The sequence below is a fragment of the Muscardinus avellanarius genome (assembly GCF_963383645.1).
Source record: "Muscardinus avellanarius genome assembly, chromosome: 20".
NCBI lineage: Eukaryota > Metazoa > Chordata > Mammalia > Rodentia > Gliridae > Muscardinus > Muscardinus avellanarius.
Window position 1 is genome coordinate 33,762,073 of NC_137806.1, and position 60,948 is coordinate 33,823,020.

General features: G+C 49.3%; 2 protein-coding genes across 2 annotated transcripts; one reads left to right on the forward strand and one right to left on the reverse strand.

Moving 5' to 3' along the window:
- Positions 1-11,485: 11,485 nt before the first annotated feature.
- On the forward strand, positions 11,486-56,463 carry TARBP1 (tRNA guanosine 2 -O-methyltransferase TARBP1; the record flags this gene model as incomplete). Its single annotated transcript, XM_080717235.1, has 30 exons — positions 11,486-12,317; positions 16,800-16,897; positions 18,423-18,492; positions 21,531-21,679; positions 22,575-22,627; positions 25,022-25,119; positions 27,540-27,675; positions 29,013-29,109; positions 30,170-30,259; positions 32,031-32,169; positions 34,825-34,921; positions 36,321-36,493; positions 36,896-36,993; positions 37,538-37,699; positions 39,109-39,299; positions 40,003-40,264; positions 40,391-40,579; positions 42,018-42,208; positions 42,609-42,680; positions 44,583-44,703; positions 45,015-45,125; positions 47,729-47,878; positions 48,237-48,323; positions 48,838-49,034; positions 50,616-50,697; positions 53,302-53,473; positions 54,517-54,708; positions 54,874-54,998; positions 55,807-55,943; positions 56,223-56,463. The coding sequence occupies 30 exons, from the start codon at positions 11,486-11,488 to the stop codon at positions 56,461-56,463; spliced, it is 4,812 nt and encodes a 1,603-aa protein (XP_080573361.1).
- A 1,487-nt stretch (positions 56,464-57,950) lies between these two features.
- COA6 (cytochrome c oxidase assembly factor 6) lies at positions 57,951-60,425 on the reverse strand (the record flags this gene model as incomplete). The annotated part of the gene is made up of 2 exons (XM_080716891.1): positions 57,951-58,203; positions 60,282-60,425. The coding sequence occupies 2 exons, from the start codon at positions 60,423-60,425 to the stop codon at positions 58,108-58,110; spliced, it is 240 nt and encodes a 79-aa protein (XP_080573017.1). The 3' UTR covers positions 57,951-58,107.
- Positions 60,426-60,948: the final 523 nt, after the last annotated feature.

Below are 60,948 nucleotides of genomic sequence, written 5' to 3' on the forward strand. Positions count from 1 at the left end.
CGCGAGGGCTCGGACCCTCCTGGAAGCAGGCAGACCCCTCTGCACCAACCTTCATATGAGGCTGGGACACGAGCAAGCAGCTAGCTCCGAGCAGTCCGCTGCCACGCCCCGCATCCCTCATGACCCCCGCGCACAGGAGGCTGCCCTCAGCTCCAGGGACAGGTGTGCGCTCTCCTCCAGCTGTCCTCCAACTCCGACACCGCCCACAGCCCCGTCTACGGGGTCTTTACGTCCTCAGCACATCCACTCCATGTTTGTTCGCATCAGTGTATCCGAAACAAGTTCCACGGAGACAGGAGGATCGCAGGTTTGAGGCCAGCCTCAAGCAACTTAGCAAGACCCTGTTTCAAAATAAAAAATAATAATAATAAAATAAAATTGTGCTGGGGGTGTAGCTTAGAAGTAGAATGCTCCTGGGTTCCATCCTCTGTACCAACAAACAAAAACAAAAGTAACAAAAAAGCAAAGCAAAACAACCATGCGAGTTTCAGGCATCCCGTTTTATTCATCAGAATTGCATCTTCAATGAAAACCCTTAAATTTGACTTATCTTCAATAAAAAACCGTTGAATCTGATCGGATTGCAGAACACCTCGAGAGCTGTGGACACGGGGAGAGCCCAGTGAACACCTAGGAAGGAACGGGGTTTGCTCTGCTCCCAAACTTGCTCAGCTTTGACCGCTACCTCACCTCCCCCTCGAGGCGCAGCTGATGAAACAGACCTTGCATCTGACGAAACAACGTCAGGGAAAACCTGGTCTCTTTTACTTATTTATTCATTTATTTTTGGTGGTACTGGGGGTGGAACCCAGAGGCCTTCTACCTCTGGGCTATACTCCCAGACCTATTTTCTATTTTATTTGGAAACAGGGTCTCACTAAGTTGCTGAGAGCCTCACTAAGTAGCTGAGGCTGGCTTCGAACCCGTGCGATCCTCCTGTCTCAGCCTCCCAAGCGCGGGGATTACAAGCGTGGCCACCACGCCCGGCAACAAACAGCAGTTTCGATGGCGGAAGTTCATTGTCTTATGGCCTTGGAGGCTGCAAGGGAGATCCAGGTTGTTGGCAGAGATGGCACCCCGGGGGTCCCGTTCCTGGGCTCTGCTCCTGGGCTCTGAGATGGCCGCCTGCTGCCTGGGCTTCAACTGCTTCCCCCTGTGTCTGCCCTGTCCTAATGGGTTTCATTTTACCTTAATTCTATGGGTGTGCACACGCATGCTGGGGATTGAACCCAGGGCCATTGTACCTCTGGCCTGCACCCCAAGCCCTATTTTATTTTTTATTTTTGAGACAGTTTCACTGAGTTGTGGAAGGCCTAACTAAATTGTAGAAGCTGACTTAGAACCTGTGATTCTCCTATCTCAGCCTCCCAAGTGCTGAGATTACGTGTGTATGCCACCACACCCAGCTTTGTTTGTTTGTTTGTTTGTGGTACTGGAGATTGAACCCACAGGTGTTCTGTGTCTGAGTTACACCCCCAGCCCCTTTCTTTTTCTTTCTTTCTTTTTTTTTTTTTTTTTGGTGGTACTGGGGGTGGAACCCAGGAGCTTTCTACCTCTGGGCTATACTCCCAGACCCGTTTTATATTTTATTTGGAAACAGGGTCTCAGTAAGTTGCTGAGAGCCTCACTAAGTAGCTGAGGCTGGCTTCGAACCTGCGTGATCCTCCTGTCTCAGCCTCCCAAGCACAGGATTACAAGTGTGCACCACCACACCCGGCCCTTTATTTTTCATTTTGAAATAAGTTCTCGCTGTGTTGCTGACAACCTTGCTAAATTACAGTGGCTGGCCTCAAACCTGTGGTCCTCTTGGCTCAGCCTCCCAAGTGCTGGCTCACGGGTGTGCGCACCACGCCCGGCTAGCCAGCTTGCTCACTCTTTTTTGATGTCCTCATAGAGAAAGTCTCTCCTCTGGATTCTGATTTGAACTGATTAAAATATTCTATACTTCTTTTTCTTTTTTGCAGAATTTGGGGGTTAAAGTCCGGGGCATTCTACCTCCAAGCTATACCCCCAGCCCTATTTTTTAGTCTCTATTTCAAAGCGGTGTCTCACTAAGTTGCAGAGGGCCTCACTAAATAGCTGAGGCTGTCCTCCAACCACGATCCTCCTGACTCAGCCTCCCAAGAACAGGGATTACAAGCGTGCACCACCGCTTTCTTACACTTCTTTCTTAATAACAAATACTCACTATATAGTCACAAAAGGGTCATAATTTTGACCAGTTTGGGAAATTATCCTTCAGCATATCAGTGTTAGCTTTCTTGAGTGCGATGAAGAACACTGTTCTGGCTCTTAGGAAACACGTCCAGAAACACTTGGTGAAGGAGGCCCACAACTTACTTCCCAATGCTTCTGCGTATGTGGATAGAGATGAGCGTGTGCACGTCCTCGCCTGTGCAGAGCAGAGGAGGAAGAGGGCGCAGACAGGAAAATCTGAAGAGCTAGCGTCTCCAGCAAAGGCCATAGGCGTTCTCGAGTGCGGAGCTATTCACCAGCTTTCCTGTGGGTTTAACAACATAAGAAACGTGTTATGTCCTGAGCTAAGCGAGCGGCTGCTTCTGTCTTGTACTTCTGAGTATTTCTGAAATTGGTATTTCAGGGAGTAGCCAGTTTCAGACATTTGTCAGCCGCCTGACTTTTTCACAATGGGTACCACAGATGAAAGCAAATAACATGGATGTCTCTATCGAGTGGCTCCATTTCTCCTGGGGTTTTATGCTTTTTGAACCCAGCACGGTGGGCTTGCTAGCAAGCGCTCTACCACACAGCTACCTCCCCAGGCCCTTCTTTAAGTTCTTAATGGTCCCAGTGAACAGATGGTAAGGTAGTTTCTTTTTACCTTGATTTAATCTCAAAGAATGCTCTTTAAAGAAGTAAATCTTAAACCAGGCATTCCCATAATCCCAGTACTTGGGAGGCTGAGACAGGAGGATCGCAGATTCGAGGACAGCTTCAGAACGTCGTGAGACTCTCATCAACCTAGTAACACTACTCCTGGGTTCAGTCCTAAGGGGAAGGAGGGAGGAAGAGAGAGAGAGAGAGAAAAAAAAAAAAGAAAGAAGGAGGAGGAGCTAATCTTGAGCTCAGCATGGTGGTGCAAGCCTGTAATCTGAGGATTTGGGAGGCTGAGACAAGGATGGAGGGTTTGAAGCCAGCCTCAGGAACTTAGTGAGATCCTGTTTCCAAATAAAAAATAAATAAAACTGGGTTGTAGCTACGTGCATGCTTATAATCCCAGTATTTGGGAGGCTGAGACAGGAGGATGGTAGGTTCAAGGACAGCCTCAGCAAGTAGTGAGACTCATCAACCTAGCAAGACCATGTTTCAAAATAAAAATAAAATAGGACTAGGGGTGTAGCTTGGAGGTAGAATGCCTCTGGGTTCAATCCCAACAAAAAAAAAAAAAAAAAAAAAGAAAGAAAGAGAGAGAGGGAAAGAAAGAAAAGAAGAAAGGAGAAAGAAAAGAAAAGATTCAGAGCTTTTTAGCATAGTTTGAGGCATGATACCGTAGTAATAATGAGTTGGAAAAAAAGTGAGCTAAATTCTCCAACACCGTGTCATTTAGCATAAAGGTTTAGGATTGAAATTTTCTGCCCGAGGGAAGTAGAAATGATGAGTTTTTTACAGAACACTGCCTGTTTCTAAGTCTAAAAGACACACTAAAAATAGCCGAAGGGGCAGGGCCGCCCCAGGCATCTCTGGTTGCCCAGGGGAGTCTCCCGGAGGAGGATCTGCCGTTCAAAGTCCTGCAGCAAAGGGCTGGGGAGCCGCGTGCGCAGCGCCGTTCTTTGGTGTCGGGGTAGCCGGGCTGGCAGGGCAGGTGCTCCTGAAGGCAGGCCCCCGGCAGGGCTGAGTGAGCTTGGAGACCGGGACATCCCCAGATCCGGCAAACAGCAGCAAACAGGCTCGGCGCCACCAGCACCAGCTCTAGAGGAAATGGCCTCTTCTCTGCTCCCGCGGATACCACCTGCCACTGAAGACCGATTTCTTTCTTCCAGGGCTATGGCCTCAGCCTCCTATCTACACCCCAACAATGCACCCTCCACTGGGCCCCAGTGTCATTTTCCATAGCCTAATTCGGCTCAGCCTGGCTGCCTGGCTGCCTGCCTTCCTCCCTTCCTTGTTGAACTAGAAATTGAACCCAGGGGCTTTTCTACCGCCAAGCTGCAGCCCTAAGACCTTTTTCTTTTCTCTTTTCTTTTCTTTCTCTCTCTCTCTTTCTTTCTTTCTTTATTTTTTGTGGTACTGGGGGTGGAACCCAGGGGCTTTCTACCTCCGGTCTATACTTCCAGACCTATTTTTATACTTTATTTGGAAACAGGGTCTCACTAAGTTGCTGAGAGCCTCACTCAGTAGCTGAGGCTGGCTTCGAACCTGTGTGAGCCTCCTGTCTCAGCCTCCCAAGTGCTGGGATTACAAGCGTGTGCCACCACGCCCGACTCCTTTTTTAATTCTTGACTTCAAAACAGGGTCTTCCTAAGTGGCAGAGGGCCTTCCTACGTTGCTGAGGCTGGCCAAGAACCTGCACCCTTCCTGTCTCAATCTCCCAAGTACTGGGATTGCAGGCCTATGACAACATGCTGGGCATAATTTTATTTGATGATGATAATGATGATGATTTTGGTGGTACTGGGGGTGGAACCCAGAGGCTTTCTACCTCCGGGCTATACTCCCAGACCTATTTTCTATTTTATTTGGAAACCGGGTCTCACTAAGTTGCTGAGAGCCTCACTCAGTAGCTGAGGCTGGCTTTGAACCTGTGCGAGCCTCCTGTCTCCGCCTCCCAAGTGCGGGGATTACAAGCGTGCACCATCACATCCGGCAGGGCTTAATTTTTAACAGTACAATTTTAACATAATTTTTAACAATAACTGACCTAATCATGGTGTCGTATGCTTGGTGTGGCTCCCCAGGGCTCCCCAGCTGCCAGCTGCCTGCAGTGTTCAGCAGCCCCACCTGTGGGCCGATTTCCATGCTGAGAGGCCGGCATTACCAGCTCTTCCTGCAGGCTTGAGCTAGGAATCACGAGGCGAAGGAGGAGGAGGCGCAGTGTTCTGAGCGTTAGCGGTTCTCCAGAGCCAGCAGCTTCGGGCAGCTCTTGGGAACTCTTTGGCACTCTGCAGCCAGCTGCCTCGGTTGTAGGAGCTCCATGGTGTAGCCAGCTCATCCTGCTCTACCCTACACTGGAACTACAAATGCAGTCACCCCAAAGAGGCTCCGCCATCCGGGGAAGCAGCAAAGGGGGGACGACCAGGCTGTTTCTACAGGTGAGAAGGTTGGTGCATGAGCGAGCTTGTAATCCCAGTACTTGGGAGGCTGAGACGAGGGATTGCAGGTTTGAAGCCAGCCTCAGCTACTTACTGAGGCCCTCTGTAACTTACTGAGACCCTGTTTCCAAATAAAATATAGAAATAAGTCTGAGGGTGTGTCCCAGAGGTAGAAGGCCCCTGGGTTTCATCCCCAGTACTATAATATAATAATAATAATAATAATAATAATAATAATAACAACAACAAAAATAATATGATGATGATGGTGAGAAGAGAAGGAGGAGGAGGAGGAGGAGGAGGAGGAGGAGGAGGAGGAGGAGGAGGAGAAGAAGTTCGGCCGGGGTATAGCTAGGACATAGGATGATGCCCTTGGATCCAAATTCCAGTACCACTATAAGAATAAATAGTAAGCCGGGCATGGTGGCGCACCCTTGTAATCCCAGCATTCTGGAGGCTGAAGCAGGAGGATCGCAGTTCGCGGACAGCCTCAGCTACTTAGTGAGACCCTCCACAACTCAGTGAGACCCTGTTTCAAAATAAAGAATAAAAAATACGGCTGGGGTGTAGCTCAGAGGTAGAATGCCCCTGGGTTCCATCCACAGAACCGCAAAAAAAAAAAAAAAAAAAAAATAGTAAAATAAGAAATTAAAAAGGGCTGTTGGGGAGCTCAGGGCCCTTCTCTTCTGGCCCAAGCCCTCCCTTCGTTGGTCCTGTGGCTCCCTAAGGGGCTTGTGCGTCTCTGCCTCTTCCAGAGAGCAAGGCTGTCCCTAGCCGGGGCACGAGAGCATCCAGCCCTGTAGGAAGAGCAAGGATGGCTGGTCTTCCCCCTTCCTTCCCAATCGACTGTTTACTGTGAGAGGGGTGCATGCGTTGGGCCAGCGCTTCTCCACACACTAGCGGAGCTTTTAATAAATCCAGAGGCTTGTGCCGCCCGTCGCGAGCCTGGTGAGAGTGGGAGGGGAAGGGGCTCAGACAGCTCAGGATGCCCAGGGAGGCTGCTTCTCCTAGCTGGGCACCACTGGCTAGGCAGCAAAAGTGGGGTCCTTATTCGCTCGGAAGGCACGAAAGAGCATTTGAATCCATCAGCCACGCGTGGCCGTCCTTACGGGACTTTACCCAGCATCTACTCGCTGGAGGGCAGAGAGGGAACGGGAGAACCGGGGCTGAGGATCGAGCTGTGGCTCTTCTTTTGCAGAGGACCAGGCGGGAAGAGCAGGGCTGGGCCACAGCGAGTGTGAGCTTCACCGCAGGAACGAGGGGTCCTGATGAGGCCCCTGGCTTTGGCAAGAGTGAGATCTTCAAAACTAACTGAGCCTGCCAGGCGTGGTGGTGCACACTTGTAATCCCCGTGCTTGGGAGGCAGAGACAGGAGGAGCAGGCAGGTTCGAAGCCAGCCGTGCTGGCTTAAGAGACCCTGTTTCCAAAAATAAAATAGGTCTGGGAGTGTAGCCCGGAAGTAGAAGGGCTTCCAGGAACCCCAGTGCCACCAAAAAACAAAACAAACAAACAAACAAAAATCTAACTAAGCCCATAAAACCACATGAGGTGCCACTGGCTGAGAATTCTGCAGCTGGTAGAAAACGTGGCTGCAAGACCCAGAAGTGTGCACAAACAGGGGCTTATTTTCCTCTTGCAGCAGCCAAGTCCAGAGCTAGGAATCTGCAGCCTGGGTGCCGCTCCAGGGCACTTGGTCCTTCCTGCACTTTCCTCCCTGCCCCTTTTGGGCGGTGTTTCTCAGCATACGTGTGTTCTCTTGTGGGTTTCACGGGCTGCTGCAGGACAAGGGAAGGAGCCGAGGAGGGCAGTGGGAGTCCCTCCTTTTTTCAGAAAACAAATGCTTCTCAGACAAGTCCCTCGCAGCCCTCTGCTCATCTCGTATTGCTCTGGAGGCGCACAGGCTGCACCTCGGTGTGTCAGGACAGACGTGCGGACGTGTTGTGTGAGCCCGAGCCACTGCCCGGGTTATCATAGCCCCATTCTGAGCTAAGTCACGGTTTGTCAGCCGGGGAGAAGGGAGGATGGTTGTTGGGCAGTTACTAATGGTATCTGCACAGATCTGTACTATCCCCTTCTACCCTGTGCATAATGAGCAGGGCTTTAAGTTTTCTAGATGTCGCCCTTAAAATAAACTCATTAGCAAAAATTGAAGCAGTTTTCTCCACGGAGGTTCTCTGAGGAGACTTCAGGAGACAAAAGGTTCAGCCTCTCAGGCAGCCTCCCCTCCTGCCGGCAGCGTGCTGTGCCATCTTCTTATTTCTCTCAGTGCCTGGTTTTCACTTTGCACCCTGAGTGATAAGTTGAAGGGATGGAAACAGCTGGCCAGAGCGCCATCTTCTGTCCAGAGAAGTTTCGGCTTCCGAAAGGATCGTCATCCTTCTGTTGGTGGTTATACAAGGGCCCCATGCCTTCTGGAACAGAAATGCCAACAGGATGTGTGCACTTAAGAAGAAACCTTCTAGCCGGGTGGCTCACACTTGTAACCTCAGCATTCGGGAGGCTGAGGCAGGAGGATCTTGGTTCAGAACAGCCTCAGCTTCTTAGCGAGACTCTTTGCAACTCAGTGAGACCCTATTTTAAAATAAAGAATAAAAATAGGGCTGGGGGTGTAGCCTGGAGGCAGAATGCCCCTGGGTTCCATCTCCAGTACTGGGAAAAAAAAAAAAAAAAAGAAAAGAAAGAAAAAGAAAGAGAAACCTTCTCCGCACTGAGCCCTCTGCACCTTCCGAGTCTCTCAGCCATCAGGCTTTAGCCCCGCAGCACCGGAATCCTGGGGCCCTGGGCCGCTGCTTCCTGGTGACCTTATAAAGACTGCGTTCAGCAGGGTGATGTGGTGCACACCGGTACTCCCTGTACTGGGAGGCTGAGGCAGGTGGATCACAGGTTTGAGGCCAGCCTCAGCAACTTAGCAAGACTCTGTTTCAAAACAAACAAACATGAAATAAAATAAAAAGGGCTCGGAGTGTAAAATACCCCTGGCTTTAATTCCCTGTCTGTCTGTCTCTTTCACACACACACACACACACACACACACACACACACACACACACTTTGACAGCTGCAAGCACCATTCTAGCACCGCTTACCTGGACCATCTCCTAACTTACACTTTCTCTTACCCCTGTGTGTGTATGAGGGGTGTTTAGGATGCAAAATAAATTAAAGCACAATCCCGATTCCTAAGGAGCTCATAAACGTTTGGAAAGCCTTACACCTTCGTGTCTGATAATTCGCCGAGTGCCAACTCTGCTGGGCTGCGGGGAACGGAGATCCTCTGGGTAGCCACTTGGACAGGACGCTCTTCCTCACTTTAGGTCGTTGACTTCTGGCAAAGTTTGGATCTCAGCGTGTCATCCACGGGCCTCGCAGTGGGGCCCACCCTCCGAGCGAGCCCCACACACTCAGTCTTAAGCCCCCAGAACATGCTGTGTATCCATTCTTTACAAGAGCCTTTCCGTTTTCTGGTTTAATTTTAGAATGGTCAACCTGGCAGCAACATGGAGTATGGATTTGAGTCAGGTAGGAGGTTACTGCTGTTAACTTAGTAAGAAGCGATGACGGCATAAAATGAAGGGATTAGTGAGGGGCAGAGGGAGAAGGTGCTAAGAGGAAGACCTAGAAAGGCGCACAAGATAGATGTCAGGAGTGACCGTACCTGGGAATCCAGGAAGAGAGCGGGAGCCCATTGGTTTGTTCATTTTATCTTTGTGATGCTGGGGATGAACCCGGGGCATTCTGCCTCTGAGCCACACCCCAGCCATATATATATTTGAAAGAGAAAAAATATATTTTCAGATATATATTTGAAAGAGGGCCTTCCTAAGTTGGAGAGGCCCTTACTGAGTTGTCGAGGCTGCCTTCGAATCTGCGTCTCTCCTGTCTCAGCCTCTCAAGTACTGAGATTACAGGCGTGCACCACCATGCCCGGCAGCTCCAGGTTTTGACTCCAAAAGAAGTGCATTGGTGGGAGGTAATGAAGATGGGAAAGAATGGGGGGTCAGGGCAACCAGATTAGGTTGGTGAGAAGGAGGATGCCCAGAATGAGTCAGATGGAGGCTCCTGGCAGGCGGTTGTGCAGATAGGCTTGGAGCTATCCCCTGGTGTGGTCTCTCAGGAGAATGACCTGGGCTGAACATGTCAGGTTTTTTTTCATTGTTTGCATGTAGACAGTCAAATCTGTAGTTTGTTTGTTTGTTTGTGTTTTGGTGGTACTGAGGATTGAACTCAGGCATACTAGCTCCAAGCTACACCTCCAGCCCAATTTTTTGAAATTATTTTTTCTTTTGAAACAGGATCTAAGTTGCAGAGGGCCTCATGAGGATGCCGAGGCTGGCTGCAAACCTGCAATCCTCCTGTCTCAGCCTCCCAAGTGGCGGATGTGGGAAGCACTTCGGCAGAGAGGAGAATGCAGACGTGGACAAAGAGAGTTCTGTGCGTCTGGACCACAGAGCCGAGCTGGGGAATCAGGTCGTGAGGCTGGCTGGCTTTACCAAACTCTTATATGCCCTCCACGCCACGCGTGGGGCTTCCTTCTTTGGGCAGCAGTGAGGTAAGGCCAACAAGATTAGGTTGGTGAGAAGGAGGATGTGTACGTTAAGAATGAGGATGTGGTCTCTCAGGAGAAAGACATGGGCTGAACATGGCAATTTTTTTTCATTGCTTGCATGTAAATGGTAGACAGTCAAATCTACATTACGTCAGCATATGTTTATTTTTGAAGGTATAATTTTAAAAGTTCAGGTAAAATTTATAGGAATGAGGTGTATAGATTTCAAAGGTTCAAGGAGTTTCGGCAAATGTGAAACTGGAAAACCAATTTTATGATCGATATCAAATATTTCCATTACCCCAGAAGTTTCCCTCCAGCCTGGTTCTAATAAACCTCCCATCCCTGGAGCAAATCCTCCCTCCTTCCACTCGTACTCACCTTGGGCCCCTGGCCTATTTTTAGCCATTCTCGGAAGTGTGAAGAGGTGTCGACTTTGGGCTTAATGTGGATTCCTCTGATGACGACTGTGCAGGTGTTTATCATCTGTGTATCTTCATCTGTCCAGCGTGTGCTCAAAACGTTGGCCTGTCTATGTCTGATATATGAATAGGCTGAGGGAGGTGACACTTATTGGCATATGGTATGCTGAAGGCAACTGGTATCTCCTAACATTCTAAGTGGGCTTAAGACTGAGGCATTCATTGCATCCTGTCAAGGAGAAGTGACTGAAATATGGAAATAGTTTTGCATACTACTGAGATCTTACCTGATCCACTGTTTATCACGTGTTGAGCTCCGTCAAGGTGAGAGCTTCCGCCATTAGCAAAGGCGCCAGTCTTTATGCTTAGGGAAAACCCAAAACCCATGTCACTAACTGAACTTTGAGACTGAGGTTTTCGGTTTCCATGACCGAATAGAAGGATGCTGTCTTTTGGAGATCCTTGTTCACTCGCTTTCCCTTCCTTTCTTTGAATCCAAGGACGTTCTACCTCTGAGCTCCGTCTCCAACTTCCTTGTCTTAAATTTTGTTTTTGTTTCTTTTGAAACAGGGTCTGGCTCTGTTGCCGAAGCTGTCCTCAAATCTATGATCCTCCTGTCTCCCAAACATTATTGCTAATGTAGATACCCAGAATGCACGGTGTTAAATGACTCTGAGGGTGATACCCAAAACTTGTTTGGAAATAACCTTCTAAGCCGGGCGCGGTGGGCACGCTGGTCACCCCAGCATTCGGGAGGCTGAGACTGAAGGATCGCGCTGCGTGGCCAGCCTCAGCTACTGAGTGAGGCCCTCCGCAACTCAGTGAGGCCGTTCCAAAATAAAGACTAAAAAAACAAGTATGGGGTGTAGCTCGGAGGTAGAATGTCCCTGGGTTTCATCCCCAGTACCGCAAAAAAAAAAAAAAAAAAAAAAAAAAAAGAAGCTACCGGTGACCGCGAAGCGCACCTTCAAAGTGACCCGGGTCGAGGGGTCCACCTGATGACTCAGGGCCCTGGGCTGGCCAGTATCCGGTCATTACAGTAACGTTCCCGAAGGTTCCTTCAGACCCGACCAGAGTTAAGGGTCAGGGCGGCTCCAGTGCAGAGGCCTCCTGCTCGCGCTCAGCAGGCTGCACCAGGCCAGGAAGGAACCCTACACCACCAGCGCCCCGGGCGCCGCGGCCGCGCACGCCGGCGCGGGCACGCGCACGCCCTCTTTCCCTCCGCCTCGCGGAGCCGGCGGCGCGCGGCGATGGAGGGGGTGCTGGCGGAGGCGCTGCTGGCGCAGGCCCGGGACCCCAGGGCGCTGCTGGCGGCGCTGAGCGGCGGGGAGGCGTCGGCGGAGCGCGTGGAGGCGCTGCGCGTCGTGCTGCAGCGGCTGGAGCCGGCGGGCGCGGGCGCGGGCGCGCTCCCCGCGGCGGCGCGCGAGCTGGCGGCCGGCTACCTGCTGCCGCTGCTGCGCGACCCCGGCCCCGGGCCCCCGGCGCGGCGCGGGCGCGTGCTGCGGGCGGCGGGCGCGGCGCTGCGCTCGTGCGCGCGGCTGGCGGGCGCGCGCGCGCTGGCCGAGGACGCGCTGCGCGAGCTGGCGGCGGGCGGAGGCGCGCGCGCGGGCCTGCAGGCGCTGGCGGCCGTGGCGCCCTGCCTGCGGCCGCGCGAGGACGCCGCGCTGCTGGAGCGCGTGGCGCGGGCCGCCGTGGCGCGGGCGCGGGCCGCCGGGCGCCCCGGGGACGGGGACGACGCCGAGGCCGAGGCCGCGCGCCGGCTGCTGCCCGCGCTGGCCCGGGGCGGCGGGGCGGCGCTGGGGGCCGTGTGGGACGCGCTGGCCGAGCCCGCGGAGCCGGGCCGCCTGGGGCCCGAGCTGCAGCTGCTGAGCGCGCTGGCCGAGCAGCTGCTGCCCGCGCCCGCGCCGGAGGCCGGCCCCGACGCCCGGCGCAGCGCGCGCTTCTGGGAGGCCGTGCAGGCCGGCCTCGGCCACGCCCCCGACGCGCTGGCGCGCAAGCGCGCGCGCTACCTGCTGCGGAGGGCCCTGGAGGTGTCCGCCCAGCCGGGGGGCGACTGCAGCTGCGACCCCCGCCAGGAAACCGGTACTTGGCTCCGCCCCAGCCCCACCCCCTAGCACCCTCAGGGAGCTGCTCGGGTCTTCCCCAAGCCCCATAGAGTGTGGCGTTTGCAGATGGCAGCCCATCCCCATAGAGTGTGGGCATTCAGGTGGCAGCCTCATCCCCATAGAGAGTGGCCATTGCAGATGGCAGCCCATCCCCATAGAGTGCGGCCATTGCAGATGGCAGCCCATCCCCATAGAGTGTGGGCATTCAGGTGGCAGCCTCATCCCCATAGAGAGTGGCCATTGCAGATGGCAGCCCATCCCCATAGAGAGTGGCCATTGCAGATGGCAGCCCATCCCCATAGAGTGTGGGCATTCAGGTGGCAGCCTCATCCCCATAGAGAGTGGCCATTGCAGATGGCAGCTCATCCCCATAGAGTGTGGCCTTTGCAGATGGCAGCCCATCCCCATAGAGTGCGGCCATTGCAGATGGCAGCCCATCCCCATAGAGTGTGGCTATTTAGATGGCAGCCCCATCCCCATAGAGTGTGGCCATTGCAGATGGCAGCTCTATCCCCATAGAGAGTGGCCATTGCAGATGGCAGCCCATCCCCATAGAGTGTGGCCATTGCAGATGGCAGCTCCATCCCCATAGAGAGTGGCCATTGCAGATGGCAGCCCATCCCCATAGAGTGCAGCCATTGCAGATGGCAGCCCATCCCCATAGAGTGTGGCTATTTAGATGGCAGCCCCATCCCCATAGAGTGTGGCCATTGCAGATGGCAGCTCCATCCCCATAGAGAGTGGCCATTGCAGATGGCAGCCCATCCCCATAGAGTGCGGCCATTGCAGATGGCAGCCCCATCCACATAGAGTGTGGCCATTGCAGATGGCAGCTCCATCCCCATAGAGAGTGGCCATTGCAGATGGCAGCCCATCCCCATAGTGTGTGGCTATTCAGATGGCAGCCCATCCCCATAGAGTGTGGCCATTGCAGATGGCAGCCTCATCCCCATAGAGTGTGGCCATTGCAGATGGCAGCCCCATCCCCATAGAGTGTGGCCATTGCAGATGGCAGCCTCATCCCCATAGAGTGTGGCCATTACAGATGGCAGCTCCATCCCATAGAGTGTGGCCATTGCAGATGGCAGCCTCATCCCCATAGAGTTTCGTCATTGCAGATGGCAGCCCATCCCCATAGAGTGTGGCCATTGCAGATGGCAGCTCTATCCCCATAGTGTGTGGTGTTTGCAGATGGCAGCCCATCCCCATAGAGTGTGGCCATTGCAGATGGCAGCTCCATCCCCATAGAGTTAGGTCATTGCATATGGCAGCCCCATCCCCATAGACTGAGGCTTTTGCAGATGGCAGCCCAATCCCCATAGAGTATGGGCATTCAGGTGGCAGCCCAACCCATAGAGTGTGGCCATTGCAGATGGCAGCCCCATCCCCATAGACTGTGGCATTTGCAGATGGCAGCCCCATCCCCATAGAGTGTGGCCATACAGATGGCAGCCCCATCCCCATAGACTGTGGCGTTTGCAGATGGCAGCCCCATCCCCATAGAGTGTGGCATTTGCAGTACGCAGCCTCATCCCCATAGAGTGTGGCCATTACAGATGGCAGCTCCATCCCCATAGAGTGGCCATTGCAGATGGCAGCCCCATCCCCATAGAGTGGCCATTGCAGATGGCAGCCCCATCCCCATAGAGTGTGGCCATTGCAGATGGCAGCTCCATCCCCATAGAGTGTGGCGTTTGCAGATGGCAGCTCCATCCCCATAGAGTGCGGCTATTGCGGTTGGCAGCCTCATCCCCATAGAGTTTCGTCATTGCAGATGGCAGCCCCATCCCCATAGAGTGTGGCTATTCAGATGGCAGCCCCATCCCCATAGAGAGTGGCCATTGCAGATGGCAGCCCCATCCTCATAGAGTTTGGCCATTGCAGATGGCAGCCCCATCCCCATAGAGTGTGGCGTTTGCAGATGGCAGCCTCATCCCCATAGAGTGTGGCCATTGCAGATGGCAGCCCATCCCCATAGACTGTGGCGTTTGCAGGTGGCAGCCCAATCCCCATACAGTGTGGCCATTGCAGATGGCAGCCCCGTCCCCATAGATTATGGCCATTGCAGATGTTAGCCCCATCCCCATAGAGTGGGCCATTTAAGATGGCAGCCCCTTCCCCATAGACTGTGGCCATTGCAGATGGCAGCCCCCTCCACATAGACTGTGGCTATTGCAGATGGCAGCCTCATCCCCATAGAGTTAGGTCATTGCATATGGCAGCCCCATCCCCATAGACTGAGGCGTTTGCAGATGGCAGCCCCATCCCCATAGAGTGTGGGCATTCTAATGGCAGCCCAACCCATAGAGTGTGGCTATTGCAGATGGCAGCCCCATCCCCTAGAGTGTGGCTATTCAGATGGCAGCACAATCCCCATAGAGTGTGGCCATTGCAGATGGCAGCCCCATCACCATAGAGTTTGATCATTGCAGATGGCAGCCCATCCCCATAGAGTGGCATTTGCAGATGGCAGCCCCATCCCCATAGAGTGTGGCATTTGCAGATGGCAGCCCCATCCCCAAGAGTGTGGCTATTACAGATGGCAGCCCATCCCCATAGAGGGGCATTTGCAGATGGCAGCCCCATCCCCATAGAGTGTGGCATTTGCAGATGGCAGCCCCATCCCTATACAGTGTGGCCATTGCAGATGGCAGCCCCATCCCCATAGAGTGTGGCTATTCAGATGGCAGCCCCATCCCCATAGATTGCGGCCATTGCAGATGGCAGCCCCTTCCCCATAGAGTGTAGCTATTACAGATGGCAGCCCATCCCCATAGAGTGTGGCTATTGCAGATGGCAGCCCCATTCCTATAGAGTGTGGCGTTTGCAGATGGCAGCCCCATCCCCATAGAGTGCGGCCATTGCAGATGGCAGCCCATCCCCATAGAGTGTGGCGTTTGCAGATGGCAGCCCCATCCCCATAGAGTGCGGCCATTGCAGATGCAGCCCCTTCCCCATAGAGTGTGGCCATTGCAGATGGCAGCCCCATCCCCATAGAGTGGTGTTTGTAGATGGCAGCCCCATCCCCATACAGTGTGGCCATTGCAGATGCAGCCTCTTCCCCATAGAGTGTGGCCATTGCAGATGGCAGCCCTAGGGCCTGGCAGCCTTAGGACCGTCCACTCCACGGTGTTGTGCCGAGTGATACTGGTCATTGCGGCCTGGAGCGGTGGGTCCCAGAGTGCGGTGGGATTTCCTGCTCCCCTGGCATCGTTTAGGAAGGCGGCCGAAGCTGTGCAGGACCTCGCTGAGCCAGGCACCCTGTGTGGTGTTAGGCCTAATAGGAAGGGTCGATATCCACCAAATGGGAAGTCAGACGATGCCCCTGTAACAGGAGAAAACCGAGGCGTGGCAGGCAGGACGCAGCACCTCCTCGGGAGTTCTCAGGAAGTTTACTACTATTTGCTAAACCTGTCCCTTACATCAAATTTTAGTGTTTTTTTTTTTTTTTTGTTGCCACTGATATCATAGAAGGAGTCTGCTATATGTTGTCTTCTAAGTATTTTGAGCTGTGTTTCATCCTTCTTTATACAAAATAAGACCAAAGCTTACCTTCCGTTTGAGATTTTGCCTGTTGATTGGTTTGCCCATTGAGTTGTAATATACTTTGGTCTTTTTTTTGTGTGTGTGGTCCTGGTGATTAAACTTGAGGGCTTTCTACCTCCAAGCTATTTTTCCATGTAGCTAAACTACATGGGTAGCTTCTGCCCAGGCCCGTGTGCAGCGGATGTCCTTGGAGTGGTCTCCACTGGCCTTCTGGGACTCCCTTCCTCTAAGTCCTGCGTTGGCATTCCTGTGACTGGTGTTCCTTGGTTTTGCTATCAGGTTTTAGTCCTCACGAGATCTCGTTTGTTGTTGGAATGCCCCCTTTGAATCTCATCCTGTCTTTAAATACTCTGAACAAGTCCCCTTTACTTTAGCCTTTGCTTTCCTCCTCATCTCCACACACAGGAGCAGCTTTTGCCCTCTAGGTCCTTGATTTGATCTTAAGAACCAAGTTGTTTCTTAGCTTTCCCTTGTCAACTTAGAATTCCCTTGAGTCACCTTGGTTTTTTCTGGTTTTCAGATTCTAAGTTTTTATTGCTATTGTCTGCTCCTTTTCCCCCCCAATCTCCTGGAGTTTTTGCCTTTGAAAAAAAATTTTACTGTTAGAATAAGAATCTTTAGGAAGGAACGTAGGCTTTATATGCGTGATGTTTACTGTTGAGTAATAGTCTTAGGGAAATTAGAGTTTCTGAGTACAAATCTACCATTTTTTTTTTTTTTTACTTAAAACACCACAACAGTAACCTTAAAACAAATACCAGTGACAAAACTCTCCTATGAGATTCCCTAGCCTCCCGTCTAGACTGTGGCACAGGGGTACCTCCCTCGTTAGAGAACACAACATTGGCTAAGAGTGGCATTCTTTTGAGAACTATAAAAGAATTAACTTTCTTTTTCTTTTTTGAAACCATAGGTCCAAGTCTGTTTTGGTGGTCTGAGAAGAAAAAAGATGAGCTTCTAAAGTTTTGGGAGAATTATATTTTAATTATGGAAACCCTAGAAGGAAATCAGGTACATGTTTTTCTATTTCCAGCAGATCCCACGGTAGACAGAATTTTTGTCTTTTTCAAACACTCATTACAAGTAGTGCAAAAAAAGAGCAATGTCGATATCATTTGGCGGGAGCCGAGTGGCCTTTGTTTACTGGCCCAAATGCAACTTGGTGATAGAATGGTGATCCTGTCAGGAGGTTAAGGACTACTTGTGGTTCGCTCAAATGATCATTCCGGAAAATTCAGTCTTCTCCGATCTTCCCTTGGCAGTCTCAGACGTGAATGTTTAGCAGAGTCCTGGAAAGCTTGTTTAAAGTACAAATTGTTGGGCCCATCCCCAGACCTTTGGATTCAGTAGGCTCGGCTCAGCCCTGAGCGTCGAGGTCTACAGAACTCCCAGTGGTGTCTGGGCCACTGCCCCCGGTACAGCTTCTGGTGTGTAAGGTGTGGACCACCGAGGGCTATCCTGCGGGCCAGCCAAGCGTCATCTGTGGATGGGGCTGGGGAGTTACTCACGTGCCGAATCTGGACAGAGCGTTTCTAAATTCAAGGAAGCTTCTTGGGGTTCTTTGACCAGTAGATCCATAAGCCCTCCAGTATGTATCTGAGAAACTCAGATTTAAGTATATTTGGAAAATATAAATCAAACTGCAGCCAAGGTACCCGCAGTATGGTCTGAGCGGCACAAAGAATGCTGAACTCTGAATTGGCTCGAGATACGTGACCTTGCACGACTTCAGTGCAGAAAGTGCGGTAGTATTTTTAATATATGGGTCTTAGCAGCCCTACCTCTTTTCCAGGTCAGTTGAGAATTGCCTGACACAGTTAGGAACTCACCTTGTAAATGTACGTTACCGCAGCTGGGTTCTTGCTTATACTCATGAGCTTTGCCACTGTCTGTCTTACATACCCGATCATGCCATGATTTAAAAGCTGGGAGAAGCCGGGCATGGTGGCGCATACTTGTAATCCCTGCACTCGGGAGGCTGAGACATGAGGATCGCGCAGGTTCAAAGCCAGCCATCGCTGGCTTAAGACACCCTGTTTCCAAATAAAAAATATAAAATAGGTCTGGGAGTGTAGGCCCCTGGGTTCCATCCCCGGTACCACCAAAAAAAAAAAAAAAAAAAAAAGCTGGGAGAAAGACAGGCATGGTGGTGCACACTTATAATCCCAGCATTCGGAGGCCGAGAGGAGGATCGCGGTTCAAGGACAGCCTCAGTTAGTTAGTGAGGCCCTTTGCAACTCAGTGAGACCCTGTTTCCAAATAAAGAATAAGAAATAGGGCTGGGGGTATAGCTTGGAGGTAGCCTTGGGTTCCATCCCCAGTACTGCAACAATAAAAACAAAAACCAACAACAACAACAACAACAACAACAAAACCTGGGAGAATCAGGTGCCGCAACATCCTGGGAGGTGTTACGGAAGTCACGTAACTCTTCATCCCGGGAGATTCAGGATGAAGTCTGAAGGGCTGTTGTCATGTAAATCTTTAAAGGTTCGCTTTTATTTCATGTTTCTTTTTGTTTTGCTCTTATCTTTAGATACATGTCATAAAGCCAGTCTTACCAAAGCTAAACAATCTGTTTGACTGTGCAGTGTCAGAGGAAAATGGTAATGATTATTTTCTTTTTGCTTTTTTTTTATAACATTTATAATATTTATAATATAAATAACATTTATAGTCTCCGCCCTTTGCTTTTGTAGCTAATACTTGTTCGTGGCAGATAATTTGGAAAATTGAAGTGTCAGGAAGAAAATACGAGTCATCTTATAATGTGGCCGCCAAGCGAGGTTGGCTTTGAATAGAGCAGAGAAGCCCCTCTGGGCGCAGTGTCCACAGGCACGGAGCACGGAGCCGGGCCTCTGCACTCTGACATTCACCTACGGCCCAAACGAGTCTTAAGAACATAACTCTAACTGTATTGTCCCACGGCCCAGATGTGGAACACCTATAAAAGCTCAAATACAGTATATAATTGCATAACACAGTATATGATATACAAGTATGCAATACATCGTATGTGACGTCGTAGAATGTGTAATTCTAATACTAACATAATAATATGTTTCAGCTCTGGATATGATTCCCGGCCTAGTGCAATACCCCCGTGTCCATCTCGTTACAATACCCACAGAACTGAAAACTTGGGACTTAATGGGTTAAACGGCTGCAGAGTTTTCTGTAATTTCGAGGTGTGGTTAATTATTTTAGACCTTTGCCCATGAAGCATTCCAAACATTTAGAGGAGGGGGGAGCATGCACGGTGAGCCCATCACCCACTTCCGCAGCGGCCCCCGAGGCTGCCTTGCTCCAGGCATCGCGTGCAGGCTCCCTGCAATCTGCTTCGTCAGGTCAGCAGTCTTAAAAAACATAAAGGACTTTTGCCGGACGCAGTGGTGCCTGCCTGTAATCGCAGTGCTTGGGAGGCTGAGGCAGGAGGGTCACAGGTTAGAGGCCAGCCCCGGCAACTTAGCCAAACCCTCAGCAACTTAGCAAGACCTTGTGTCAAAATTAAAAAAATAAGAAGGACTGAAGGGTGGAGCTCAGAGGTAGAACTCTCCTGGGTTCAGTCTCTAGTTTGCCTCAAAGGTAAGGACTTTCTGGCAATGCTTTAACAATGATATGTATATTTGCTACATTTTTAATAATAGCTCTTTGATCTGAGGATAAATGTTAATTGCTTTCCATTCTCGTTCTCCTGGTACATCTTTCATACACACACACACACACACACACACACACACACACACACACACACACACCTGTTAGAGTTACTTTTTCGGAAGGATTTCTGTTATTGTTTTAATTTTTTTTTATGGTGCTGGGGATTAAACCGAGGGGTGTTTTACATCTGACGTACACTCCCGGCCTCATTTTATGTTTTATTTGGAAACAGGGTCTCACTAAGTTGCAGAGGGCCTTGCTAAGTTGCTGAGGCTGCCTGTGAACTGGAGATCCTCCTGTCTCAGCCTCCCAAATACTGGGGTTACAAGCATGGGCCACCACGCCCCATTTATTTTAGATTTCTTAGAGACGGGTCTAGAGTATAATTTTAAATATGTCTTGTTAGCCTGTGATGATTTCTGAACCATGAGAACTCTCTAGGAGAAGTACAGTGAAACTGGAACCCCTGAAGCTATTTTATGAAATTATTTAGATTAATAAAACACTTAAATGCAGGCCAGCAGTGTTTCCTATGCATGGCAACAATAAAATGCGACATTATCGTGTTTACAGGTGAGGACTGACCTGGGTAAATGGGTTTTTGTCCCTGCTCTAGATAATTACGACTTGAATAGTTTGACCCCTGAGGAATTGCGCTGTATTCAGACTGCAGTCTGTTTCCTGACCCCCGGGCACCGCACAGGCCGTCAGCTTCCAAAGCCCCACCTGGAGCTAGTGAATCCTGTGTAGTCGACACTGAGGCACTTACCGGGAACATCACACTCTTCTAACATGCTCGCCATGGCGCTCGGCACCCCGACCAAATGCCAGCGACTGATTCTGAACAGTTAACATAGCGTTGAACACGTGTGTTGGTGCAAGTTGCAAATCATGGGCCGATTTATTCATAGAATGCTGTGATTTAAAAATCTTGAATTTTTTTTCTGTCTCTCATGGAATTAAAGGAGATTTCCAGAGACAGAGGAAAAGAGCCCTCTAAGGGACGTGTTTATTGATCTTTTATTTGCCCGCTCACTGATGCATAGTAGGTACTTAGCGTCCCAGTGATGCTCAGAACTGGGGAGGGAGTGGAAGAGAGAGGCAGGAGTTTTAGGTTTCTCTCCCCCACTTAATTTTTTTTCCCTATGGAAAAATAGTTTTGATTATGAGTTCTGTGGGCCGAAATGGAGGCGGCACTAGAGGTTGTCAGGGAGAGCCTGTCCTGGGTGCTGTCTAAGCTCAGGCCACGGAGGCCGCGCAGGGCAGAGGGAGAAGCTCTCCAGCCCGACAGAGGGCCCTCAGCCTGTGGAGTGGGGCCGGGGCTGGAGGTAGCCGGTCAGTCCACACCTCGCTCGGATGCTCTCGATTGGGAAGCCATTTTTAAGGGCTTACGCAGAAGAGCGGTGGTTTCAGATTTCTCTATGAAAGATGGATTAAAGCCGGGCATTGGGGCGCCTGCTCGTAATCCCAGTACTTGGGAGGCTGAGACAGGAGGATCGCAGGTTTGTGGCCAGCCTCAGCTACTCAGTGTGGTGCTTGGCAATTTAGTGAGACCTGTTTCAAAATAAAAAATAAAATAGGGCTTGGTGGTAGAATGTCCCTGAGTTCAGTCTTCAGCCAAACACACACACACACACACACACACACACACACACACACACACTGGATTGAAGTGGGGTAAGAGAAGAAATGGAAGCCATCCCAAATCTATAAAATTCCCTCTGCATGCATGGAGTCAAATTTTAATTTTGTATACTAACTTTTTTGTAGCAGCTCTAATATTTGTCTGCAGTCCTTCTAAATGAAACTACTGAATCCCGAAGTTATTTTTGTGACTTTAGTAAGCCCCTTGGGTGTGAGGAGAACACGCACTTCATAGCGTTGTCCTGAAGTAACGTCCTGTCCACGTGGGGTGGTGCAGGCTCCGCACACGGAGAGGGCCGAGGGGGAGTCAGATGTCAGCCCTGCGTGTCTGTTTCCACAGGCTCTTGGCTCTTTCACCCCTCCTGGCTCACATGCATCTACAAAAGATTGTTCGAAAGCGAAAATAAAGTCCTGACCAAAGAAGGCGTTGCCCACTTTTTAGAGCTGTATGAAACGAGACCTGTTCCGCCTTCACCCGAGTTTTCTGAGGTAATGGCCGCCACCCCTCCTCGCCCCCTGTCGCAGAGGCACAGACACCTGTCATAGCGTATGGATCTTTAGGAGAGGACGCTAGGGCTCCGCGCCAGCGAGTGACCTCTTAAACATTCACACGCGGCAGCAGATCCTGTTTCTCTGAACGCAGCCGTCCTACCTGGAAAGCGGCAACCCTTGGGAGGCACTTGCTGGTGGCTGCATTGTTGCCCTTTGGAAAAGTGTTTCTCCTCCAGCCCGTGGGGTCCAGAGCACACAGCTGGCCTTGCAGCTCCTGTCCCCGCAGCCCGGGGCCGCCTGGTCACCGGTGTCTCTTGAGGGGTACATCCAGGTCAGGGTATTACTGTCCTGCACGGAGCTGGCCTCTGGGGGCTCCACTTGGTAGAATCGGGGCGCCCTAAGCAAGGAGCCCAGAGCGTTCCGGTTCTGCTGCGGCCCCTGCAGCTGCTTCCTTCGGGAGCAGTGCGCCGTCCACCTGGGCAGCACATCCGCTCTGCTGACTGCCTGGGTGCGCCGCAGTGCTGTTCTCCACCCTCCCTGCGCTTCCCGTAAGCTTGCTGTTTAGGCCAGCCTCGAGTCATAATACGACCTTGGCCACGGACCTTCCAGGCACACGGGGGCCAGCCGTCTTCTCTCGGGGGTCTTTTTTGTTTTTCTTGTCACGACCTCGACCTCCCAAGGGTTGTTTTTGCTTTGGGTTTTTTCTTTCATGGTCTATGACGTAAACACATCACCGCTTAGCCCGCCGTGGGTTCTTCCAGCTGGGACAGTTCTGTACGCATTTTGCCTTCTGGTGGAATTGAGGTATCCACCACTGCCCTCGCCGAGGAGGGCGTCACTGTATATGATGGCGGTTCCAGCTTAATGCCAGTGTCTCTTTTTTTCTTTTTAGTTTGTAATTGGGCCGTTAATGGACGCACTCTCAGAGAGCTCTCTGTATAGCAGGTAAATCCACGTTCTGCTGTTTAGCGGTGATGCGCTGCCTGCCGTGTGTTTGATAAGTGAGTCTGATGCTTTGTTAGTGCATTTGACACACGGTCTGTGTTGCTCATAGAGAGTCAGCTTTACTTATCTTTTTATTTGGCAGTTCCTGCTGTGTTTGCTCTTCTTCTTGCCTCCTGTTATTTTCTCTGACCCTCCTTTTCTTTCTGGTTTTATTTTCCACCTGCATTGCTTCCACTCCTGGGCCTTTGGAGACTGCATCTTGTATAGCTCTCTCCCCGCCCCGCCCCACGCTCCAGTTGCCCGCTATTCTGGAATTGTAGGGACTTCGGCTGATCAACACTTTGACCTCCTTCCTGTTTACCTTTTTCTTTTGACTTGCTTTTATATCTGTGGAAAAGTCCTGCGAGTGATACAGTCAATTCCTCTTCACCTTGAATATATATTCCCGTGTGTGCACGTGTGTGCTCGCGCGTGTGTGTGTGCATGTGTACATCTCTTAGTTCTGTCTGTAGATCAGACTTACTCATCTGTGTATCAGTGTCCATCTATCCATCCATCTAACCATCCATATTCAACAATCCATCCATACCCATGTGTACATCCATGTATCTATCTATCCATTTATCCATCCATATGTCCATCCATCCATCCATCCATCCAACAATCCATCCATCCATGTGTCCATTTATCATCTGTACCTAACAATCCATCCATTGATCTATTCATCCAACCATCTCTCCATCCATATCTGTCCATCCATATCCAACAATCCATCTATCCATCCAAGTGTCCATCTATCCATCCACCCGTATCCATGTGTTCATCCATGTATATATCTGTCCATCTGACAATCTGTTCATCCATGTGTCAGTCTCTACCCATATCCAACAGTACATCTATCCATCTATCCATCCAAGTGTCCATCTCTCCATCCACCCATATCCATGTGTTCATCCATGTATCTGTCTGTCCATCTGACAATCTGTTCATCCATGTGTCAGTCTTTACCCATATCCAGCAGTACATCTATCCATTTATCCATCCATCTCCATCGACCCATCCATCCGTTCATAATAAACACATCAGCATATTCAAGCTTGGTCTGAAACCATTGGGCTTATCCTAAACTTTCCTCTTCACCCTGACAGTGGCTGCCACGATCTTTAAGACACCTACTTATTTTCTACTTTCACCTCTTTAGGTTAACACTGAAAAGAGTTTGTCAGTGTGGTGCCTTGGCCTCATTTTGGGAAGAATTATCTATATTCTTAAATTGCATCTTAAGATTTCCCCTGCTTTTGAAATTATGTTCTCTTTCTAGTAACTAAATTTATAGCTGTGTGTCTTCTATTTGGTATGCTTCTAGACAGAAAAAAAAAAGAGATTACCCCTGCCAATATCTTTAACTATGCTTAATGTCTGTGCCAACTTATATTAATATTAATTTTAATGTCTGTTTAATAAATATCTAAAGAGCATAGCAGGGTTTGATAGGCCAGTAAATTTTAGTCATTAAAGTTAGTCCCCATAAGTCATTGCTGTGCAATGGGGTTCTGAGCCAGCTGGACGGCGGGGAGCCAGGGATTATGACTCGTTCCCAGGGGTCGACGCCGTGCTTATCACCGAATGCCTTGGCTCCCCGGCACTCTGCTGTGTTCAATTAGTAGATAATGTTCCTGGCAGAAGTGCAGAAAAGAAAAACACGACTTGGTAGATGTTAACAATTAGATGCACTTGCAAAAGTAATTTATTACGACTAATGTAGATCTTTGCTATGAATTTTTTTTACTTTAGAACTAGAGGTCTCAAGTCATTGAATTATGTGTTGAAAACCAAATTTAATTTAAGCTGATAATTGTAGGCAATTTTTTATGGGACTATTTAGCAAGATTCTCCTGTGGTTAAGAGCGGAGGAGGGTATGATTAAAAGAACCTGTGCCTCTCTAGGACAGGAGGCTGTGTCTGACTCTTGTTTATTTTCCTAGAAGTTCTTGATGTTTCTGTGACCAGAAGTAAAATTCTCAGAATTTTACTGAAAAAAATAAAATGCAAAAGCCGGGCATGGTGGCACACGCCTGTAATCCCCGCGCTTGGGAGGCTGAGACAGGAGGATCGCACAGGTTCAAAGCCAGCCTCAGCTACTTAGTGAGGCTCTCAGCAACTTAGTGAGACCCTGTTTCCAAATAAAATATATATTTTAAAAAAGGGTTGGGAGTATAGCCCGGGGGTAGAAAGCCCCTGGGTTCCACCCCCAGTACCACCAAAAAAAAAAAGACTGTCCCACCGTTAATGGCAGGAGGACTCGGGGCCATAGACTAGTTTGTTGTGCTCACTTGTAAATAGATTTGTAAATAGATTTTTGAACACTTGTTTTTCTCCCTTCTTTGTCTGTAGGTCCCCAGGCCAGCTGGTAGGAAGTGGTCCTCCACTGGGATTAAAATTACAGAAGTTTTTAGGCACTTACGTTTCTCTTCTCCCAGAAGAAACACAGAGTATGTGCCAGTGATGAGGTTTCGTTTTTTCAAATCTTAAGACCGGGAGCGTTTTGGCGTCAGCAACAGCGTGTCACGGTTGTGTGCGGCCAGTGCTTCCAGGGACACGCGTGTTGTGCGCGTTGCACAGGGTCGCCGCGAGGATCACGCCGAGTTGCCGTGTGCTGGGAGCTTGCCAGGGTTGACCGTGCAGCCTGGGTGTGGGGCGGGGGGTGAGATGGCCATGTTTTCTAATCTTCAGTTCAAAAACTAGTGAACTGCATTGAACAAAGAAAAAAACCTGGTTTAGAAAGAAGCCACAAACAGAATATACATGAGACAGGAGGTAATCTTTTATAGATACTGACTTAGGAAGATAAGAAGGAAAAATACACTTGTTTTTTATAAGACCCTACATCCTAGAAATGGCCCCCTCCAGACTGAGGGTTATTTTCTTTCTGAAGAGAGCTCACAGCTGCACAGGCACTAGGTTTTGCTCCCTGAGTAGCAGAAGGACCTGCTCTGCCCCCATCGCCTTTCAAGACTCTGGCCCTCGTGGCTTACAAAGTGACCAGCGTATGGCATAGATTTTTTTCTTTTGTATTTAATCTGCAAATAGGGTGGCCAGATGACCAAAGGTCATATATGTTCAAAAGTCAGGAAAGTGGAAAATGTGTGTATCATGACTTTATGTTTATAGACAGTTGGTTATTTTACTTGCTTATTTTAAGAAGTCAGTTGATGGAGGAGGCAGCAGAGCTGTCGGGGCCATGCCTTGGTCTCAGGCCCCTGGCCCGGCTGCCTGGGTGTTGGCGGCCGGCGTCGGCAGCTCCAGGCCCGACACCAGGCACATGCTTGGTGCCACTGTTTTCCATGGCGACCTGAGCGATGGGGTGGGCACACCCCGAGATGTATTGAACTCGATTAGTGTGCGCGCAAGATACGGCAGTTGAAATGTTTGCTCATGGATCTTAGTGTTTTTTTTTTTTTTTTCAGACACCACAGTTTCTATTGAGTATGTGTCTCTAGGGTTGTGCTGGTTACTTTGAAAGATATAAAATACATATAATACCCCCTTAGGGACTTGTGAGCATTTCTTCTTAGAAGTCTTTCTGCAGTCATGACCTGAGAACAGCCAGGCGTTCCTTCTAACCGTACGACCCCAGGGCCCTTGGCCAGCCACATGTCAGAAGCAAGACAGGACAGGGCACCCTTGTGTCTCAAGACAGTAATGTCGGCCGCTGGGATTGAGGCCAGGATAGGCAAGAACCGGCCCCAGGAATGGTCTCTGAACCTGCCGCCAGCACTGCTTGCCCTGTGTCTCCTTAACATCTCAGAAGTACCAGCTTCTTGCCGGGCGTGGTGGTGCACGCTTTTAATCCCAGCATTTGGAAGGCTGAGACAGGAGGATCGTGGTTCGTGGACAGCCTCAGCTACTTAGGCCATTTGCAACTCAGTGAGACCCTGTTTCAAAATAAAGAATAAAAAATAGGGCTGGGAGTATACCTCGGAGGTAGAATGCCCCTGGTTCCATCTCTAGTACTGCCAAAAAAAAAAAAAAAAAGACGTAACAGCTCCTAATGGCTAAAACTTTACCTTTAGCTGTGTGGTTATCAGAACGTCAACAATTCAGTGGAGTCCTTATACTAAGTAGGAATCAAATTGAAATAACATTTTTTTGATGACAGCTGTATTGAGATTTATAATTCTACCCCATAAAAGGCACCCCTTTAGACTGCTCTGAAGTAGATTCACCAAGTTAACCATGGCCGCTGATTTCAGAATATTTTCAGAAACCCCTCGCCCATGAGCAGTGGTTCCTCATTCTCCTGCCCCTGTTCCTGGCAGCCGCTGACCCTCTTTCCGTTTCCATAGATACGCGCATTTCGTGGACACGGCACCGTACAGCACATGGCCTTTAAGTCTGGCTCCTCTCCCACCGCACGGTGCTTTCAAGGTTCACCCACATCGTAGCATGCACTAGTCAGTGTTCCTTTTCTGTGGTCGAATCATATTCCACTGTGTAGACATTCCGCGTTTGTCGACCCACCCATCCGCTGGCGGGCGTGTGCATGTTTGACACTTAACTCTCATGGAAAATGCTGCTGTGGATGTTCGTGTCAAAGTTTTTGTATGAACACACGTTTCAGTTGCCCTGGCTACATGCCTCAGGTGGCCTTGCTGGTCACATGGTGATGCTCCGCTCCGTGTTTGGGGAGCCGCCCAGTGATGTCCACAGTGGCTGCCGAGTTCTGCACCCCCAGCTGTGCTGAGGGTCCGGTCCCCCACATCCGTCCCCCACTTGCAGTTGTCTGTCCTTTGGGTTCAAGCGTCCTGGAGGGTGTGACCTGGTGTCCCGTGGGTGCGATCGGTGTCACTGTGGCCTTGAGCCTCCTTCCACGGCTTGTGGAGGTGGCCGCATTTCACACTGTTCCTTTCAGGTGGTTTCCTGTTGCAGTTTCTCCAGAGGATGACGAGCAGACATTGGTGTGCGGTTCCCATTTTGTTTCTGTCCAAGGCTCTGGCCAACGTCCCAAGATGCAAGGCCCTGGGGGTGGACGGGCTTCTTGCCCTCAGGTACCTCACTCCGAATCTGAAAGCTGTTGCTTTGCTGTGACTTTTTACCGGAATATTTAGTCTCCGCTCTGCTCCCGTCTAACGTGTTTTGCGTCAGTATGAATTTACCTGAGAAGGACACACATTGAAGCTCTTTTTTCATTTGTGTGGCTGAACTGACTTTGTTTTATGAATTGCTAAATTTTACATGTATTCCATGCTATATGTATTGGGTTTTGTCTACCTTATGGCCAGCATTTAAAAAAAAATTACATTAATAAATAGAAAACTAAGCCAGGTGTGGTGGTGCACACTTGTAATCCCAGTTTTGGGAGGCTGAGACAGGAGGATTGCAGTTCACGGACAGCCTCAACTACTTAGGCCTTTTGCAACTCAGTGAGACCCTGTTTCAAAATAAAGAATAAAAAAATAGGCCTGGGGGTATAGCTCAGAGGTCAAATGCCCCTGGTTTCCATCCCCAGTATAGCAAAAAGAAAGAGAAAACCAAAGATAAAATATCAACTGAGAAAACCAAAGATAAAATATCAACTGATACTCTTGATTACAAAGTAGTATAAAAATGTAAAATTCTTACTTTAAAAGCATCTTCCTAGCTGGGTATGGTGGCACACGCTTGTAATCCCAGCGTTTGGGAGGCTGAGACAGGAGGATCGCTCAGATTCGAAGCCAGCCTCAGCTACTTAGTGAGGCTCTCAGCAACTTAGTGAGACCCTGTTTCCAAATAAAATATAAGAAAATAGGTCTGAGAGTGTAGCCTGGAGTAGAAAGCCCCTGGGTTCCATCCCCAGTACGACATACACACAAAAAAATCTTTCTGTCTTATTATTTATTTTGCAGTGCTTGGGATTGAACCCAGGGGTATTCTACTTCTGACCTACACTCCTGGCCCTGTTTTAGTTTTTATTTGGAAAGAGGGTCTCACTAAGTTGCTGAGGCTGGCTTTGAACTTGCGATTCTCCTGTCTCCGCCTCCCAAGTACTGGAATTTCAGTTATGTGTCACCACAACTGGTTTATAGTCTTATTTTTAAAAGAGCTTTCATATTAAAATTGAACTCTGCCAGGTGTGGTGGCACAGGCTTGTAATCCCAGTACTTAGGAGGCCATCCTCATCTACTTAGTGAGGCCTTCTGCAACTTAGTGAGACCCTGTTTCGAAATAAAGAATAAAAAATCTGGGGGTGTAGCTTGGAGGTAGAACGCCCCTGAGCTCCATCCCCAATACCGCACGCGTACGCGCGCACACACACACACACACACTGTGGATGTTCCAAGTCAGTGGTTCCTTGGCCAGGCTGTCCCTGGGCTGCTGAGATGCCCGTGCTGTGTTTCTGTGTCAGGGACGTGATCCGGAGCACCATGATCACACACCAGGTCCTTCTGAGAGGGGCGGCACAGTGCTTTCTTCTGCAGACAGCCATGCACTTGGTGGACGTGGTGAGTTGGCTTTGGGATGTTGCCATTGGTGAGTCCTGGTGGGAGGGTCTTAGTAACAAGGACCAGGTCTGCGGCGGCCCCATCGGAAAGGTTTGCGGTCAGCTCAGCCCACGGCTGCCCCTGGGAACGTGGGTCTGGGTGGGGGTCCAGTGTCCCAGGTGCCGGGAGCGGCTGCTGTGTGGAAAGTGCTCACAAGGTGTTTTTTGCTGAACGCCATCTAAGTCCAGGAGTCGGTGGTTTTCGTATGTGTGAGGCAGAAACTGCCTACAGGGCCAGGTCCCAGTAAGACCCTGGCCGGTCTCCCGCCGGCGTCCCCAGCAGCATCGTACGTGCGCAGTTGAGGTGCGCTGCGAGGCGGGAGCCACCGTTCCAGGTGACCGGCTGGGAAAGGAGCTCAGGTCTGGCCCCCAGGTATACTTTCTTCACCCTGGATACAGAGCCCCATCGAAGGGCCCAGCAAGCTGGCCCTTCAGTTTCCGTGAGGTCCTGGGCAGCAAACGCAGGCTCGGCTTTTCCATTTGTAGCGCCTCTGGTGCAGTGCTTGAACTCATTGGGTGCACGGTGTGGCACCCAATGGGCATGGCTGTGCCCTGCAAGGCCACAGTTACAAAGCAGGCCGGGCGCTGTCCTGCCAACCTGGCCCGCGCAGGGGGTCTTGGTTCAAGACACGCAGCTCTCAGGGCACGAGAGACCTCTAGTTTTCTGTAGTCAGGGGGTCTTTTTTGTTATTATTGTTGTTGTTGCTTTGAAGAGAGTCACTTCTTGATGGAAAGTCATTTCTTATAAACTAGTATCTTTTAAAAAAATTATAACCATCTTTTAAGAGAGTAATCTCATTTTCTAAAAAGGATTATTTTTAAAATACCTCTATGCTTTCTATAGTGAAAGATTGCCAATCCGTCCTTCACTATAAAAGTGGACTCATATTTTCTTTTAAAAACATAGCTTTTTTTTTTGGCAGAGTGGATGATATTCTACTTTTAGTTTACTTTGCTTCCAGAATGATGCTATTTTATTCAGCTGAAAACTCCAGACAGTAATTTTTAAACTCCCTGCCTAGGAGAAAGTGTCACTTTCTGATGTCTCGACTTTTCTCATGTCTCTGAGACAAGAGGAGTCCCTGGCACGAGGAACTGTGTTGTGGAAGGAGGTGAGGTTGAAACGGAGTTCTCTAAACACTTTGGGGGAAAAAGTATTTTCTAATTGAATTCATTACTAACCATTTATGTAGAATATCACCCCGGGGGACCAGCACTGATTCTCTTCAGGGCGTGGAGCGCCCGTGACCCCTTTACTTCACACGAGGCCCCACACACCCTGAAGGCTCGCCTACCCCAGCACACCACACCGGCCAGGCTTCAGCGCAGAAGCCTTTAGACTCGCACTCCAGCATGTCCAGAGTCGCTGTGTGTGCGCATCTTACTGTAATTGGACTGCGTCCCATGACTCTTTTTCTTGTCATGTTATTCTTATGTAAAAAGTTACTTTGTCTTTTTACATGTAATTTTGGATGGGCTTAAGGTGATACAAAATTTTTTTTTTTCTGGTTGTAATGGAGGCCGAGGGCATTCTACCTTTGAGCTGTACCCCCAGCCCATTTAATTAATTAATTAATTTATTTATTTATTTTGCAGTACTGGGGATGGAACCCAGGGGCATCCTACCTCTGAGTTACACTTTCAGCTTTATTTTTTTTTAATTTTTGAAACAGGGTCTCATTGAGTTGCAAAGGGCCTCACTAAGTAGCTGAGGCTGTCTGCAAACCATGCTCCTTCTGTCTTAGCTTCCCAAATGCTGGGATTACAAGCATGTACCACCACACCTGGCTTATTTTTTGTTTTGAAATAGGTTCTAACTAAGTTGCTGAGAGCCTCTTAAATTGCTGAGGCTGGTCTCAAACCTGTGATCCTCCTGTCTTAGTCTCCCAAGTACTAGGATTATAGGCGTGGGTACCACCACGCCCAGCACAAAAAGTATTTTTTTTTTTAAATTTCTTTTTAGAAGGACTCTTTTTATGATAAGTACCTTCATAGCTAACTCATTTATTGACTTTCACATTAAGAGGGAGATTGCCGTGAGGTGTAGTGGCACATGCCTGTAAGCCCAGGACTTGGGAGGCGGACACAGGAGAATCGCAGGTTCAAGGCCAGCTTCAGCAACTGAGCGAGGCCCTCCACAACTTAGTGAGAACCTGTTTACAAATTAAAAAAAAAAGGGCTGAGAGTTTATCTCAGAGGTAGAATGCCTGTGGGTTCAATCCCCTGTAACGCATGCACGCACGCACGCACACACAGTAGAAGAGAAATTGTAAACATATTTAGATTAACATTTAAATCTGATCAGAGATTAAGCTGAAATTCTGTGGCTTTTATTTCTGCCAGTCTTTTAAGAGCTGTAATAGAGGAGGATGGGGATGGTAGTTCTCTTTTAAACTGATATATTTTAATATACAAGATAGACTTGTGAGGAGGGTGAGAAGTTTAATTATATTGCAAACCCTGTGCTCTCTCAACAGTAAATGTCCTCGTCTTAGTAAAGGCAGCTGAGGGGTTTTAATTCAAGGCTGGAACTTGTTTTCTATAATGTGTTACGTTGCACAGAGATGTTTTTTAGAATACCTTATTGGAATGTGCATTTTATATTAGGTACTTTAGAAAATGCAGCAAAGTAACAAACCACTTATTCTGAATTCCAGAGACAGTGCAGACAGAACAATCTAGGTGTATATGATGTACATACAGTTATATGTCTCTGACGACCTTTCAGCCAACAGGGGTCTCCTGAGACTGTAATGGAGCTGTTTATGTAATTACTTAAATTCAGTTTATTGTAGTGGGAAGAAGATTGGCCTGGGGAAATTAGAAACGTTTTGTTCCGTTTGGTGTTCTAAACAAATAATCTTGTAACCGTTCTCTTTCCAGCTCTGCGACTGGTTGCGCGTTAATGAAAGATATTTTAAGCCATCCTCCATTTCAGGCTCCGATGGGCTTCAGGAGACATCTCTAAACGCTTATGTGAAGAACTTAGTTCAAGAGTACGTGAAGCCCCCTGGCTGGGAAGGTAAGTCTGGAGCTGTCTCTGCGGACGCTTGGAACCTAAGCATTGCAAGGAGCTTTGCACTCGACTTTCAGGTCCTTACGCAAATATGTGTTGGTTTACTGCTGTTAAACCTGTATTTCAGTCAAATAATGTCACAGAAAGTAGAAATACTGTCTTCAGCCAGACATAGCGGCGTATACCTATAGTACATGGGAAGCTGAGACAGGAGGACTGCAGATTGGACCAGCCTCTGCAATTTAGTGAGATTCTCAGCAACCTAGCAAAACCTTGTTTTAAAACAAAAAGTAAACTAGGGCTAGGGGTGTAGCTCAGAGGGAGGATGCCCTGGGCTCATTACTCGGTACTGCATACAAAAAAGGGAGACTGTCTAAACTTGCCCTTCATCAGCTCTGAAACCTGAGATGTTACGTTGCTTTAGATGTTTGAAGATGCCAATAAGATGCCAGATTAGGGATTGGACTCAACTAAATTTATTAATTTATTCTAAAACTGCTGATTCCTTGTGAGCTAGTTGTGGTAATGGAATCTCTTAATCTCTGTAATGGACATACATGAAAGCTAATTAAAGTTTTTGTTTGTTTTACTTTCAAAGCATTACGTAGAGTGTGAACTGATTATGAGAAACAATTTTAGAGAAAAACTCCTTTGGGAAGGATAGTGTGGGCTGGGCATGGTCGTGCACGCTTGTAATTTCAGTACTTCGGAGGCTGAGACAGGAGGATCACAGGTTCGTGGCCAGCCTGAGCTACTTAGTGAAGTCTTCTACAACTTAAGAAGATCTTGTTTCAAAATAAAGAATAAGCTGGGCGTGGTGGCGCACACTTGTAATCCCGGCGCTTGGGAGGCAGAGACAGGAGGATCGTACTGGTTTGAAACCAGCCTCATTGGCTTAAGAGACCCTGTTTCCAAATAAAAATATAAAATAGGTCTGGGAGTGTAGCCCGGAGGTAGAAGGGTTTCTAGGAACTCCAGTACCACCAAAAATAAGTAAATAAATAAATAAATAAATAAATAAAATAAAAATAGGGCTGGGGGTGTAGCTTGGAGGTAGAATGCCTCTGGGTTCCATCCCCAGTACTAAAAAAAAAAAAAAAAAAAAAAAAGATGGTTTTATTAGGTTTTTCTTTTAATTCATCACATATCTAGCAAAAACAAGATTTTTTGTTTGCTTGTTTTTGCTTGAGGAGCTGGGGATCAAACCCAGGGCCTCGTACCTGCTAGGCCAGCCCATCCCCAGCTATTGAAGGCCCATTTTTCTGAGATCCCTTTTGGGGAGAATGTGTAAGACAGTGTAAGGGAAGAATTCTTAGCAGATTCATTAATTAGGATTTTTTTACACTTTTGTAATGCTTCCTTTTCATTAAAGTCATTAGTGATAATTTGGGGAAATTGCATCTTGGAAAGTAATGTGCCTAAAATTTCTTATCTTTGTCTCAGATCAACTCGTTCTCAGACACTGATTTTTCTAATCTCTTCATGGAATGAGTCTTAAGTGATCAGATAATTATCCCTCCCAAACCCCTGAGTTTATCTCCTTGGAATGATGTCTAGTAAGTTTTCTGTGCATTTAGTTACGGAAGACTTTCATCCCTGTGGAGCAGACACACACTGTGGTCCAGGGGGCCTGCACACCTTGCCTGGGTATCTTCATCCTCCGCCGCCTCTTTCTGACCCATATCCCCAGGGACTCTGCACCCAGATGCTGCGATCCCCTCTTACCGGCTTCCTCTGCACCTTCTGGCTTCTCCTGCAATCCTTTGCCACAGGGGAATCTGTTTTCAAAATGGTGATTTCAGTCTTGCCAGTTTTTGCTCCCCGTGAGTATGCATTCTCCGTCAGTGGCTTCCTGATCTTCCCGATGCCTTAGGACAAGTCGGAAGTCCCGTACGCCTCCCGAGCCCCCGGCCTCTCCTGCCTGCGTGGCCACCTCATTTCCTGCCACTCCGTGTCTCCTGGGCGTTCCTGTCTCCTGGGCCAGCCAGGCCCTCTCTTGCCGGTACCTTTGACAAGCTCTTCATCTGTCTGGGATGTTCCTGTCTCTCTGCTAAGCTCAGTCCTTTCATCCATCAGAGCCCAGTGTTGTCTCTTGAGGAAGCTTCTCTGGCTCCCCGACGTGCGCTGGCTCTACGTGCACCCCGCAGCACGGTCCTGTCCACTCGCTGCTTCTCAGAGCGCTGCTCTTCTCTCGTAGCGCCCTGGAAATTCCTCGTGCGTGGGGACCGCGACGTCTGAGCACACTGGTCCCTGCACGGCATGTGGCGGATACACAGCGCTTTGCTTCTGTCCCTGTTTAAATACAGACATACAACAACGAGCCTTGCCGTACCTCCACTGTATTTCTCTAATATTTTTACACTGAACACTGAAAAGGCATAATCACATAGAGGTGTGTGTGTGTGAGCGAGACAGAGATAGAGCCTCAGGACAGGCTACCTCCAAGTATTTTATTTTTTTCATTTGGAAACTGTCTCCCTAAGTTGCTAAGGGCTTCCCTAAGTTGCCGAGGCTGGTCTTGAACCTGCGATTCTCCTGTCTCAGCCTCCAAGGACTGATTACAGGCGTGCACCACCACGCTGGCTGGCCGTCTTGCTAGTAAAGCGGCATCTTTGAAGGGTTTTGAATGCTCAGCAACCTCGACTCCCATTACTCTAGCAGGAGAAAGCTGTGGCTTGCCTGACTGGTCTGCAGCCAGGCTGACTGCCACCATGGTCCTGATGGCTGTGGATGTGGAAGCGCTGAAGACCCGGGACAGGTGAGCGTTTCATCGCGAAGAAAGGCTGCTTGGCTTTGTGACGGACGTTCGGACCGCTCAGAGATCGGCAGAGAGTCGCTCACCAAGGATTAAGAGGCCGAGCTGGAGCAGTAGTGACATACCAAAGGAATGTTTAAGGTTAACCACGAAGACAGGGACAGGCAGCTTAGGCCTTTTAAGTTGTTAAATTAAATATTAAATTAAATTTAACAATTTAATGTTAAATTAGAGAAGGGAATCATACAGTAATCATGGCTTCTATCAATATTAGAAGAGATAGAATATTGCTTGCATAAGATTGAGGAAGACATTACTGGATTTGACTCCCTTTTAAGAGGCATAATTTTAAAACATGGCAATATAGATAAAATTTTTTTTGTGATGCTAAGTATTGAACCCAGGGATAGTCTACCTTTCAGCTACATGCTCAGCCCTATTTTATTTTTTATTTGAAAACAGAGCCTCACTAAGTTGATGAGAGCCTTGCTGTTGCTGAGGCTGGCCATGAACCTGCGAGCCTCCTGTCTCAGCCTCCCAAACACTGGGATCACAGGTGTGTGCCACCACGCACAGCTAACCTTACATATTTTAGGGATATGAGCAGATGGATTCTAGCAGATTATAATTATTGCAGGAAGCAGATTTTTAAGGCATACAGGTAATTGGATTTACATCAAATCTCTTTTCTTTTTTTCTTTTTCTTTTTTGTGGTGCTGGGGTTTGAATTCAGGGGCATTCTATCTCTGAGCTACACCCCCAGCCCAATTTTTTTTTAATTCTTTATTTTGAAACAGGGTCTCACTCTGTTGCGGATAGCCTCGCTAAGTAGCTGAGGCTGCCCACAAACCCAGATCCTCCTGTCCCAGCTTTCCAAGTTCTGGGATTACCAGCATGCACCGTCATGCCCGGCTGCACATTAAATCTCTTTTCTAAACAGTGTTTTAGTACTAAAATTGGTTATTGCAGGTTTGCATAGCTCTTTCGGGATTTTTGTTTGTATTTTTTTAACACGTCTCATTTCTTTGTCTAACATATGTTTTTTGTGTTTAATTGTTTTGTATTCTGGAAGCAAGGTCTTAGCAGTTCAACTTACAGATAAATGGGGTGCAAGCTTCTGTTCCACTGGGGCCTAGGTTTGGAGGCTGTATCCTCCCTCTGCTTTCTTTAGTGAATCACTACACGCAAGGAAGCACAGAACGAAGGATCCACCCCGTAGGATTGGGTGTGTGGGTCATCCCTAGGAGCACCTGTCTAATCCACCCCGTAGGTTTGGGTGTGTGGGTCATCCCTAGGAGCACCTGTCTAATCCTCTGTCAGCTAGCTACTTGCACAGTACCAATGGGAAACCATTGGCTTATGCTTCTGAGAGGTTGACGTAGACACGTCCTTTGCTGTCTAGTGAAAAGCAGAGAGCACAGAATGTGCTGAGGATATTCCTAGCCCCTCTGCTGGATGTCCTGATGAAGTGTGGTACCAATGCCTACATGCCCGTGCTGAGGACGGACCGAGGCCTCCAGCTGCTGCTGAAGCTGTTGCAGGGTTGCGGGGTGAGAGGTGCCGCTCCCCGAGATGGTGAGGAGGCGTGGACTCTGGGTGTCTCGCTTGACATGTGGCTGGTGTTTAGAACCAGATGAAATTCTCGACTTTAAAAAAAAACAGTTCCTTCTTGCTGAGTAGTCCCGGGCTCTTAACCTTCCAGGGCTCAGAGAGCTCCGAGCGCATTCTTCCCAGCCCTCCCCAGCACATTCAGTGCGCGGGAGCATGTCCCTGTCCCATCCCACCCAGACCCGTACCTCCTGGGTGAGTCACAGGATAGTGACGGCCTCCCCGTGGTAGGATGACGTCGAGCCTCTGGTGGGGTTCATTTTCGGTAATCGATGGCCCTCAGGTCCCACGCAGTTGGGCCAGGATGTCTGATGTGTTCTGTGCCAGAGAATGTGTCTGTCATGGCGGTGATATACTGTCCCCTTGCAGATGAGGTGTTGGTGCTTCTCCAGAGCTTTGCCATGTCTGCCGCAGAGAGCGTCACTGGATTTATTCTCAGAAGACTCACCATGAGCGAGCTGCACCGTGTAAGCACTCGGGCACCTGCCTGGCTGACGACACCTCATTTCCCTCCATTCCTCTCCCAGTCACTGTGTTAAAATGCAGCAAAAAAATTCACTTTATTTTATTTACTTATTTTGCAGTATTGGGGGTTGAACCCAGGGGCATTCTACCTCCAAGCTACACCTCCAGCCCTATTTCTTATTCTTTATTTTGAAAGAGGATCTCACTAAGTTGCAGAGGGCCTCACTGAGTAGCCGAGGCTGGCCGCGAACCACGATCCTCCTGTCTCAGCCTCCCGAATGCTGGGATTATAAGTGTGCACCACCATGCCTGGCAAAAAAAAATCACTTCAATGGAACAGTTTCTCAGGAAGCCACAGACCCGGGTCCTGTGGGGTCCCCTGGTTTCCCTTCCATCTGTAGTACGGGCCGTGGAGTGGGCTAGGGGTCAAGTTCTTCCAGGCTTCAGTTTCTTCATTGGAGGAAAGGAGATTAGCTCGTACGTTGATCTCCCGCAGGGGCTTGGAAGATTTTGAGGTGCGGCCGAGGGTTTTAACGTCCGTCTCAGGTTTCAGATCTGGACCACTGCCGCTTGTACCTGATGGTGTTGACTGAGCTTGTACATCTCCACCCGGAGGCGGAGCGGAAAGGGGCAAACCCCGTTTGCAGAGTTATCACTCCTCTGATAAATGCGTCTCTTCAGCATCTTCAAGAAGCAGACAGTGGACAGGTAATCCTCTTGGACTCCAGCTTTGTGTGTAGGGCAGATAAGGCATGCAGAATATACATATTTGGTCATTACCCAGTATTTGGAAATCATAGAAGGTTATCTGCTGACATTTAATTATTAAAATAGTGCTTATAGCCGGGCATGGTGGCACATACCTGTAATCCCAATACTTGAGTTGAGAAGCTGAGACAAGAAGACCCAGGTTTCAGGCCAGCACATCGTAACCTAGTGAGACCCTGTCTCAAAAAATTGAAAAGGCTGGGGGTGTAGCTCAGAGGGAGACTGCCCTGGGTCCAATCCCTAGTAACACACAGGGTGACAATACTGTGGGCTTGGGACCACGGCTTCTGTCATAGTGCTAAGCATGTGCCGGGTGTGCTGGCTTATCTTTTAAAATTGCTCGGACACACACAGGGCGTGTGGACTCGTCTCTTGCCCACATGTGTCCAGTACAGGACCCTTCACTCAGCCACGTCAGAGCCCTCCACCCGAGGGCATTGTCTGGGGATTCCCTTGCGCCCTGCTTCTTGGTTAGAGGCAATGTTTTTCTCTTGACCTGTGAATTGAGGCTATCTTAGTTAAAATTCCGATTTTCTACATATAGAGTTCCAAGCGTTTTTCATAAAATAACCCATGTGTGTAGTACTTACCGTAACCCCACAGAGGATTCGATTTTTGTCCCCATTTTACACATGGGAAAACTCAGACACAAGGTGTCCACACTCAGGCTGGTGGTAGTACAGAGTCAGGACTCAGACCCTGGCCCTGTGGACTCTGCGCCTGCTTCCTGGCTGCTGGGCTGTGTGACTATTAGCTGATTGGAGGAATGACTGGTGTGTGTGTGTGTGTGTGTGTGTGTGTGTGTGTGTGTGTCACTAGGGATTGAACCCAGGGGCATTCTACCTCTGAGATACACCCGCAGTCCTATTTTGTTTTTTATTTTGAAACAGGTCCTCACTAAGTAGCTGAGGCTGGCCACAAACCTGCGATCCTCCTGTCTCAGCCTCCCGAGTGCTGAGATTAGAGGCCTGTGCCACCAGCACCTGGCTGGCTGTAACCTTTTTAAAAACGCACTTCACTGTACAGTAAAATAAGACTCTGCCCTCGAATCTTGTAGGTCAGGGTGTGTGTGCAAAAAGGACGACAGGTGCTTGTTCACACACAGCTGGTGTGTCACAGATGAGTTCCGGGCCCCAGGTGTCCAATGGAATGTTCATGTGAATTTCCTGATCTGCAATGTTATAGCACGTTGCCACTTTGAATTGGTGGCTGCTACCTGCAGATCAGTGACTGGTGATGTTGGATCTGAGTTTCCACTGCCGTGCAGCAGGCAGCAGGCGGGAAGGGAGGTTGGGACAGCACAGCCTGGCAGTGAGCATGTCTGTTCAGAGGTCGCTCTGTCCTCCCAGGAGCCAACGCTCGGTCGTCAGATCCAGAAGGTGGTCAGCATGGCCGCGGTGGCCTGGGCGTGCGAGGCCGTTGACCTGCAGCCTGATCTGCAGCTGGGAGCCCAGGATGACACCGGGCCCACCGACAGGTTCCTTTCCGCTCTCCCGCTCAATCAGACGCTGCAGAAGCCCTGTGCGGAGCAGCAGGGCGGGTAAGTGCCGGGCCTTCTCGTGTCTGAGGGTTAGGGACGATTGATTACTCCACGGTGCCGTGGCACTGTGGAGCTGGGGAGGGGAGGCCCCATTAAGATGAGAACGGGTGATTTCCTAATCATCTCTGACATCAGGAGCCTGGTGACATTTCTGCATCTGGTTCCCAGTGAAATGTCATAAAAGTTGAAAACGGAGGAATGTGAGGCTGCATTACTTTTATGTTTTAGGTAGGATATTTGATGATGACCATTTCTATCAGTTTTCTTGGTTTTCTGTTGCTATAAGAAAACACCTGAGACTGGGTAACTTATAAAGAAAAGAGGTGTATTTGGCTGGGGGTCTGGAGACTGGAATGTTTCAAAGCAAAGCATGGTGCCACCTCTGCTCGGCTTCTCGGGGGCCTCACACTGCTCACCCACATGGTGAGTTCGCTCTGTACGAACTTGCACTTGGGTCGCTAGTTCAGTCACCCGAGAGCAGAACTCGCTCAAGGCCACTAGAGAGCATTTGGCTGCTCAGGAGGGCTCTGCCCAGAGCCCGGACACTTCCCCGCAGGGCCCACCTCCAGTTGTCAAGGAGCCAGGCCGCCACAGGGCACCACAGCATCTCTCTCCCCTTTGTCAGGACAGCACCCTGCATGCAAAAGAAACAGATGACGTCTCAGGCGCTCAGCGGGCCCCGTAACCCCGTTTCTTATTTCAGCTCTTTGGAAGCGCCGTCATCTTCCCAGGGATGGGGGCGGGTCGTCTCTCAGTACGTCCACGATCAGTGGGTCTGCCTCTCCTTCCTGCTGAAGAAGTACCAGGCCCTCATCCCGGCCTGGGAGGGCGACTCCCGCAAGGTCTTGCTGCCGGCCGTGCAGTTGCCGGTGCAGACTCTGCGGTCGGCGCTCGCCGCCCTCCCCCTGCTCCCCTCTGACCAGGTCTTACCCGTGTTCCGCTGCTTGAGGATCCTGGTTCCCAAGGTGAGTTGGGTGGGACGTGAAGCCAGCTGCACCCCGGGGGCAGCAAGCCATGCTCCCGAAACCAAGTGACGAGTGTGTGTGTGTGTGTGTGTGTGTGTGTGTGTGTATGTGTTCTCTCCCCGCCAGCTCCTGACCTCCGCGGAATCGCTCTGCATAGAGTCTTTCGACATGGCTTGGAAAACCATCTCTTCCTTAAGCAACACGCAGCTGACATTCTGGCCCAATTTAAAGGCTTTTGTTCAGTTTGTTTTTGATAACGAAGTTCTCACCACGGCCGCCAAAGTCAAGGGTCAGGCCTATTTCAAAATAAAAGAGGTAACTCCTTTTGTTTTGCGTGCGTCTCACTTGGGGCCTGAGAGGAGGACGAGTTATGTCTGCAGTGAGGTGCCTGATCCGGGCTCCGCACTCACTCAGCGGGCTCACGTGCTAGACCGCACGGTCCTGGAGCCCGGTGGGGCCGTGCGCACGGACCGGGCCTCCGAGCCTCCCTCGCGGGCGCCTTCTGTTAAGTACACACAGCGCTGGAAATCTTGAATTAGCTGGCCACTTAAGAACTGGGAAATCTGCATGAGAGCTTGGATTTTCCCTCTCGAGACAGATTGGGCGAGCTGGCGACTGTCTTGCTGCTGGACAGCAGCGCCTGGCAGGACAGGTGTGCTCTTCCCCGTCCTCCCTCCAGTCATCCTGGTTGCACACGCCAAGCCATTTGTCCATGCGCTTCCGCTGGGCCCTTCCTTCCATCCATCCATCCGTCCGTCCATCCATCCATCCGTCCTTCTTTGCTCCCTCCCTTTCTCTCTTTTACACATACACGCGCGTGCACACACATACACAACACACACACACTCATCATCGCTCCTAAACAACACTTACATTTATATTTTATTAGGCATTGTGGGTAGTCTGGTGATGATTTGAAGTATACAAGAGGATGTATGTAGGTAATATGCAAACACCGTGCACTTTCATGAGGGGCCCGAGCATCTGGGGAGTGTGGTACCCAAGGGAGCCTAGAACCAACCCCCGGGAGGCCCAGGAGCCCGTGTTCGCAGTGAGCCATGCACACAGCAGGGAGCGGGACCTGATGGCATTCCTCATGCCTGGGAATTGAGGTGTGTACCTTCTGATCCAGCGAGTAGGAGGCAGGTCCTTCTGTTACCGTGTCCTGTGTGCCCTGCTGTTCCTCTGCCCCTTAGCACACACTAGGTCTCAGCTGGCTCAGGCTAGAGGAGGCCACTGGCGAAACGCAAGAAAACCCAAAGTGCACAGTGCGGGCAGGGTCTGTCTCCCTGCAGATGTCATCGTCAGTAAATTTTGTTTGTCTTTATAACTGAGAGGTGAAAGTTAACATTCTGAAGTTAGAAGCTTGCAGTGTATTCTCCAAGTGCTGGCCTCTAAACTGTCAGGATGACTGTGGTTACACCGGAAATGCCTTCGGGTCACTCAAGCCACTGTTCTCGGCAGCACTAATGTTTCCTTTTCTTTTTTTGCGGTACTGGGGATGGAACCCAGGGCGTTCTCCAAGCTACACTCCCAGCCCTGTTTTATCTTTTATTCTTTGTTTTGAAACAGGGTTTCACTAAGTTGTGGAGGGCCTCACTAAGCATCTGAGGCCGGCTTTGGACCTGCGATCCTCTTGTCTCAGCCTCCCAAGTACTGGGATTACGAGCGTGCGTCCCCACTCCTGGTAGCACTGTGCTTTCAAAAGCCGAATTGGTCAAAGGATGAAAATGACCATCGTATGTCTTTCCAGATTATGTACAAAGTAATTGAAATGTCCGCCATAAAAACCGGGGTCTTCAACACACTGATCAGCTACTGCTGCCGGTCTTGGGTGGAGTCTGAGTCCAGCGAGTCCCAGGGGTCTTTCTCAAGTGCTCAAGATTACAGTGAACTCGTCCTGGAGGCCTGCGTGTTTGGAACTGTGTTTAGACGTGATCAAAGGTAAAAATAAAATGCTTATAGTAAGTACCTGTTGGAGTAGAAATATGTCTTTATGTTGAGGCTTTTGATTAGAAGACTATAAAGTATTCATGTATGGTCATTAGCATGCCTGTAATCCCAGTACTTGAGAGGCTGAGACAGGAGGGTCACAGGTTCAGGGCCAGCCTCCACAACTTAGCAAGACCCTGTTTCAAAACAAAAATTAAAAAGTGCTGTGGGTGTAACTCGAGGTAGAACACGGGTTCGATCCATAGTACCGGTAAATAAATAAATATATGCATAGGTTCTTATGTACTGTCAAGTATTACTTTATACAATTATAAAGTATTACAAAGTTGCTTTTATTCCCCACCCTCACTTAAACTTGTTTTTTTTCTTCTTCAAATTTTCTCATGAGAAGACTTACTCAGGACGTACAGACCTTCATAGAGAATCTTGGACAAGACTGTGCAGCCAACGTTATTCTGGAAAGGTAAATGAGGTAGATTTGGTGTATATCAAAGTAAGTGAGGTATTCTGAATCTAATATGAGAGGACAGAGAGCCTGTTTGTAAACTTAATAAACACGTCATAACAATATCTAATCTATTAGGAGATACTGAACGAGGCTTCAAAAGTACATCAGAAATTGCAGTCGTTGGGCTGGGGTGTAGCTCAGTGCTAGAGCGCTTGCCACACGTGTGAGGCCCTGGGTGTGATCCCAGCACCGCAAAAGAGAGACAGAGAGGGAGATTGTTTTCCTTGCTAATATAGTCACAACTTTTGCTATTCACTAAAATTTAATAAACTTTTAAAAATGGAGTGTGGAGTCCAGTATAAACAAGGAGATGACCCTGGAGAATAAAAAGGCCCTCTCCCTGTTGTGAGAGAAGTGGCTGGTCATCGGTGTAAACAACATGTTCGTCAACCGTTTGCTTTTTTCTTGGTTGTAAAATTCATCATTTAATTAAGATTCATCACTTTAACAAGTCAGTATGTTATACAAAAAAAGAACATAGAATTACTTTCAGAATAGGCCCTACAGTTTTGTTTTGTTTTTCTAACCACTTTTTGAGGTGTGATTGACCAGTTAACGACTATACCTGTCGATGTAGACAGCTCAGTGAGTGCATAGGCTGCATAAGGTTTTGGTTTCTAGGATAAGACTGTTCTTACCTAACTTGTAACTGATTTTTTTTGAAGCCTGTCAAATACCTTTTTTTCAAACTTTGTATAGCTTTTAAAAATGTGTATGTTATAAAGAGGCTAAAAGAGTATCGGATCACTCGCTCCGATTTTAGAGTTCAGGACTACAGGTGATCCTTGCTTGTTGTTACTACAAAAGTGTTTATCATTCTAAGCGCACCAGCGATGTTTAGAGTCACCCGCCACTCTTCATTAGATATAGACATTATTTTTATGGTCAATTGCTTTGAATATATATTTTTAATTTTTTGGCTAGTTTCAAGTAGTGATAAAAGTGAAATTTTCTAGTAGGCAGTTGCCAAATATTTATTTGATTTCTACTAGAAGAATGTTCTGTTGTTAAATTAGAATGGCATTCTAACGTGTGTGTGTGTGTGTGTGTGTGTGTGTGTGTGTGTGTATAAATTAGAATAATTTATATATAGAGATATTACATACATATCAATATATAAATGTTATACTTTAAATTGTCCGGTTAAAATGACATGTCGGGATCTCGGTTAACAATTCCACTTAATTTATCCTCCACATTCGGCACTGGAAACGCTGGGGCGCTGGGGCACACTGCTTCCAGAACGTTCCCCAGCTGGAGCGTGTGCGTTTGTGGTGCCTGGTGAAGGGAGCCATGGAGTCGTTGCTCCTGAGCGCATGGGAGTAGTTCACGAGCCAGAGCCAGGGCTGTTCTCTCCTCAGATAGGAGGCTGTGGACCAGGACCAGTAGTTGTGGGCTGCGTTACTCTAGAAGTCGGGGTGGAGCCGTGCTCGTCTGCACTCTGTGTGCCGCTCTCCTTTGGATGTCTTCCTGTGTGATCTGCTCTTCATTCTGAATTGAGTAGTATTGTCACCAGGCATGATGGTTCACGCTTGTAGTCCCAGTACTTTAGAGGCAGAGACAAGAGCATCACAAGTTCGAGGACAGCCTCAGCAATGTAGCCAGACCTTCAGCAACCTCGTGAGACTCTGCTTCCAAATAAAAATAAAATCGGGATTGGGTGCAGCTCACGTAGAATGCCCCTGGGTTCAAGCCCCAGTACCAAAACAAAAAAAAGAAAAGATTGTCACTAAGTATGTACCTATCAGACAACTTTGGGGAATATTTGATATTTATCATGGCATTTTGAAACTAATAATTGATATTATTTCTGTTTTAAAAATGTATATTAACAGTTTGTCACTTTATATTTTTTAGTACCAAAAGAGAAGACTATTACGTAAGAATTTGTGCCATCAAGTTTCTGTGTTTATTAGACTGCTCAAACGTGTCCCACAAATTGTTTATGGAAGATCTTGTAGTCAAGCTATTGGAGAAAGTAAATATACTTTATTTTATTTATTATTAATATTACTGGGGATTGAACCTAAGAGTTTTCTACCTCTGAGCTACACTCCAGCCCTATTTTATATTTTATTTTGAAACAGAGTCTCACTAAATTGCAGAAGGCCTCACTAAGTTTTGAGGCTGGCCGCGAACCTGCAATCCTCCTGTCTCAGCCTCCCAAGTACCGGGGTTCCAGGTGTGTGCCACCGCTCCTCAGCAGTGGAAACCTTTTAAATGTGAAGTTGCGACTGAATTTGTTCTCAGTACAAGTGTCCATTTAACAGAGCCCCCCCTTCCCTGCAGGATGAGCTGGTGTCCCAGGCCAAAACCCGCTACCGCGAGAACTCAGAGCAGCACCGAGTGAAGAACCGCGTGTGGCAGGCCCTGCTTGTCCTGGCCCCCAGCCTGGACCAGGTAGAACACGTAGTGCTTTACGCCTCCGAAACTGATGCTCGGGTAGAGACTTTTAAAAGTTGACACGGTCATCTGCTTAAAATTTACAATTCCATTGGACAGCAGCTATGGAGATGTCTTTAATAGAATACTCAGTTAAATGTAGAAATGAACTAGAACCACTTGAACATGGCCACATTTTGTATTTCTTCTTTTTCTTTTTCCTTTGTGATACTGGGATTGAACCCAGGGGCATTCTACCTCCGAGCTTTACCCCCAGCCCTATTTTATTTTTATTTTTATTTTTTTTTCTATTTTTATTTATTTATTTTATTTTTTTGTTTTGAAGTAGGGTCTCACAGCAATGTAGTCTCACTACATTACTTGGGCTGTCCTCGAACCTGCGATCTTCCTGTCTCATCCTCCCAGGTACTGGGATTACAGGTGTGCGCCACCACACCTGGCTTCTCTTCAGTATTTTCATGCGGCATTAGGACTGTTTCAAGTCTCAGTGCCATTTGGTTAGGAAATCTAACCGCCTTGGTCCACACGTTCCATGGAGCAGATTTTTGGGGCTGAGTTGTGTTCCTCAGCCAGGCAAGGCGCAGTGTTCGGGATGGGATCGTGTTTTCCTGGGGGATTTTCTCCTGCTCAGCCTTGGGTAGCAGGGACAGGTGAGCACCGTGCAGAGGCCCAGCTCCTCCACCACAGCCCGTGTCCACAGGTTCCTCTGCCCTCCAGAAGGAGTTGAGGACACCCAAGCACTATCCAGTTTCTCTAACCGTCTTTGCTTAATGCACCTGTTAAGGAAATCCTGGTCCATCAAGAGGAAGTGATGGTGGCTCGGGCAACTAAAAGAAGAAGCCGGGCGTGGCAGCGCACGCTTGTCATCCCCGCGCCTGGGAGGCGGAGACAGGAGGATCACAGTTCGCAGCCAGCCTCGGCTACTTAGTGAGGCCCTTTGCAACTTAGTGAGATCTAGTTTCAAAATAAAGAATAAAAAATAGGGCTGGAGGTGTAGCTCAGAGGTAGAATGTCCTTAAGTTTCATTCCTAATACCAAAAAAAAAATTATGCATGCAAAAATCCCCCCAGATGTTAAAATTTAGTCCCTCCCCCTACCCTCTTTCAGGATTTGAGAGAATTGTAAAAATCTGTCCATCTCTTTATTACAATAAAGGAGGCCTTATATTCCATATGTGAGGGAGAGCTTCTGCGACAGTGGGAGTGTGTGGATGGACCTAAGGACACGCTGAAGAGCTGCCGCTGGGTCTGGCCTGGGTGGGGCTGAGGGGGCTATGTACTCCTCACATAGGTCTTGGAATATTATTTGTTTTTTAATACTGTATAGATTATACTTCTGCATAAAATGCATTAAAGAAAGATGTTTTAGAATGCGTACTTGCTTACCACGAGCGTTTGTTTTCTTGGAATGGAGAGTGCTACCCCTCAAGGCGGTACGGGGGTCTCAGAGCAGGTGGGCCTCTCAGCAGGAAGAAGGCCAGTGTTTCTGTCATGGAAGCTCCATTGCTGAGAGTTTCAGATGGTTACAGCTTCAGGTTTCATTTAGCCTTCGTGACAGTCTGCCACGTTGGGCCGTGAAGACTCCCGTTTTGCCCACAGGACAGTTCAGGTCAGAGGCTGGGTAAACCACTCGAGTGGCAGGCACAGCTGCTGGAGGGAATACTCTGTGTGTGTGATGCTGGGAAGTGGACCCAGAGGCGTTCTGCCGCTGAGCTCCACCTCCAGACCGATTTTAGTTCTTATTTGGAAACAGGGTCTCACTAGGTTGCTGAGAGCCTTGCTAAATTGCTGAGGCTGTCCTTGAACCTGCAATCCTCCAGTCTCAGCCTCTCAAATACTAGGATTACAAGGTGTGCCACCAGGTCCAACTTGTTGCAGGGAATCAAAGTCAAGTCTAACTCCAAAGTCCATGCTCCAGGGTACAGCAGTCTCTGGGCTTAAGATGAGGTCCTCTGCTCTTCTACAAAACAGAACTTCTTTTAATATATATAAGTTTTTCTTCATTAAAATAATGAAATGCAAGCTGGGCATGGTGGCGCATGCTTGTAATCCCAGCATTCAGGAGGCTGAGACAGGAGGATAGCAGTTCAAGGCCAGCCTCAGCTACTTAAGCCCTTTGCAACTCAGGGACCCTGTTTCAAAATAAAGAATAAAAAAATAGGGCTGGGGGGTGTAGCTTGGAGGTAGAAGGGTTTCCAGGAACCCCAGTACCACAAAAAAAATAAAAATAAAAATAAAACCCAAAACAAAAAGAACGCTGCAGCATTATATTTAAGTCAGCACTTTTTAGGTTTTTTTTTTTTGTTTGTTTGTTTTTTTTTTGCAGTACTGGGAATGGAGCCCAGGGGCATTCTACCTCCAAGCAACATCCACAGCTCTATATTTTATTCTTTATTTTGAAACAGGGTCTCACTGAGTACAAAGGGCCTCACAAAGTAGTAGCTGAGGCTGGCTGTGAACCGTGATCTTCCTGTCTGAACCTCCCAAATGCTGGGATTACAAGTGTGCGGCACCACGCCTGGCTTAACGGGGACTTTTTAAAACATTAAAATTGATAACATTATTTATGAACTGAACTTGATTTTCCCCCCTCCTTTTCAGAACTTCTTGAATGGAATTATTGACAAGATTTTCCAGGCTGGTTTCACTAACAACCAAGCATCCATAAAATATTTAATAGAATGGATTATTATATTGATTCTTCACAAATTCCCTCAGTTTCTTCCCAAGTTCTGGGACTGTTTTTCTTATGTAAGTAAAGAGATGTTTAGTCCTTTCTCAACTAGGATATGCTTCTGACTGGGCCAAGAGATTTGTTTCTCATTTCCCTAACATCCTGGCATAGTGGACGGTTCGGAGTCTGGCGCGTTCGCCCGACTCTGCCTCTGGCGCTCGCTGTGCGTGGCGCTCCTGTGCGGCTTCGTGCTTCCACCTGACTGTTGGCCTCGGCTGCGCAGAGCACCTCCCCTTCCTTGCACTGATGCTCAGTCTCCAGCTGCCCTGGGCTGCTCCGGCGAGGAGACCGCCTCCATCCTCCATCTTCCCGGAATCCAGCCGCGTGCCTCGCAGCGCCCTAATGAATGTCCCTTTGTGTGACTCTCTGTTTCAGGGTGAAGAAAAACTCAAAACAAGCATTTGTACATTCTTATCCATTTTGACACATTTGGACATCATCACCCAGAATATTCCAGAAAAGGTGAGTTTGGGCAGTTTGTAAGGAGAGTTTGACGGCTTTATGTGTTCATGCCAGTTGTTTAAACTTAGAGCGTTCCTTGTGTGTTCTTGCTTTTCCTGTAATTCTCCCTTCCTTCTCCCAGCTGCTGGTGTGCATTGGCCACGTGTACACAGTCGGATGCTACCATCCATGCGCACACTGAGCACCCGCTGAATGCAGACACACTAGTGGTGGGTGCGTGCTGAGATTGCGCCTGCGAGCTGCGTCAGTGCTTGTAGAGGCTGCGGCTCCGTAGGGACTAGGTCTGGCGTTTCGTGCCGCTCTTCTCTCTTATGCCCCCTCAGGGTACTTGGCTGTCGTGGGCCACTTTGCTGGTTCCCACTTTCTAGACTACTTCAAACACTTAGGCCGGCGTCCTTCGGAGCTGCGCACATTTCTCGGGCCTTCCTCCCAGCCCGGCGAGCCTCTCTTCGCCTCCCCGCACGGTCAGGGCCAGTGGCCGCTGTCCGCCAGGCTTGGGGCTCCTCTCTTTCAGAGGCCGGCGCTGAGACAAGCCCTCCAGGTCGCGCTGCGCTGGTGTCTCAGCCACAACTTCAGCACTCGGCTGTACGCGCTCGTCGCACTCAAGAAGGTGTGGAAGGTGTGCACGGCGCTGCGTGTGGAGGAGTGTGACGCGTGGGCTGCCGTCGTCGAGTGCAGCCTCGGGCAGGCGGAGGGCGTGCACGGAGCCGGGTGAGGACCTCCTGGCCTCGGCACCTGCTCCCGGGCCCGTTCCACTGCGTGTGGGTGAGGGACGTGTAGAGGTGCAGGAGGGAGACTGAGGCCAGCACAGTAAGGGCTGGAGAGCAGCTCCTGGGACAGGAAGCGGGAGCGGGAGGAGGGAGACGGTGGGGGTGAGTACGCTCCAGTCACAGCTCGGTGCACCTGCCCCAGCAAGGTCAGGCGGTGAGGTTAGTAATCGCTGTGATGTCATCTCTCAAATCCACTTCCCAGGCGTAATCCTAGGCGTAATCCCAGGTGTAATCCCAGATATAATCCTGACATAATCCTTGGGCTTTGCAAATATCCTTAGGATTTCTTCCTGGTGTATGTATGAACTCAGAAATAGTTATCATTTCTAATATTTGGCAGATGTGCGGTAGAATTTATTTACTTGTGTAGAACTATACACTAATATTTTTCAGGGTCACCTTTATAGCACCATGCAGCAATCCAGAGGCTGTACCTCATCATTTTCCCACATGTAATTGAATGAACTTGTATTTCTATTTTGTGTGTGTACGTGCATGTGCAATACTGGAGACTGAACCCAGAGTCATTCTAACTCCCAGCTACGCCCTAGCCCTATTTTATTTTAAAACAGGGTCTCACTGAATTGCCATGGGCCTTGCTAAATTTCTCAGTCTGGCTTCGAACCTGTGATCCTCCTGTCTCAGACTCCCAAGTACTGGGATTATAGGCATGGTGGTGCACCCCTGGCTCTTGTGTTGCTATTTTGATAGAACACGGTCTCCCTGTGTGGTGTGTTTTACGGTGCAAGATGAGTGACCAGGGTCACGAGGAACCGTCAGTCATAGACTTCCAGCCTTTGCAGCATGGAAGGAGGCTGGAGGGACTTGCCATGGGGACAGCCCTCTCTGGTTAGGTCATGCTGATAGTTTTTGTTTAAGATTACACCTAGAAGCCCCTGAGTAGGCAAGTAGGTAGAGAGGAGGGGAGGATGTTTGGTTAATGAAAGTAGGTGCAGGTTGGCTTCAAAGTAGAAAAAGTGACATGAGGAATGATTTCCTCTCCTGGAGAAAAGGCCGACTGCCCGACAGAGACCCTGGGCTCCTCCGGCCCGGCGGTTGCTGTCTCGGCTCGTGGCAGCGGTGTCCCCAGCAGCGTGCCGGATCGTGCCAGCCTGAACTTCTTACGCAGCCACACTCTGCTAGACAGTTGCTGTCCTCAAAGCCTGGAGACCTGGCTTTTATTCTTCTTATGAAATCATGGGTTTTAGTACAACTTGGCAACGGTTAATCAATCTCCCTGCTCACCTCTGAGTTGCATTTTTTTCACAGGTGGAGTTTTGTGGATCGGGGTGAGCTCAGCAGTAGAGCACTTGCCTAGTGTGCCTGAGGCCCTGGGCTGCAGCACCCCCACACACACACACGCATTGATCTCCTGCGTGCGTGTGCACATGTGCACATCGTGGAGGAACCCCCAGCTGTCTTTCCCTCCGCGTCGCGCAGCCCCCGTAAGCTGCTCGGTTGACGCTTGTGTCAGATTGCTCGACCATTCCTCTCTGCCTCACGATACGCTCTTCGCCCCTAGGAACGCCGGGAAGAACTGGCTGCGCATCCAGGAGCATTTTTTCTTCACGACATTCCGTCCTCTTGAGGATTACTGTCTGGAGGTGAGCGGGGGGTGGCTTGTAAGTGCTTTCGGAGGTGAGCGGGAAGGTGGCCTGTAAGTGCTGTCTCGAGCCCAGGCCCCGGTCTGGCAGCCGCTGAGGAGTTGAGAGCAGGTCTAGACGCCGCCCTCAGATGTAAAGTTCTGAGTTTGACTTTGTCCCTTACCGCAGAAGACGTACAGTTCTAAGCAGTGGAAATCGGCGAGTTGTTTTCTCTTTCTGTTTCTACAGGCAGGGTCCAGCTTGTAAACCTTAGAAGGGAATATTGAACTCTCAGGAATATTTAACTCCAGACACAAATCAGAACAGATTTCTAAAAGGAAATGCTGGAGGGACATTTGTGCCAGTGAGAAAGCTCGCTCTCAAAGAATTTTTAAAAAATCTATTCTTTTGTTGATGGGATTTTCTTTTAGGTTCTGGGTAATCAAAATTGTCTAGCAGATGATAAACCACTGATAATCAGGTGTATGACTATCAATATATATTCATTCAGTATGTGAATCACTAAAATGTACACAAAGCATAATCCTCTCATCATGTGCTGCCTTTGGACTTAAAACATTCTACTTAAGACATTTTTTTTTTTTTTGGTGGTACTGGGGATGGAACCCCAGGGGCTTTCTACCTCCGGGCTATACTCCCAGACCTATTTTATATGTTATTTGGAAACAGGGTCTCACTAAGTAGCTGAGTAGCTGAGACTGGCTTCAAACCTGTGCGATCCTCCTGTCTCAGCCTCCCAAGTGCAGGGATTACAAGTGTGCGTGACCACGCCCGGCTTCTACTTAGGACTTTTAAAGAACTAGTGAGCATCAGGAGTTTCAGCTGCTGTGCATTTTTTTATATTTTTTATATTTTTTATTTTTGGTGGTACTGGGGTTCCTGGAAGCCCTTCTGCCTCCAGGCTACACTCCCAAACCTATTTTTTATATTTTTCTATTTTGGAAACAGGGTCTCTTAAGCCAGCGCAGCTGGCTTTGAACCTGCGTGATCCTCCTGTCTCCGCCTCCCAAGTGCGGGGATTTCAAGCATGCGCCGCCACGCCCAGCCAGTCTTTTTTTTTAAACATTTTGGTAGATGACTCACAAGCTAACCTTTGGAAAACACAGGTCTGCATGCTGTGCGGTCCGCATCACAGGGCATGGATGATGTCTCCTGCTGCGTGGCTGCCGGCCCCAGGGTTCTCACGTCAACCTGCCCCTTAGCACCCAGCGCGCTCCCTGCCGCCTTGCACAGGCCCCCTTCCTCTTCACTTCTCAGTTCCCGGCAGTGGCGCTGGCTCCCTCCCCTCGGCCCGCCCCGCCTGCCTGCCTCGCATCCTTCCTGTTCAGTATTTCTATTAGTGACGCAGGTCAGAACTCCATTCCTAAAGCAGTCCAGGGGAGTTAGTGGTTCGCAAGCAGGGTGTCTCTGTTTCGAGTTGTTCTCGGTCCCCACTTAGTAAACATTTGGCTGTGATAATTATGCCGCTTAAATTTGCACAAATACGAGAAAACCCTGTCATTCCCAAACCTTTCATGAAGACGTGTGCACGTCGAAAGCTTCTTGGCCTTCTTGGGGCCGAGCAGTCTGTGGCGCTCAGCTTCTTCCTCGCAGGTAAGAACAGGAGAGTTGCCTGCTCGGGTGACGCTGCGCACAGGGCGCGCCCCGCGCAGCTCCGGGCGCACCGTGGCGTGCTGCTGGCATCCTCGCTCATCCGTGAGGGACTGGAAGCGCGGAAGGGCCACATGGCTTGCCTAACGTGCGGCTGCTTACCATATGGCAGTCCAGAATCAGGCACCGAATTTATCTAACGGCAGAGAGTAAGACGCGGCATCAGAGAGCTTGAACCGTCACGGATGGAGCTCTGGTTAGCCATACCTCCCCTTTATCCAGATGCCTCTCATTAGTAATTATCCATTTCAAAACACCTTTTCCTTTTCTTAAGAGCACAGTGGTTTATCACATAAGGCTAGAAGTTCCAGAGCAGAGTTAGAGATTGGTTCACTAAAAGAAGCTCCTAACTTCGTAGAGAAGATGAGAAAGAGATATGAACGCCTCAAGATGTGAGAGTGTGTCATCTGATCAGATAGGATGGCTTCCGAAAATATATCCGCAAGAATCAAGTTGTCCTGTTAGGCAGGCATGGTGGCTCACGCCTGTGATCCCAGTACTTGGGAGGCTGAGACTGGAGAGGACTACAGATTCAAGAGCAGCCTCAGCAACTTACCAGGGCTCTCAGAAACCTAGTTAGACACTGTTTCAAAATAAAAAATAAAAGCCGGGCGTGGTGACGCACACCAGCATTCGGGAGGCTGAGACCGGAGGATTGGAGTTCGTGGCCAGCCTCAGCTACCTAGTGAGGCCCTCTGCAACTCAGTGAGACCCAGTTTCAAAATAAAGAATAAAAAATTGGGCAGGGGGTGTAGCTCGGAGGTCAAATGCCTCTGGGTTCCATCCCCAGACCCACTAAATAAATTAATTAATTAAAATAAAAAATATAACAGGGCTGGAGGTATAGCCCAGAGGTAGCACACCCTCTCACACACACACAAGCTGTAGTGTTAACATTTACCATGTCTTTTTTTTTTAAGGGAAACAATTTAGAGTTGGCAATTCTCTTTTCAGACCATATTTTTCGTGCTCCCGCGGCTCTCGGGCCTCGCAGAGGAGGAGTGGGTTGCTGTTGGCAAATTTGCCAGTTTCACGGACATCCCTTCAGATGCAACATCCCAGTGGTACCTTTCTGGAACTCCACTAAGCACGCTTCACCCCGGGGCCTGGACCCAGCGGGACGCAGGTAGAGACCCTTCCCTTGGCTCTTCAAGACCCCGTCGCTGGCGAGGCTTGCCTCTCAGTTACGTGGACCAGCGGGTCGGTACATCAGTTTTTCATTGATGTGGGGCACTCTCCCTCTTCACTTAAAGAAGAACCCTGAGAAACTGGTTTTGTTTTGACAAGGACTTTTAGTTGAAAATTAGCCTTCCTTTAAAAAGCCAGACAGCTCGATCTGCTTTCTATAAAGAAGTTTCTCTTTTAAGTTGTATTGCAATTAATATTGATTGCTTTTTGACTGTGTATTTCTGAATAAATTTTTGAGCTGGGTATGGTGGTGCATACATGTAGTCCCAGTATCTGGGAGGCTGAGACAGGGATCGCAGGTTCGAGGCCAGCCTTGGCAACTTAAGCTGTCAGCAACAGAGTGAGACCCTGTTTCAAAAACAAAAAATGAGAAGACGGATGGGGGTGTAACTTAGGGGTAGAATGCCTCTGGGTTCAACCCCAATACCAAAACAAGGAATGAAAGAAAAGAGAAAAAATGGGGCTTGAAGGTATAGCTCAAAGGTAGAATACCTCTGAGTTCAACCCCCAGTAAAATAGATAAACACTATCATTTTTATTTAGATTCTGTTTTTCTATTTATTTATTCATTTATTTTTGTGTTACTGGGAATGGAACCTGGGGGCCTTCTACCTCTGAGCTACACCCACAAACCTATTTTATTTCTTATTTGGAAACAGGGTTGCGCTAAGTTGCTGAGAGCCTCACTAAATTGCTGAGGCTGGCTTCGAACCTGCGATCCTCCTGTCTCAGCCGCCCAAGTACTGGGATGACAAGCGTGTGCCACCACGCCCGCTCACATCTTCTGTTTTTATGAAATGTCCTAACATATTGGTTAGTAGAGCTGAATTTGAAAACTAAGAATGAATATTAAAAATGGTGATCGTGTTCACATCCAAGCAGCTTCTCGGTTGGCCAGTAGCCAGACCCCATTCTCACCTCTTCGCGTTACATGCGCAGAGGCTCGGCTCCAGCGCTGCGCGGCCTGGCTTTCCTCCCCAGGTCCCGACTCGGCCGAAGCCGACAGCGGGTCGGAGTGGGCCGACGTGCAGAGGAAGATTATCCCGTGGAGACTCGAGGCTCCGGACCCAGACCTGGAGGTCTTGTTTCAGGACCGCGCAGCCAAGCTTGGGAAGTCAGTCAGTAGGCTGATCGTAGTGGCCTCCCTCATTGATAAGCCCACCAACCTGGGAGGTAAGATCCCGGTTTTCCAGGTAGCTCGCTTAGCACCTTCAGAGGCCGAGAGTGTCAGAGCCCTGCCTTGCAGGCCGCCTCCCCACGCGGAGGCCTCTTCCTGAGCCTCCAAGGACTGGGGAGAGTGAGCTTGGCGGCCTCTGGACTCCGGCTCGCTCCGTGTAGGGCTGTGCAGGACCTGCGAGGTGTTCGGGGCCTCCGCGCTCGTGGTCGGCAGCCTGCGGTGTGTGGGGGACCGGCAGTTCCAGCACCTCAGCGTCTCGGCAGAGCAGTGGCTTCCGCTGGTGGAGGTGGGTGCGCTGTGACCGGTCAAAACTCATTTGCACAAATCTCGTGCCTTGCACTGCGGACTAGGTCTTCCATGGTAATTTATAAGAGTCTAGCCCTTTATGGTTTAAAAGTAACGAGTAAAATGGAAGCTGGGCGTGTTGGTGCAGGCCTGTGATCCTAGCACTTGGGAGGCTGAGACTGGAGGGTCACAGGTTTGAGGCCAGCCTCAGGAACTTAGCAAGGCCCTCTGCAACTTAGTGAGAACCTTTCATAAATGAAATAGGGCTGGGGGTGTAGCTCTGAGGCAGAATGCCCTGGGTTCAATCCCCAAACACACACACGCACGAGCCGCCTTCTGTTTCCAGTGCTTGCCATACTCGAGTTTCATCTTTAGAAACCATCAGTAAAGTAGTATTACCAGTGAAAATGAGCTCAGTACCGCTCCTCTTGCTTTAGGAATACCTTGTAAAGTCATACGATGTCGGGGAGGCCCCTTGTGATAGCAAATCATTCTATTGTTTTTCCTTTAAAAACACTTTTTTTTTTTTTTGGTGGTACTGGGGTTCCTGGAAGCCCTTCTACCTCCGGGCTACACTCCCAGACCTATTTTTTATTTTTGGAAACAGGGTCTCAAGCCAGCACGGGGCTGGCTTCGAACCTGCGCGATCCTCCTGTCTCCGCCTCCCAAGCGCGGGAATGACGAGCGTGCGCCACCACGCCCGGCCTTTAAAAACCCTTTACCCAGCTTACCTTTCTGCTCTCATTTTACTCCAAGCAGGCTTCTAAGCAAATGACTTCACACTCTGTTCTTTCCAAACTCATCCTAAGGTGAAGCCACCGCAGCTGATGGATTACCTGCAGCAGAAGAAGGCCGAGGGCTACACCGTCATCGGGGCGGAGCAGACCGCCAGGAGCGCGGACCTGGCGCAGTTCCGCTTTCCGGAGAAGTCGCTGCTCCTCCTGGGGTGAGAAGACCTTGGTGCCCAGCCCGAGCCCGCCTGCTTGTCGGCTCACTGGCCCACAGCTTCCCTGCGCTTGTCTCTTGACTTGGAATGTCTAGGGACACCCCCTAGCTTTCCTTTCATTTCAGCTGCTGGGAAGGTTGGGCGGACACCTGTAAATCCTTGTCGCGTCTTCCCTGGAACCAGACTTACTTCCTTTGTTAAGGTCTCTTTCAGTAACATTTGATCTAAGGGGAAATGGTTAACTGGGGGGTGTTAAGGTCTCCTCTGCTTCTTGTCCAGCAACGAGCGCGAGGGGATTCCAGCCCACCTGATCCAGCAGCTGGACGTCTGCGTGGAGATTCCGCAGCAGGGCGTCACCCGCTCCCTGAACGTCCACGTGAGCGGGGCCCTGCTGGTCTGGGAGTACACCAGGCAGCAGCTGCTCGGCCGGCCCAGCCCTCGGCGTGAAGTCTGGGCCTCCCTGAGTCACGGTGCTACTGAAACCGGGCACCATGCCGTTTACACCAATGAAACTGCCTGAGAGATTCGAGGTTCTTTGATCTTACAATACCAAAACTTTCTCATGTGCCTTATTAATAACTCTTGCCTCTTTTAATAAGCATTTCTAGCTAGATTTGCTTCTTTAATGAAATATTTTAAACAGTTGTGAAAATAAACAATGCATTTAAAAAAAAAAGTGTCCTTCCTGGAAACTAGCCCTGGGCTGAGAGCAAGGTGGATATAGAGATACCAGCCACGAGCACCAAACCCCGAGATGTGAGGAAGCAAGCGAGGCTGGGGGGGGGGGGGTTCTACAGCGGCACCCCGTTCTGCACGGCAACCCCGCTCTGGAAGCTGGTCTGGAAGCGTGCGGCCAGCTGCCCTGCAAAGATCTGAGCGGTGTTGAGGCCGGAGGACGACTTTGAAACATGAGCTGGCCTTAATGGCGGTTCATGTTAAGTTCTTTGGAATTTCTCCTGTACACCTTTGCTCAGTCACTATTGGTTACCAGTAGCCTACATTCTGGACACTGTACACAGGAGCCCCCAGGACTCCTCCCTCTGCCCATAGAACCCTTGAGTGTGATTTGCTCTCGGTCCTTTTGATTTTTTGCTATTTAGATTTTATTATTTTAACGGTAACCTTTTATCAGCATCCAGCAATGAACTTCAGCTACATCTGAGTTCCTTTTAGTAACATTTACATTTCAGAGTCCATATTCTATATATCTATTCTTTCTCCTAGAGTTCTATTTTGAAATAATTTTTGCTTCACTGGGTTTTCTTAAGTTCTTCATTTTACATATAAGTTCTTCATAAAATATGTGATTTGCAAATACTATCTCCAACTCTGTAATCTTTTCTTTTTTTTCATTCTTGGTATTTCTCAAAGTGAATCATATCATCCATGAATAGAGTCGTTTTACTTCTTTACCAATCTTTTATTCCTTTCTGACTGAACGAGCTAGGAATCCGGTCTTTGTCTTATCATTTAGGATGAGATTAGCTACAGGTTTTTTAACAGATGGTTATCATTTTGTATTTTAAGTTCAACCTGTAAGTTCAACTTCCTTCTAACCTCATTATCTATATTAGAAAGTAATTCCTGCTGGGTGTGGTGGCACATGCCTGTAATCCCAGGATTTGGAAGGTGGAGACAGGAGGACTGCAGGTTCAAGGACAGCCTCAGGGACTTAGACCCTCATCTAGGCAGCCAGACTCAGTTTCAAAATGAAAATAAAATAGGGCTGGGGGTGTAGCTCAGAGGTAGAGTGCCTTGGGTTCAATCCCCAGTACCACACACACATTAAAACAAACCTCAGGAACGTACAGCTTACTTATTTCAGTTTCTACCTCTACTATATCTCCTATAAGTAGTATTTGCCACTACTCATCTTCTACTTTAAAAAAATTAGAGAAAAAGCAATGCATTTTATAATAGGCTTTAATTTTCTTTTTCCTGAAATAGACTTATCTAAAAGTAAGCATACTTAAACCACTGTATCTCAGTTCTTCACTGTTGGAATGACAGGTCTGATAATTGACCGTTTCAGTCGTCAAGTCTCGTACACAGGAAACAGGCATTGATGTGTTCCATAGTCCAGACTCCTACTGTCCAGAACCAACAGCACTGTTTAATGTCCAGGAAGAATCATTTCAACCTTGCTGAAAAGTTCAGGAACAGCCTAGGAATTTGCAGTTGATTCTGAAGGCTGGAACTGTCCTGCTTCAAATTTTTCCTTGAATTTTAAGTAGTCTCTTCTTTTATCAAAATATTTTATCTGTTGAGATAAAAGGGTTTATCATGAGGCCCCGTTAATGCAGCTTAGATAAGCAAGAGCAGATTTAAAAATAGCACATTATTCAACATAAATTGTATAAAACAGCCAAGCATCGTGGCACACTGTAATCTCAGTACTTGGGAGGCTGAGACAGGAGGATCTCGGGTTTGCGGACAGCCTCAGCTACTTAGTGAGGCCCTCTGCAACTCAGTGAGACCCTGTTTCAAAATAAAGAATAAAAAATTGGGCAGGGGGTGTAGCTTGGAGGTCAAATGCCTCTGGGTTCCATTCCCAGACCCGCAAAAAAAAAAAAAAAAAAGTCCAATACATCTTAAAATCTTAAACCCACCAGCCATGATAAGTCACCTCTGTCACATCTCTCCTGCACAGAAACTTAAAGATACACTTAAGAACTATGATACAAGTAGGTACGTTGTAGTAAAACGTAAGCATCTTAAAAGCTTGGTTTTATTTGTATTTCTATATTCCTCTTTTGGTGGGGAACTTGAATTATCTTAAAGGGCACATCTCTTGATACAGTAAACACCTAAAGGTAGAAAATCAAGAACAGGGAGACAGTCACAAGACCCACCTAGACACTGCTACTGCCACTAAGAGCTGCAAAGTCCGAATCCCTCCCAGGGGTGGACTGCAGCCACCCAGTGTCCTGTCCTGACAGAGCCCTCATGTGAGTGACTCCTGTCTTCTTGCTCGCTTGGAACCCCTGTTCTCTACAATGACAGCTCAGTAAGAAGGAAAACGCCCCACTTTGGCCTAGCGGATCTATGGCACTTTCCCAGACAAGTGTCCCCGGTGCCTGATGGCTTCAGATCTGGGATTTCCACACAACATTCAACCTTTAACTTCATCAAAAACAGGACCTTGAGTCCACTTGTCAGTGCAAAGCTGATGTGGACTTGTTTACACACAGACCTGCTTTGCTCTGAAGCCAACAAACTGCTTCGTTGACAATTTACCTCAGCCCTATCTTCCCCAAAACTCTTTCCTTCATTCAGTGAGGTGACCTCTGTCCCTCTAAGGTGTGGTCTCCTCGGTTACCACACATTCATAAGCTTCACTGTCAAACCAGAGACTGATTCCTGGTGGGCTGGGCTCCATGGGATAGGATAGGTATTAGACAAAGGGGGCTGAGTAAAGAGACAGATGACGTCCTCTGCATCTTTGTGGCAAATTAATAGATCTGGACATCTCCTGTCCCATCTTCAACCACCAGACAGCTCCATTTAGGGGCCCTACTGACATGTCAGCCCCAACCTGGCAGAACAACCTGGACAACATTCCTTGATGTCCCCCGACACCTGGCTCTCTGGCAGAGAGAGGTACTGCACTCTGGTACAGAAGTACATATGGAATTCTGTAACATCCGACACAAGGCCAGACTCTTAGATCAGAGACCAACGGCAAATCCCCTCTCTACTCTGTGACTGGAGAGCCCAACGTGGGCAATGACTCCTCCATTCTGAGCCTTAGTTCCTGCCGTGTCAATCTAGATCCAGCAGGATGAAAACGGCAGCGGGTGACCGGCGGCCTTTCGCACTGATCGCACCCACAAGATGCTTCTGTTCTTCCCCAGCTGCTCACAGGCATCTCCCCGCTGGAGGAACCTTTCAGGTTCTTTGGTTTTGGGTACCGGGGATTGAGCTTTACCTCCGAGCTACACCCCCAGACCATTTTCTTAAAATTTTTTATGTTTTAATATTATTATTCATCTTTTGCGAGTCATTCTACCTCCGAGCTACACCCCCGGCCCTATTTTTCATTCTTTATTTTGAAAAGGGTCTCACTGTGTCGCAAAGGGCCTACGTAGCTGCGGCTGGCTGTGAACCCGAGATCCTCCCGTCTCGGCCTCCAAGTGCTGGGCTCACAGGCGTGCGCCACCTCGCCCGGCTCCAGCTCTTCTAAAAGAAAGACGCTGAACTGGCAACGCCCGAGACCAGAGGCCTGGCCAAAGGGGCCGGGCGAGGCCCACGGGGGCGGGAGGGCCGCGGGGCGCCCAGGCCTGCCTCCCGCCGCCCTCGCCCGGGCCCTGCCGCGGGCGGCCGCACCTCGCCACCTACCCACTGCGCGGGGCAGCTGGCCTCGAAGGCGCCCCGCAGCTGCCGGCAGCGCGCCGCGTCGTCGGCGTGCGCGTCCAGGCAGCGCCAGTACTCGTCGCGCGCGCCCCAGCACGCCTGCCGCTCCTTCCGGGACGGGGCCGCCATGCCGCGGGGCGCGGGGACCGCCGCGGCGGAACGGCCGCGCCCGGACTGGCCCTGCTCGGCCGCCGTTCCCGGGCGGACGAAGGCGCGCGGACTTCCGGTGCGCCGGGTTCCGGCCGGGGCGACTTCCGGTCTGCGGGCCGGGGAGCGGGCGGGGCGGCGGGCTCGGCGTCCGGGGCGGCGGGCTCGGCGTGGCGCACGCACCCGTGCTCTCGGTACCTGGGCGGTGAGACCCGAGGATCGCAGCTTCGAGGCCAGCGTGAGTCACGGCGACACCCAGGTTCAAAAGAAAAGGGCTGGGGCCGCGCGCCCGGCTTCAGAGGCCGTCTCCAGCATCTCGCACACACACGGGAAAGCAGCCTGCTTATCATAACGCACGCCCAGAGGCCGTCTCCAGCATCACACACACACACACACACACACACACACACACACACACACACACACAGGAAAGCAGCCTGCTTATCCTAACGCACACTAATTACATGGCCCCAAACCTGGCACACACACACACACACACACACAC